Below are 72,089 nucleotides of genomic sequence, written 5' to 3'. Positions count from 1 at the left end.
ATTGGGAGAGATTTATCATCCAGTTTCTGAGGTAAAACTGTTCTAGTTGCCCATGGAAACCAATCAGAGGTAAGTAGAGACGAGCGAACATACTCGTCCGAGCTTGATGCTCGTTCGAGCATTAGCGTACTCGAAACTGCTCGTTGCTTGGACGAATACTTCGCCCGCTCGAGAAAATGGCATCTCCCGCCGTTTTGCTTTTTGGCGGCCAGAAACAGAGCCAATCACAAGCCAGGAGACTCTGCACTCCACCCAGCATGACGTGGTACCCTTACACGTAGATAGCAGTGGTTGGCTGGCCAGATCAGGTGACCCTGGAATAGACTAGCCCCTGCCCGCGCTGCTCGGATCATTCTCTGTCTGGATGCCGGTAGGGAGAGAGCTGCTGCTGGTCAGGGAAAGCGTTAGGGTGTTCTATTAGAATAGTGTTAGGCAGGAGTGATTCTACAACAACCCAACAGCCCTTCTTAGGGCTACAATAACGTTATACTTTTTTTTTTTTTATTTGCAGCTAGTACCATATTGTGAGGAATTTGCAGGGGGACTTGCTACCGTTGTGTTTAGCTCTTAGTGACACACATATCCACCTCAAACACCGAAGTGGGAAAATTTATTAGGGGTTTGATTTCAATTAGGCACAGTCTGCCATTTACTTTTTATTTTACGTTTATTTTTTCATAACTCAGCGTCATCTCATCTGGCATAGTAGTGTGCTGTAATACTTGGCTAGAAAATAGCCATAGGAGAATCCAAACGGCTTAGTTAGGCCTACAATAGCGTTATATATTTTATTTCTGGTTGATCTGCTGGTGGCTGTACTTGCTGCAGTGCATCTACTACCATATTGTGAGGAATTTGTAGTGAGACTTGCGACCGCTGTGTTCAGCGCTTACTGACGCACATATCCATCGCAAAGACCGAAGTGGGAAAATTTATTAGGGGTTTGATTTCAATTAGGCACAGTCTGCCATTTACTTTTTATTTTACGTTTATTTTTTCGTAACTCAGCGTCATCTCATCTGGCATAGCAGTGTGCTTTCATACTTGGCTAGAAAATAGCCATAGCAATAGGATAGCATCGTTTGGTTTTAAAAACTAAAAAACACACAAAAAAAAAAAAAACACAAAAAAACACAAAAAAAAGTTTAAAAAAAATTAAAGTTATAACTTTCATTTTCAAAATGTTTAACCCGAGGGCTAGGGGTAGAGGACGAGGGCGGGGACGTGGGCGTCCAACTACTGCAGGGGTCAGAGGCCGTGGTCCTGGGCGGGGTGAGACACCACCTGCTGATGAGGGAGCAGGGGAACGCCGCAGAGCTACACTCCCTAGGTTCATGTCTGAAGTTACTGGGACTCGTGGTAGAGCACTGTTGAGGCCAGAACAGTGCGAACAGCTGATGTCGTGGATTGCCGACAATGCTTCGAGCAATTTGTCCACCAGTCAGTCTTCCACGCAGTCCACCCATGTCACCGAAATCGGCACTCCTCCAGCTCCTGCACCTCAGCCTCCTCCCCCCCAGTCTGCCCCCTCCCAGGAAAATTTGGCATTTGAACCGGCATACTCTGAGGAACTGTTTTCTGGACCCTTCCCACAGTCACAAACCACTTGTCCGGTTGCTGCTGAGCAATTTTCCGATGCCCAGGTTTTCCACCAGTCGCAGTCTGTGGGTGATGATGACCTTCTTGACGTAGTGGAAGAAGTGTGTAAAGAGGTGTCCGACGATGAGGAGACACGGTTGTCAGACAGTGGTGAAGTTGTTGTCAGGGCAGGAAGTCCGAGGGGGGAGCAGACTGAGGGATCGGTGGATGATGAGGTGACAGACCCAAGCTGGGTTGAGAGGCCGGGTGAACACAGTGCTTCTGAGACGGAGGAGAGTCCTCGACCAGAACAGGTTGGAAGAGGCAGTGGTGGGGCCAGACGGAGAGGCAGGGCCAGAGCAGGTGCATCAGCGCCAAATGTGTCACGTAGTGAAACTCCCGTGGCGAGGGCTCCCGCGGCGAGGGCTAGATTTTCAGAAGTCTGGAGGTTCTTTAAGGAAACACCGGATGACCGACGGACTGTGGTGTGCAACCTTTGCCAAACCAGGATCAGCAGGGGTTCCACCACTACTAGCTTAACTACCACCAGTATGCGCAGGCATATGAATGCTAAACACCCCACTCAGTGGCACCAAGCCCGTTCACCTCCGGCCGTGCACACCACTGCTCCTTCCCCTGTGTCAGCTGATAGTCAGCCCCCTGCCCAGGACCCTGGCACAAAAACCCCATCGTCGCCTCCACGATCCTCCACAGCATCCACCAGCGTTCAGCTCTCCATACCCCAGACGCTGGAGCGGAAAAGGATATATAGTGCAACCCACCCGCACGCCCAAGCCCTTAATGTCCACATCTCCAGATTGCTTAGCCTGGAGATGCTGCCCTATAGGCTAGTAGAGACCGAGGCCTTTCGCAACCTCATGGCGGCGGCCGCCCCTCGGTATTCGGTCCCCAGCCGCCACTACTTTTCCCGATGTGCCGTCCCAGCCCTGCACCAGCACGTGTCAGACAACATCATCCGTGCCCTGACCAACGCCGTTTCTGACAAGGTCCACCTGACCACGGACACGTGGACGAGTGCTGCCGGGCAGGGCCACTATATATCGCTGACGGCACACTGGGTTAACTTGGTGGAGGCTGGGACTGAGTCTGACCCTGCGGCTGGTCATATACTGCCGACGCCGAGGATTGCGGGGCCTACCTCGGTCCAGGTCTTTCAGGCCTACTATGCCTCCTCCTCCTCCCACCCCTCCTCCACCTCCTCCTCTGAACTACCATCTGTGGGCATGGCGCCATCAGTCGCTAGCTCTAGGCACAGCAGCAGTGCCGTCGCTAAGCGACAGCAGGCGGTGCTGAGCCTAGGCGATAAAAGGCACACCGCCCAAGAGCTATTACAGGGCATTCCACATCAAACTTGTTAACTTTGTCGCCACCCTGCTGTGTAATCCACAAAATATACTGGCAAACTTTTATCATTTACCAATATTATTTCAGCGCTTCTTGCGCATCTGTTTACATTCCCCTCACCCGCCATATCCCAAACTTATAAGAACGCTACTACACTTGATCTTATACAAAAGGTTCTTAGAAGTGCTGTTTGGGGAGTAGCCTAGAGACAGGGGCTTGGATTGGCGAAAGCTCGCCTGGAAGCGGAGCGCCTGCTCCATCCCAAGATCCAACTAACATAGTTTTAACTGCAGCACCTTTAATCTACTACTAGTTCACTGCCTCCATACATCGTCCCCTTATCAAACGAGCTGTGTCAGGCAGAATTTTGGGTTGTTTTCATGGCTTCCACATCAAACTTGTTAACTTTGGCGCCACCCTGCTGTGTAATCCACAAAATATACTGGCAAACTTTTATCATTTACCAATATTATTTCAGCGCTTCTTGCGCATCTGTTTACATTCCCCTCACCCGCCATATCCTAAACTTATAAGAACGCTACTACACTTGATCTTATACAAAAGGTTCTTAGAAGTGCTGTTTGGGGAGTAGCCTAGAGACAGGGGCTTGGATTGGCGAAAGCTCGCCTGGCAGCGGAGCGCCAGTTCCATCTCAAGACCCGACTAACATAGTTTTAACTGCAGCACCTTTAATCTACTACTAGTTCACTGCCTCCATACATCGTCCCCTTATCAAACGAGCTTTGTCAGGCAGAATTTTCAGGTGTTTCACCAGATACATAGTGGAACTCGGCCCATCTGTCGCCGCCATGCTGGAGACCTGAAGTTGCAATCATAGCAGCGCAATATGAATGCCCCATACTGTCGCTCTTAATCATGGAAGTCGTCTCCATGGCTGCCTCCACATGTTGTCCCCTTATCAAAAGAGCTGTGTCAGGCTCATTTTTCGGGTGTTTCACCAGATACGTTATGGAACTTGGTCACTATGTCGCCACCATGCTGTGTTATCGACTAAATATACCGTCAACCTTTTGTTCACATAGGAAATCATTTCACCTCCTTTGGTGAAACCTGAGTCCATTTAGGGTATGTCGCCATGAGACTCTCTAGCCTGCCACTGCTGCCGCTGCCTCTGCATGCCGTCCCCTATAGTGTCAGGGTCAATTATTGGATGTTTTAGATGCTATCTAGCCTCATTCGGTCACTCTGTCATGGCCATGCTGTTGCCCATAATTTTGGCATAATGGTGCGATTAAGCAGCCTCAGAGGCATCCATGCATGCTGCCCCTGCTGTTTCCTGTCCATTTCCGTGGTGTTTCCATCCTTTTCTGAGGTTCCCAGGTGTTTGGCCAAGCTTCCCTGTGCAGAGCCTTGGTCCCCTTGAAAAATGCTTGAGTCTCCCATTGACTTCAATGGGGCTCGTTATTCGAGACGAGCACTCGAGCATCGGGAAAAGTTCGTCTCGAATAACGAGTACCCGAGCATTTTAGTGCTCGCTCATCTCTAGAGGTAAGCTTTTATTTAAAAAACGCTGTGGGAAAATTTAAGCTGAGCTCTGATTGGTTGTCATGGGAAACTAGAACAGTTCTGCTCCAAGAAAATTATGATGAATCTCCCCCAATGACTTAGAATATGACTTAGTCCTTTGCTTTTTCTCCACCGTATGTTTAAATAGTTCTATTGCCTTCGGAATGGAGGAGTTGTGGAACCTTGTGGTACGGCAACACACATGGCGGCAGCTATGGCTTATGTCACTCCATTGCTGCAGTAGTATCACATGTAATGGGTGGGCGCCGTTTATCGCAATGGCGTAAAATTTCCTAAGCCATCTGCTTTGCCAGACTTCTTTTAGCGGATGCAACGTCTCCCCAATAGTGCTCTGGGCTCTTCGGATAACCTTGTTGAGCCAGTCCTTTTCTATACTGGTCGTATCCCTTGCCGTCCCAGGCAGTTAACAAGTTAAAGGGAACCTGTCACCCGGTTTTACCGCTCTATACTAATAGACCACTCAAGTGGGGTTTAACATATCCTTCATATACTCTCCTTTATGGGAAATGTCACCTGTAAAATATCCCCCGAAGTCAGGAAAATATGATTTTTCTTACCATTTTCACTGAGATGAGTCAAGTTTAGTGGATGCAGAGGTAGTGCCACTTCAGATGCCCCTATCTTGTGTTATATACTACCTAGAAACTAAAATCTCATCTTTCAGACCAAATCTTATGGCTTAGTGAGCTACAGAACCAGAGAGACAGCTAAAGACATAGATGGAAATGTGAGCTACAGATAAAGATCCACTTCCCTCCTATTTTTTTTAACTGCCTGTATTCGAGTAAGCATAAAAGGGTATTCACACAAAGACAAGTTTCTTAACTTAGACACGACCCTGTAACTACTGACTTTAGGGTCAGGCGGCCATCTTGGATGAGATCATGGAGCTGAGATTCTGTCTTTCTCTGTTGTGTGGCTACAGAGACACTCACTGATTCACACCCTGTCAGCACATGGAGAGCAGAGAGAGGCTACAAACTACAAGCAATAAGGAGATAAGTGATCTGGGGGAAGAGGGAGGCAGGCACATGTCTGTGAGATGTAGCAGAGATCACAGTGTAATATGATAACGGTCAGCCTCTGTCTAATGGATTATAATGGGGCTCATTTACTAAGGGTCTGCGGACCGCATTTTCGTTGGGTTTCCCAACGATTTCCGCTTTGCGCCGCATTTAAAAGGGGATTTTGGTGCACGCAATTGGATTTTGGCACATCGGCGCTGGCTTGTATGCGACACAAAACGGGGGAAGTTGGGACTGGGCCGACGGACAATGGCACCTGAAAGATGAGAACTTTAATATGATGCAAAATAATGTTTGTAAATGCTATAGAACCAGATATAAGGGAGTCTGAAGTGACAATCCCCCTGCATCCACTAAACTTGACTCATCTCATATAAAAATGGGATGAGAAGAGTCATATTTGCCTGACCTTGGGGGAGATTTTTTATCGGTAAATGGATGAGTTTTCACATAAAGGAGGGAATTTAGAAAGGACATTTCATACCCTACCTGAAGGAGAGTAGTAGTTAAGTGGGGTAAAACCTGGTGACAGATTTCCTTTAATTGTCTCACCCCTGTTATAAGAGAATAGAGCGTATCCCACCCAGGAGAGTTTTGTATGACCTTAAAAAGAACACATCACATTTGTGTCTTTCTTAATACTTTAACAGTTATCTCATCGTAACTTTTTGTCACTAGCCACAGATGGATTACTGAACATTAGAGGAAAAACATCAAGCCTCTTTTATTCAAAGCGATTGTTCATGTGTACAGAAGACCATGTGAGTGCCGTCACCAATAATTTACAAATTGTTATTACATTTATTCTCAGCGAGGCCAGGAAAGTGTTCACTCCACTGAAAGCAGATGTTTCCAGTACTGAGAGCGAACATTTGGCCCCAGAGGGGCAAGAATAATAGATTAAGAAACCCAATGAATAACCCTGGAGCTGCCACATATCCAATACAATTTAATATGAATCTTATTCTTAGTTGTGATTCTTCTCCCTTAGAGAATACATTATTAATACATTCAGTGTTCACCAACCACAAGGACAGATAGTATTGGTAGGGGATGTCTGTGCAGTTTACAGATGACTGCAGCAATCCTGGAGGTCGAGCAGACATGCCCCGCAGAAGGTGATGGTTTGGATAGTTAAGTATTTTGATTGTTTCAATGTTGGCCGTAATCTGCGTTTTTAGCGGAGCCAGTTATATAAATTCAACCATGGGGTTGATCGGTTCACTCCCAGGATGATGAGCTTGGCAGTCCTCCATCAAGGAGAACTCCTAGTGTTTCTTCATTCTGAATGATTCTGCTTGTCCATGCTATTTAAGTTCACTCACTTGGACTTAGTAGACGTATTCCATATGTTTATACATGTGTTTTTTTTAATATATACAATCACTTGCAGGTTTTGAAAGATATGATTTTATAGTTTAGTTTTTTCATGTTATTTGTTTTTGTTTTGGAAACATTGTTGCTTGGTGAATGGTCATTTATTCTACAATTTTCTGTACAGTTTAATGATTTCTCACGGCTTTTACTTAAAGGGAACCTGTCACCTGATTTTCACTAATAAACTAGTTACAGGTTGTCATAGCACTATACTAACCTGTGCCTACACTGTTTTAGCTTAAAAGATTCATACTTCTTATCCCCAGAAAATGAACTTTGTAAGTCTAACTGGCACCCTGCCATAAGGAGCAGCGAGTCACAAGTGGTGTTTGTTATCCATGTAAGGCAGCATTTCTCTCAGCCCGTATCTCTGGCTTCTCCCTCATCCCCCCTTACTATGGCAATGCAGAGTAGAGGATGACGTCAGCCAAAGGGAGGGGGAATGAGGGAGATGCTAGAGACATGGACTGAGTCACACAGTGACTACATAAATAGTACACACCACTCAAGCCCAGAGCTGAGCTCCACCACCCGTACTCAGTTCCATCTCTACCAACCCAGCCTGAACCTACTACCAGGCTGTAACCTTCCTGTGCAGCGGCTCTCCATAACTCTTCCAGCTTGAGAATCTGCTGTTAATCGTTTTGCCATTGCCTGCTGTTCAATAAAGAACTGTAAGTTGATTTGCACAACGTTGCCTCTATTTGGATCCTGGATACGGCTGCTTATCACCACAGGCTCTCCATCTTTTACTCAGGGATTCATCCTACAGACACTCAGGGGGTGCCACAGGGAGAAACCACTGCATCAGCCTCTCCCTCCATATTTCTTGCACACACCACCTGCTGGAGACCTGCCAGGCTGTAGGTCAGCCCCCCAGTCCCCATACCAAGCATTGTGACACCAGAGTGCACTAGGACACACTAGCCAGCCACTCCAGTATTCTGGGCCCCGGCTGCCTCCAGGCCCCCAAGAAAAGGCTAGGGGGGTGTTGCAATAGCCTGTGAAGCCAGATCAAAGGACTTTCCTAAAGTCTCATTTGCATAATTTTAAAAATTGTTTATTGGACATTCAGGCCTTACATAAGAATATGAAAACACTTTCCAAATCACAGTGTCCAGATGAAGCAGTGAGTGACCCTATTTTTATCAGATAAAATTTAGGTGGTAGCTCTCATGGACAGAACTTTGAAAAAAAAAAGTCAAAATAGTTTAAGTAAAAATTTTTGATAAATTCTTTTTAATAAATCTTCTTCGTGCCCCCCCCCCCATGTACGGATATGGAATAAACTTGTGTGACCTCACATATCCTTTATGAACAGCTGTAATTTGTAATAGTGACATTGCTACTCCACCTATAATTCAGCTGCAGTAGGAAATACAAGACTTAGAAGATAGGAAGTTCTGAGTTATGTTATAAATCAACCAGAAAAAAAGTCACTTATAAGTAGATATAAAATATCGAAATGTTTTATTAAAATGTTGCCAAACTGTTTCGACATTACCTCACATACCTCACAAAATGTGTCCAAACTGGATGTTTTGGGGTTTTCTTGGCTCTGCCGGACTCCTCTGACGCAAATGTTCGTGGAGCAGATTGGTTGCAAGAATTGTTGTATCATTCCCCATGGGGTGAGATTGAAACTATCAGGCAAATTTTCTTACACAGTCTAGGGCCTCATGCACACAAATAGGTGCAGGAGATAGGAGGGGTTACCGCTCCTCACCCCTCCTCTCTCCATAGGAAGACTAGAAGCTCCATAATACGGCAAAATATAGGAGGTGCCCTATATTTTTCCATGTTTGTTGATGGCACACTGAGGCCATAGGAGTCCATGGGGGCCGAGAGATTTGCGGCCAGATCTTGAATATTATGCTGTAGATTCATTGAAAATGCTCCAAAATATAAAAATGTGTTACATACAGATTTATTGACAATGTAGGACTAGATTTTCCTGCAGATCTGGTGCAGGTATGTTAGATGGTGTAATGTTGGACTAGACAGACTCATGCAGATTCATTTATCAAACCATATCAGCCACTGTGACAAATCTGTTGCGGTTATCCCCTTAAAGACCCATGAAGGAACACTACATCACAGTGTCCTTAGAGGAAATCTACCATCTAATATTTGCTATCCGTGGTCCTCCTTCTTCTAAAATAAAATAAAATTATACTAATGAGCCAGAATTGTTCGGCCATTACCAGAGCTCCTCCGTGCTGTAGCTTCATAGGCTATTACCCTGTGCAGGAGCACTTTCCCCTCCCACAGTTCCAAAACTCACTGCTGCTCATCAGCAGACAGAGGGAAAAGGGAAGTGTCCATGCAGCAGAGTTGAGGGTAAGACAGTAAAACAGCCTGTGGGGCTCTGGAAACACACTTCAGAGCCGTACTGACTGGCTCATTAACATAATTGTTAAAGTGGATAGAAATATTAAAATATTACCACAGTCACGGTGCCTGAATCTATGAATAAGTGTCCCTGGATTATCATGATGGATTTTGATCGTAGATTTCCTTTAAGGGTTTATAGAAGGGGCTTATGCCCTCTCCATACAGGGCAGGTGTTTGCTGCATGTTCGGACTGATCACGGGTTGCAGTTTCAGGTATATGACTTTGTCATCAAAATTACGAATAAAAAAGGTTTGCTTAAAACTAGATTCATTGTAATAGAATTCATCAGTAAAAACCTGTAGAAAAATAGTGCAATCCAAGCTTAAAGGACACCTGTCATCAGGTCTGTGTCACTAGTCCTGTCACCTCTACCTGTTGGAGCAGCTCACAAGGATCCCATCCCTGCCTTTATCTAGTTATGTCATACATTATTCATTGTAAAATCATCTATTTTTTATTATGTAAATGAGGCTGGTCACATGGTCAAAGGCAGTGATGTCACCCCTATTACCCCTCCCCTCTCCTCCCCCTGCTCATGTCTGTGTGTAATGTATAGTAAAGCATGGCTAGTGTGTGTGCTGCATCTGCTGACATGCTGCATCCTCCTAATACACAGGTGAGAGACACAGACATCAGCTACACAAGTACCTGACATGTTCTGCTATAACATGGCTGCCTGGAGCTGCTGTATCTCTCCTATACACACACACATGCACACACAGGCTGCAGGGGGCGTGGCCACCTGCACCAGGAAGCACATCATTATACAGCCTCACATCATTATACAGGCTGTCAGTCATGCACTGGGGGTGTGGCTGTGCCTCCCACTCATGAATAAGGTGGACAGCTTGAATATGCTAATGCTTCATTGGACATTTCACAGGTCATTTGCATACAGCTTTAGGACCTCATTGCTTAGGTTTACAGGCATGTAGAGGGACAATGAAGGGATAGAGGCAATGCTCTCTAATGGCAGTTTATGAAAATATATTTAGCTTAGGGGGGTTATTTTGCATGACGGGTTCTCTTTAAAGGAAATCTAACACCAGGATGAAGGATTGTAAACCAAGCACACTGACATACTGGTGTGTGCCCCTATGACAGGATCTGCTCTTCTTTTAGCTTCTCTTGCCCTTGTGTAAAAAAAATGCTTTAAAATATATGCAAATAAGTCTCAGGGGCGCCATGCTCACTTAACAACTATGAAGCCCAGAGTCCCTCAGATTCATTTGCATAATTTGTAAACCTTTTTTTGTAATAACAAGGTCATGAGAAGCTAAAAGAAGAGCAGATCCTGTCAGAGGGGGCACACACCAGTATGTCAGTGTCCTTGGTTTACAGTCCTTCATCCTGGTGGTAGATGCCTAAGAAGCCATTCTTATTGTGTCACAATTCCTTGTTATCCTATAAATTGGAACCTTCTTTTTAGTTGATCCGCATATTGATAATAATTAAACATATATATTTTTACAATAATATTTTCTTATGATGTGTATTAGGTAAGTTGTGTACATTTTTGCATTTCTGTGATTTGGAATAAAGTTCAACCTGCTCAACCCGCTGCCCCATTCAGATGGGCAAACAGCACCCTTTTCATGTGATCAATGGGCATTCCAACATTAAGACACTAAAAATCATGTTATCCCCAGTTCTAGGAATATTGGGTAAGACTGAGTTCACATGGCGTTTTTCCCATACCTTGTAAAAATAGGACATTGTGGCTAGGACGTACTGTCCCACTGTCTGCCAGAATGTGTCTATGTATACGCTCATTGGAAAAGTAGGGAGCTTCCCTGATGTACATGCTGAGCGTATGCAAAAAATGCCTCGTGTTACAAAAATTAGTTTGTAAACGTATATGCAACTCACCTGTTGTGAGTCCAATCACACTAAGTAAGTCTAATGAGCCCCTGCATTTTGTTAGGGCGCCTCTTTGTCCCTGATTGACAAGTCTCAGTGCTATGATATGCTACTATATGGAACATTGGAAGAGTGCCCTGTTACCTCATTGGGCAATTAAAGTCATGTGGCCAGGGTGATGTCATCTAAGGTCCTGTAACATCTGAAATGTCTACTACATGTATGTATCTTATGACATGAAATCACAGCATGTCTCCATGGACTTCTAATCCTCCCCATTCCTCCATGGAGGCATTCTAGGATTTCATGTGATCAGATACATGCATAGGGTAGACATTATGGGCAGATATAACAGGACCTGGGATGAAGCATGGGACATGAGGAGGAGTAGATCGGAGGGGGTGGCTGAGCAGAACACGCCCCCTCTGATGCCAGGTAATATAACATGAAGTTACTCTATGGGGATGTAACGTAAACAATTTTTAGCAAAAAGAAGGGTGACAGTTAGTTAATAGAACCCTATAAGAACCTGTCACAAGTTATAAACTATACCTGTTCCACTTAAGAACAAACCTATAGAACCGATCTTGTACATAACCCAGGGACTGTCTGTAAAGCCTTCTATTTTGCCACAATTGCAGGGAAGTTTTTCATGATATATATCTTCAGGATAAAATATTGTATCTCTTAAAGAGAACCTGTCATCAGCAATCGGCCTAATAAACCACTACCAGTATATTGTCAAACATCATAACACCTTCTAGGCTTTGTTTCTTTTTATGGTCCAGTGTGGTGGCATCATCCAGAAAATCAACTTTGACGTCAGATTCAATTGGTTGTATAAAGTCAAGGAGGTGGTGAGTTTAACACTGAAGTCAAGTGGGAGCTCTAAATGCCTCCTCCTCTGTGATTCACATAGCGGACGCATTCAGCAGGTCTGGTTATTGATGCAGGACCATCAATTACAGTGAAGGAGCTTTCTGAAGAAGAGAGAGATTGACTACAGTGTTAAAATTCTCCGCCTCCTTGACTTCATAAAACATCTCACTTCAAAGTAGATTTTCTGGATGATGCCATCACACTGGACCATGAAAGAAACAAAATCTGGAAGGTGTTCAGCTGCTTAGAAACATACTGGCAGCGGTTTATTAGGGCAATTTCTGCTGACAGGTTCCCTTTAAGGGTGGACCCTTGGTTTTGGCTAGCAAAATAATTGACTGCAGTGTGAAATCCAAGTGCTTCAGTAAATCGCCGGTATCCATAAGAATAGTTATTTACAGTTCTAGATTCTTATTAATGGCCCAAACCCAATTTTATTTTACCATCATTGACTGAATTGCCTGTGAATTCAAATGTTCATTTAATTTTTTTTATTACTGTAATAAAAGTTTTTCTCACATTAGTTTTTCACACAGTCCCACACGATTTCATTCCTCAGCAACACAATTCCACACAATCGGTCCAATCCCTCAGGCTGAAGGTAAAAGCCTTTCGTTACACATCACTTGTCTTATTGAGATACTAACGCATTCTTATAAATATTATCAAACAGATAAAGCAGAAAAATCTATCATATTTAAAGCTTCCAGTATTCCATTGTACGGCTGTCTTCACATAGACAATATATTTTACAAACACAAGGCATTAAAATAATGCCACAAAAAGAACATCACAGCTACTCCATAGAACTATATTGTTCCCACATGTCGATGATGCTGGCTATTTCCGAGGAGGAAACTGGTGTCAAAATGAAAATGTATAGCTCACTCGTTGTTCTGAATAGAAAATACCCAGGGGATTAGTTTGGAGCCAAATCCAAAATTTTGTACACCCATTTTCATGATGGAGAGATGATGGATTTTGCTGCATCATATGTTCTATGAAATATTTCACTTCTTTGCTCCTGTTTTCGAACAACGTCTTTTCCAGTCTCAGTGGTTACAGATTAAAATGTCCTTGCAAAAAGATAGGCTAGAGTTTTTACATCCCCATAAACAGAAGAGCAGGAATGTGAGACATTGTAGTCATTCCAAGATGGAAGTGGATTCCGCCTTTTAGATAAGCATTAAGGATCAGGCACGGTCAGAAAATTGACCAAAGACTGTCAAAGCCTCCTGCTAATACAAGCAGTAAGAACATATTATGGCACTGTCCAGGGAGGTCAGTAGCTACGACTTAAGTTTGTGGTTTACTAGTGTTGCTCTTGTACACGACAAGTGAGACCAAAAATGGTATGATGCAGATGGGGGCAAAAATCAATCCAAGTAGAATATTCTCTGGTGGATCCATGAGCTCTTCAGACAAAAGATCGCAATCTTTAAAAAAATACATGTGGACGCCCAAAATCGTGTTATGCGCTAATTCATTTGGGAAGGGAAGCTGAAGATTTTCGGCACAGTCTTCCAGGCAAATCTGAAAACGGCTGTATATGCTGAGAAGGGAAGCACAAAGAAGTGATTGGATATAAGCTGCAAACTATCAGCGATAAGGTTACTTCAGAAAATAAAGCAACAAACTGGCCCACTATCATTGGAGTATAAGGTGTAGACATACAGGGGCAGATTTACTTACCCGGTCCATTCGCGATCCAGCGGCGCGTTCTCTGCGCTGTATTCGGGTCCGGCCGGGATTTAATAAGGCAGTACCTCCGCCGTCCACCAGGTGGCGCTGCTGCGCTAAAAAGCATCTGAACGCGCCAGAGTTCACCGGCTCGGGCTGAGTGAAGGTAAGCGCGTCCCGAGCGACACATTTTCCGTTCTTAAATGCGGCGGTTTTTCCGAATACGTCGGGTTTTCGTTTGGCCACGCCCCCGATTTCCATCGCACGCATGCCGGCGCCGATGCGCCACAATACGATCGCGTGCGCCAAAATCCCGGGGCAATTCAGGTACAATCGGCGCAAATCGGAAATATTCGGGTAACACGTCGGGAAAACGCGAATTGGGCCCTTAGTAAATGACCCCCACAGTGTTGTATTAGGGAGATATTATTTTCTAAAAAAAAGCTTTTAAAAGCTTTTAATATCACTGGATATTCAACAGTATGGTCCCAATGTTGTTTTACGTATGTTGTATAAAGGACATCACCAGGATGAAGGATTGTCAACCAAGCACACTGACATACAGGTGTGTGCCCTCTTTGTCAGGTTATGCTTTTTTAAATCTTTTTATGCTCTAGTTTTAAAGAAAAAAAAGACTTAAAAAACTCAGCAAATGACTAAAGGGTTAGGACCCTCCAGGCTCATTTGCATAATTTCCAAAGCATTTTTTTTGTAATAAGAAGCTGAATAATGAGCAGATTCTGCGAGAGGAGGAACACACCAGTATGTCAATGTGCTTAGTTTACAATCCTTCATCTTGATATCGTTTAAGTAGTTTAAATGTGCGTATGCGAGGAGCAACACTGTTTCTAGCCATATAACTTGTATTCCACAATATTTCTAGATGTTTCCCCCTTTCTGCCTTCAGTTTTTGTTCTCACTGAGCAGGATCATCAAGGACATTACAGGGAAGCAATGAATCAATGTATGGCTGTGAATAAAGCAAGTGGGGTGGGAAACATATATAAAATAAAAATACTCCCTTGTGTCCTCTAATTTGGCGACCTACAGCGGATTGAAAACTAAGTAACTATGGTGATGTCTTCTAGTTTGATGATCCAGTCACTCCCTTGGTCACTTACAGTAGTCACTCCCTGGTGTACGGGTCTACATAGTCAAGCATTGGTTTTCTCTAGTTTGATGGCCTGGGTACCTTGGTGGTACTTTGATTTAGAGAACTAGTTACTCCTTGGTGTCCTCTAGTTTGGTGATCTACAGTGGATTCGTCATTCAGTAACTATGTGGTGTCTTCTAGTTTGATGACTTAGTCACTCCCTAGTATTCTCGAGTTTGGTGACCTAGTCCCTGGTGCTCAGTGGTTTGATACGTCAGTCAGTCTGGGGTGTCTATTAGTTTCAGTCTAGCTCTGTCTGTGACCTCTCCTTACTATGCACCTGTGTCCTTTAGTTTGATGACCTAGCCACTCCCTGATGTCCTCTAATTTGGGAGTTTACAGTAGTCACTCTCAGGCGTCCTTTGGTTTAATGATCTTGCAACTCCCTGGGGTACTGGTCTATATAGTCACTCCAGGATGTCCTTTAGTTTAGTGACTTAGTTACTCCTTGGTGTCTTCTAGTTTGATCACCTGTAAATCTAAGAGCAAACCTAATTTTATGACCTAGTTACTCCCTGTTGTCCTCTGGTTTAATGATCTTGTCAATCCATGGAGTACTGGTCTACCTAGTCACTCCCTGGTGTCCTCTAGTTTGGTGACCTATTCAGTCCATTAAAGACCTAGTCATTTTCATTTTTTAATCTAGTTTTATGACCTAGTCACTCCCTGGTGTCCATTGGATTGGTGGTCCAGTAACTATGTGGAGTCTTCTCGGTTGATGACCTAGACAGTCCCTGGCGCTCAGTGGATTGATAATTCAGTAAGTCTTCCTTGATGGTGCCCAAGTCCCTGGTAATCAATTTAGTTGCAGATTCTGATCAATGCTGAACATTTAATAACATTGTGAATGGCATTGCTATGTATCAAACACAGTCATACATATTGAGTAACACATACATTTGCCTTAGAGATTGTACCTGAAAATGTGTTCCCAATCGCACCAGTGTTCACTCTCAGTTTGGAACATTGTTCTGTTGAAGACTGTCCAGCAGTGTTCAACAAATATTTCATACATGTCTAATATGTGGAAAGATAAAATGGAAAAACATAATTAAGTGAAATAAGGATTATAACACCACTACTGTGGCTCCAGAAGGGGAAAAATGCTGCTGGGTCTATGTATTGCACTAAAATATACTGTATTATCACATGTATTTTTCTTGAGAACATCTAAAACGATTTTCCAGCTTTGCTCAATGTGATCTTGAAAAAGTGATATTAAAAAAGTCGAAATATCATGAATAAAAAGTCTAAATATTTTATTTTCCCTTTTACACACAAATGGGGGAGATTTATTGTGCCCAAACCGTTGATGTCAACCTTGCACTGGATATACTAAGAGGCCAGAAATTACATCCGACTACTGATTGCTGTTTTCTTCTCGCCTCCCAATAAAATTCCATGTAATCTGTTTCTCATAAGTGGAATTACAAAGACTGATATTCACAATATTCACTTGTACTAGTGATTTAGGCAAAGTTTGTTGATTTATGGAAAGTGGATAGAATCATAAATATTTCTTATGGAATTTCATGGGCTGTACTTACCAGTGGGAAGTATTGGGTATTGAGTTGAATGTGACAGGTCGGCAATCATTCCATGATTCATTTCATTCTGTATGTAGGTTGTAGGCTGTGTAGCATTTTCCACTACTGCCATTGAGCCAAAAGCTAAAAGAAAGAGAAAATTGACTTTATTATTTCACCATGAAACATGATTTTTTTTAATTTTATTTATCAGCCATACTGTTATAACTGTACACTTAATATGAACTCCTGATCCTGATCATCCAGCCACTGTCCCTCATATACAGAGAAGCTACAGCAGTATAGAGGACAATTTTAGAAAAACACTAAACAGCACATCTGTAAATCCAGAGTCTTTAACACAGAAGGGGAAGTCCACCACCCCCAAAAAATTTTTTTTATGGCAGAATGTGCAGACGGAAACCACTCCTCAGTGCAAGCCATATGAAAGACCCATATAGTTTGCAAAAAAACACATGAAGGACTCCAAGACTATTTTTTGGTGTTAATTTTAAGCCGAATATGTGGAGAAAACCAGGCACTTCTTATCACCTGCCAAATACAATCCCAACAGTGACACACGGTGGTGGCAGCATTGTGCTGTGGGGGCAGGGACAGGACCACTGGTTGCCATTGAAGGAAAGATGAATGCAGCAAAATACAGACATATCCTGGATGAAAACCTCTTCCAGAGCTCTGGACCTCAGACTGAGCCAAAGGTTCACCTTCCAACAATACAGTGACCCTAAGCACACAGCTAAAATAACAAAGCAGAGGCTTCAGAACAACTCTGTGACCATTCCTGACTGGTCCTGCCAGAGCCTGGACCTAAGTCTCTGGAGAGACTTGAAAATGGCTTCCACCAACATTCACAATTCAGCCTGAGGGAACTGGAGAGGATCTGCAAGTAAGAGGCAGATGATCCCCAAATCCAGGTGTGGTAAACTTGTTGCATCATTTCCCAAGACTCCTGGCTGTACTAGCTCCAAAGCTGCTTCTACTGAATACTGAGCAGAGGGGCTGAATACTTATGACCAGGTGATATTTCAGTTTTTCTTATTTAATAAATTAACAAAAATATCTACATTTCTGATTTTTTTCCGTCAAGATGGGAGCATAGTGTACATTGATGAGCAAAAAAAAAAGAACTTTTATGATGTTACCAATTGGCTGCAATGAAACAAAGAGTGAAACATTTAAAGGGGTCTGAATACTTTCTGTACAAAGTGTAGATTGTGACCTGGACATATTTTCCAGCACAATATCTCTGTAAAATACCACAGCTTGAACACACTCATTCAACTACATCATCAGATTCCACCCTCATCCTTCCCTTTTCCATAAGCAAGGAGTTGTCCACTTTCAGCCAAAAAAATGTGTGAAAATTTTAACAAAAAGACAATTGTTCCATATACTTTCTGTATCAATTCCTCACTGTATCTCTGCTTGTTGAAGATTAATTTTTTACTTCCTGTTAATAGAAATCTGTCCCTGTCACACAGGTGTACGGCTCGTAATAACACAGAGAGTAATCAGAGATGTTTGATGTCACATGACCAGGAACTAGTTTATATACACAGGAAGTAAACAATGAAGCTTCCTATTAGAAGGACAGCAATCGGAGATGTCAAAAACATTGAGGAATTGATACATAACATATATAGGGAAATTGAGCACATAATTGATATTGTTTATGTAAAAAAAAGTTCTAAAAATGGAAAACCCAATGCATCATATAACAAAATTTTAATACATTGGGGCTCATTTACTGCCGAATTGCCCCGGGTTTTTGGCGCACGCGATCGGATTGTGGCGCATTGGTTTCGGCTTGCACGCGACAGAAATCAGGCAACCCGACGGATTCGGAAAACCGCAGAATTTAAAAAACTAATTGTGTCGCAAGATCAAGCACTCACATTCACCAGGAAGAAGAAGGTGAACTCCGGCGGACCTCGGCGCAGCAACGACACATGCAGGAACTCGGACGCACGATCTTACTGAATTCCGGCAGACCCAGACAACGCACCGCGGGATCGGGACTGGACCGGGTAAGTAAATCTGCCCCATTGTTTCTGGTGTTATAAAAAAGTAAGTAAAGAGTTCAGAGAGAAGGGGATAGCAGAAGAAAAAGACCCTGTTAACTGGAAAGGGGGCATATTTTTGCGCTGATCAAATGAATGACACCATCTCTTGTACAACTAATTTATGCAATATTTGATACCAACATTTCCAGGGTCATTCTTGTCCCTCAAATGAAGCGAAATGCCCAATTAGCTGATCACTAGAGTCATTCGTGGGAAGAGTCTATGACCTTTGACATTTTCTCACAGGTGCTTTTAATCTTAAGTTTTTTTAGACCTCTCTTTTAACTTGGAGTGCAGCCCTGAAACAAAGCTTGAGATGCCATACACTGGGTTCTTATAGCCATATGTATTTAATAACGACAGGGGTTAGAGAATCACTATGTCTGTGTCCTGTATTGGTACGGTACAGGGGACAATATGGTGAATATAGATTCCACATAGGTGGGGAAGCAGCGTTATATATATATATATATATAAAAGTTGCAGTCCCCCACCATTATACACATGTTCTGGCTTTTAGTAGCTCTGATACTCAAACACACTTCCCCTGTCCCTCCCAGGCTCCAGTTTTAGAGCATGACCTTGTTTTGACACCTCCTTTCCCGAGTTTCGCTTCCTTCCTCTCCATTAATGTATGTGAATGTTCCTGTCACCTCCCCGCTCCTGTTACCCCTGCAAGGCTTATTTTTATAATTCAGCCTTTCCTCTAAATTTCTCTACCTTGTAGAATTCCTCTTTTTTTTTGCAGTTCTACAATTGTTTTTCATAAAGCCCTAATTTCCCTGTAAGGTCATACAGAGCCAAATAGAAACTACCGGGACTTCTTGCTAGATCTCCTCTTTTCCTTTGGCAGGAACACAAAAGAAGGTAAAAACACAAGGGGATCACGACGTAAGCCAATGCACGGTAAAGAGCTCACAGCATATGTGATGCATTAGTGTCTTTAAGAGAACCTAGACAGTGGTCTGTAACATTGCAGGCGATCAAGGTGGTTTGTATTATCGGCTTCCCTGGTGCATAAGGAAATTGCATTCAAGCGAGAGATCGCATCACGTTATTACCAGGAGTGTAACATTCTCCCTACTTATTAATACAGTACAATGATGTACAGATTACATAGAAAGAAAGCAAGAACTTTCTTATAATCTAAGTCCATATTTCCAGCAATATTGGATTTACGTAAAAAAATTGGTAAACTCTATGACAGCGGAGAACGCTTATGAAATACCTCCAGATTCTCTTTTGATTTGTCGTAAAAATATTGCTGGGGCATACATGTCATCAATGTGATCTCACCACTGCAACCTCTGTATAAAGAGACCACTCACTCGTTTTAGGATTTTTTAAATTTCAAATTGATGATTTTTTTTTAGGCAAGTCATAATTATTAAAGGAAATCTACCACCAGGAAGAAGGATTGTAAACCAAGCATGTTAACATACTGGTGCCCCCCCCCCCCCCACCACCACCTGGCAGGATCTGCTCTACTTTTAGCTTCTTACACCCTTGTTTTTACAAAAAAGGCTTTAAAAATTATGCAAATGAGCAAATGGGCTCCAGGCTCGGTTAACAGCTATGGAACCTGGAGCCCTTCATTTTTAAAGCCTTTCTTTTACAAAAACAAGAGCATAAGAAGCTAAAAGAAGAGCAAATCCATGTAAGTGTGCTTGGTTTACAATCTTTCTTCTTGTTTGTTGATTTCCTTTAAATCCGTGAGTCTTCATCTCCAACATTCAGCCAATTAAAGGGAACATAGGCAGAACTCTGCAAATTTTAGCCGTTAATAGAACGGCTAAAAAAACTGCAGATCATCCTGCAAAAAAACAAGCCAACACAGCACCAGACTACAGTCTTGAAATTTTGTGATATGAAAAGGTATTTTTATGAAACGCTTTGATCACACAAAGTAAAAAAAACTCCCGCAAAAAAAAAGAATTGAATACATTTTTGTAAACCTGTCAAATAGGGCTATCATTTACACCACAAGAAAATATAAATGTAAGTGAAAAATGTATTATTCAACAAAAACTCAACCTGCAAAAAACAAGTCCTCAGAAAGCTATGACGATGACTGGAAATTTTAATGGCTGTGGATTTTGAAAGGTGAGGGAGACAAAAAAATGTGGCCCAATACAGGTCACTAAGGGGCTAATATTGCTGTATGTAGATATTATTATGGATTTATTGTCATGTATATTGTGTCTGGTATAACAGATAAATATTTGGTGCTCCTAGGTCTATGACTGCCTTATATGTTGGTCATTCATGATAAAACATCATTCTAGCTAAAAAAGTAAACTTGACTGTGATCCTGATTTATTCTGTGTATTGAATGTGTCAAATAGTAGGTCCTAGCTGCTTGTGCTCTATATATTACCTACCATTACTTTCTGGAACAGGAAATATCTGTCAGATACTGCCTACAGTATCTACAGTACAGTCAGCCACAATATCCCTCTGCCTGGCATTAAACCAGAACCCTTGTTAATAACAAGAAACTAGATTTTGCATTAGGCTGAATCTGCACCACATTGTGAAGCCCATAAAGTTTGGGTGCTGTTTTCTTAAAGGACGTCGACCATCAGGATGAAGGATTGTAAACCAAGCTCACTGACATACTGGTGTGTGCCCCCACTGGCAGGATCCACTCTTATTTTAACTTCTTATGCCCTGGTTTTTCCAAAAAAAAAGGCTTTTAATATGATGCAAATAAGCATGAGTCACCGGTCACCATAGGCCTGGAGCCCCTCAGCTTCATTTGAATACAGGCAGTCCCCGGGTTACGTACAAGATAGGGTCCGGAGGTTTGTTCTTAAGTTGAATTTGTATGTAAGTCGAAACTGTATATTTTATCATTAAAGTTCTAGACAAATTTTTTTCTTTTGTCCCAGTGACAATTGGAGTTTCAAAATTTTTGCTGTAATTGGACCAAGGATTATCAATAAAGCTTCATTACAGACACCTTACAGCTGATCATTGCAGTCTGGGACTATAGTAAAGCATCCAGAGAGCTTCACCAGAGGTCAGAGGGGGCAGAGGGGTCCGTCTGTAACTATGAGTCGTCTGTAAGTCGGGTGTCCTTAAGTAGGGGACCGCCTGTAGTTCTAAAGCCTTTTTTCTTAAAACAAGGGCATAGGAAGCTTAAAAAAGAGCAGATCCTGCCTGAGGGCCCACACACCAGTATGTCAGTGTGCTTGGTTTACAATCCTTCATTAGTGGGTGTCCTTTAAGCACAGTTGAGTGACTTGCTTCTGCTCCTCCATGTGTTTCAATAGAAATGGGTGATTTTCTGTAGACATTTTTCTAGGTTGTAAAAAAAAACACCACAACCCATATAAGTCTATGTTATGTGTGAAAATTGTGGGTTGGAATTGGGACAATCTTGCTGAGCAGATTTACTATAAGTTGTTCCAGAAATGGAAATAGTGCCACCATATCACATGGACCTTTAGTTGTACATACAGATAACTGTAGACATTGTAAACTACATGAAGTTATACATGATTTTTACCAACATTACTTTTTAGTTAAGATGAACCCATCATGCCCACCCTGGCTGTGGTTGGCCACCTCGGCCAGAAGCCAGCAGCTTCCGTGCCCTTGTAAATAAACAGGGGCACGGCCTAGTGAGACGGCGGCACTGGACACAAGGAATGAAGGAGAAGTTGAGTACACCTTTGTTTTTTTTTAAAAACCCTCCCCAGCCCACCTCCAGAATTTTAAAAACTGTTGGACAACCCCTTTTATTCTAATGCAACCTCATACAGCACTGATATTAGGCTATGGTTAAAGGATATCTAGCACCAGGATCAATGATTGTAAACCATGCACACTGACATACTGGGGTGTGCTCCCTCTGGCAGGATCTGCTCTTCTTTTAGCTTCTTATGTCCTAGTTTTTAAGAATAAAAAGCATTACAATTATGCAAATGAGCCTGAGGGGATCCAGGTTCCATTAATACCTAAGGAGCCCAGAGACCCTCAACGTTTTTTGCATATTTTTAAAATCCTTTTTTTTGTAAAAAAAACAGGGAATAAGAAGCTAAAAGAAGATCCGATCCTGCCAGAGGGGATACACAACAGTATGTCAGTGTGCTTGGTTTACAATTTTTCATCCAGGTAGATGTCCTTTAAGTGTCCCTAATAACCCCACAGGTTTCCTTTATAGTCTTGCTTTCTATTAGAGGGTTATACAGACAAGGAATCTGGTGCAATAAGACAAATGAAACCAAAGTTCAGTATAAAAGTCGTGGAAATGCAAATCCGAGTTCATTCATGTTTAGACAAATATCGCTCCAAGAAATGTATTCCAGCTGCCGTTCTCGAAGACTTCCCGTCATCAAATACAATTTTCTATCAAAACCCCTTTTGTTGCTTGACAGGAAAAAGAACTCTGGACGATAATGACAAAAATATTATTTTAGCAGGAAACTTTCCTTTCCATATTTCATATATTAATATGGAAATAAATGTATTTTTAAACATGAAGAATGGGCATATTGTATATTGTTACTATTGATACTATAATAATCCTGGAGAAGTGGAATGTGCAGAACTACAAATACAACTTCATCCATTAGCTTTTCTGTATGAGGTGTTTAGTAAGCGTCAAGTTAAAAGGATTGGCCAGGTTTAATTTAATGAGGCCCAAAATAATCAGTGCTCACCTATTATTTTCTCCATCATCCAGCACCAGTACTCCCACTGCTGACCTTGCCTATGTGTACGTGTAGGCACCACGGGGGAGATTTAGCACTGCTTCTATGCCAGTTTTCCGAGAATTTTAAATTTTTGCAAGAATTTGAGATTATTTCACTGCTTACATGCCATAAAAATTGTGAATACACGACCTCCATGCCACGTGGGCGTGGAGGGGGTGTAGAGGGGTGTGGCGACCAGTGGATGGGGCATTTCTGCCCAGTGCCTGAGTTCTTTTGAGAAACCAACAAACTTTTTCGCTGGGGGCGTGGCCGCTATCATACAGGAGCTCCGGCATATGATTTATCTCTACTGATGTGTCTGCAGCAGCCATATCACTGGAATCATGGCCCCAACCTCTAGGTTAGCATGTCAATACTATGACACGTTATGCTAAGTTCACTGTCTTGCATTATCGGCCACAGTCCACATGGTGATTGACTGTATGCTAGAAGGTGAGGTAAATCAGAGGTCAGTACGAATTTAATTTTTCTTGATTTAGAGCATTTGCTTTGATTTTATCTTTCTCTAGATACTCTAAAAATCTTGGATAACCCATTTAAATAACCCATTTTCTGAAACCTTATGCGTCATTGATGCAGATGCTGCATAACTGTATAACATTTAGGCCCCATACACAACAGTATTAGGGGCTGTAATCGGGACACACAAATTGCACCCAGATCACAGCCCCAATAGAGGTCTATCACACAGTGTGTTGAGAACACAGTGCGTTGAGAACACAGTGCGTTGAAAACACTGAGTTTGACCGAGCAGGCCGTGCCACAAATCCAGGCAGGAATAGGACTGGCTCTATCTTTTGAGGTGCAGGCACTTGGTCTCAGTACAGTAATTCATGGTCACAAGAACCCCCTAACTCTAAGTGGAGCTGTTCAGCCACTGAGAGGTTTGAATCAGTGGGGCTCATTTACTAAGGCTCCCCGGACCGCGATTCTGTCGGGTTTCCTGAATATTTCCATTCTGCGCTGAATTGCCCCAGGTTTTTGGCGCATGCGATCGGATTGTGGTGCATTGGCGCCGGCTTGCATGTGACAGAAATCGGGAGGGGCGTGCCGTCGGACAACCCGACTGATTCGGACAAATCTGGGAATTTAAAAATGCAATTGTGTCGCAAGATCAAGCACTCAAATGCACCGGGAAGAAGAAGGTGAACTCCGGCGGACTTCGGCGGGGAAGCAACACATGCAGGAAATTGGACGCATGACCTTAGTGAATCGCGGCAGACCTGAATCCTCGTCGGACAACGCACCGCAGGATCACAATAGGGCTCTTTCACATTGGTGTTGTTTTTCACATGTGTAGTTCAGTGATTTTCATGAATGCTTCACTGAGCCATTGGTATTATCACATTCGCTTTTTTTCACTTATCCGTGGTCCATGGAAACATTTTTGAAAGCAATTCAAAGTTGTTCACAGATGTGGATGACGGAAGGCAATAGAAGTCTATGGGGCACATTTACTAAGGGTCCGCGGACCGCATTTCCGTCGGGTTTCCTGACTATTTCCGATTTGCAGTGCATTTAACAGGGGTTTTTGGCACACGCTATCGGATTTTGCTGCAATTGCAACGACTTTCATGTGACACAAATGGGGGGGGGGGGCGTGGCCATAGGACAACCCGACTGATTCGGACTGAGCGGATTTAAAATTAAAATTGTGTCACAAGACATGCACTCACGTCCCCCGGGAAGAAGAAGGTGAACTCCGACGGACCTGAGCGGGGAAACGACACATGCAGGACATCTGGCACACGATCTTGGTGAATCGCACCGGACTTCATCCTCTTGGACAGTCTGGATCGGGGATCGTGACAGGACCGGTTAACTAAATGTGCCCCTATGGGTCCTGATGACAGGTCAGATTTCACTGATGAGGGTGTTATGTTTTTTTTTTTTGCAGAGGCGGAAACAAAAGAGATGCAACACAGAGACAAAACGCAACAGATGAGCAATGTCCCCGTAATATACATACCAGTGTGAAACCACTCATTGGATAATTGAGCAATATCAGAGCATTGGGCTCTGGGCACCTCAGTCGATCAGCTGTTTGGGGTTGGCAGTGACAACACTTTCACTTTGCAAATAAGTCCGTGGTAATTAATTAAAAAAAATCCTGGAATACAACTTTAAGTTAGCCAACATCCATAAAACAAGCCGACCCGCCATTCTGTCTACAAGACAAATGGTGTTACATCTGCTGTATAAACTACACTGCCTTAAAAAAACATCTGCACAATAGAACATCCAAGTAATGCAACAGCTCGATGTTAGAACTTCTTATTTTGCTCAACCCCCTAACCACACAGGTCGCACAGCCAGCTGCTAAAACCAAGGCTGGATGTACTAAACACAATAAGATGAGTTATTAATGAGCATTTAGAGCTGTTGAAAACTAAGGAAGTGACTCCATGTGAGCAATTAAAGCAATTATAGAATCATCCTGTAGGGGGTAGAGTTAAGAGGAAACAGAGGAAACTGTTGCAATCCATGCCATTAGGTAGAAGTGGGAAATTGGTGTAAAATAATATAGGAAAGCTTTGGTGAATCATAAAAATTATCAGTTATATATGGCTTATTGTATAATGTAAGTGTTTGGTAGGTAAATCACCTGTAGATCTTTACTTCCTCCCTTCACCTAATGTGCCCTACCTTTACCGGTGGTGGCTGCAGGAAAATGGAGATAGGTAACTGAAATACACTGAATATCTTATCCAAACAGGAAATAGTAAATCGTTTGTGGTTCTATAAGGAAGAACTTGCTTGTCGATAATGTCCTGTGATCACAGCAGCCTTGGCATGAGAGTATGGCAACTGTAGCATATGAACATTGGATAGAGAAAAGGTTACTATGCCCGTGACAGCATATTAGCTATAGAACAGGATATAATGCCAGGCAGGAGCCTCTTAGTATTATCTAGGGTGCAGGGATAACATCAAGATCATGATGCACCGGCACCAAATACATGATGCTTTGTGACCACTTCAACCAACTTTAAAGAGCCTGTCCCCAGCATTTACCCCACTAAACTATTAGGACAGTCTATTAGGCTATGAAATGTCTTTTATCTTACCCATTTACCTGTAAAAAGTCACCTCCAAAGTCAGGCAAATATGACTCTTCTCATCCCATTTTCACATGAGAGGAGTCAAGTTAAATGCTTGCAGGGGTAGTGTCACTGTAGAAACCCCTATCATCTGTTGTGTAGCACCTAGAAACATGCTGCTTGTGTCATATTAAAGAAGGTAATCTCATCTTTAAGGGAACAGGAGATACAGACAGCTAAAGAACTAGTTGGCAATGCAAGCTGCAGATAAAGATCCTTTCTATTTTTAACTGCCTGTATGTCCAGTTCTGTAGCTCACAGAACAATAAGCTCTGAAACAATAAGAGATCTGAAAGATGAGATTCTTATCTTAAATCTGACACAAAAAGTAGGTTTCTAGTTTCTGTAGAACTGAAGATAGGGGCGTCTGAAGTCATATTTGCTTTTTTATTTACTATAGAGAATCTTTTGAGACAAACATTAGAAATAATATCCTACTGCAAGCTGTTTTGAAATACACCAAAAGCACTAAAAAATCTGTCCATCTGCTAAAAGAAAATATTTCGAGAATTTTTTTAGATGATCTAGATTAAAGGTGTTGGTCCAATGACAGAAACCTATTGTCCTTTAAAAAAAAAAAAGGACCTATTGTCCAGCAAAAAAAAAATCTAGCTCTAAATTTTAAATCCATTTGTATAGTCATATTAGGGATTGTTTTTAGCAGGATAAATTATGTTTTGAAAAGGCCTCATTTGGTGATAAAAATATTTTTTTGTATTTACTTCTATCAGTGTTAGGAATTGCATTAAAAATGAATCTCTTTGTGTTTCATTTTTCATTCATTAACCAATTAACCTCCATTCCTAAAAATGACATTATAATGTTTTATAATGTACAATATCATGATAAAAGCAATATCAAGTTTATGTAATAATTTCACAGTTACAAAATGAAAAATGTTTTCCTGTGGGAAATTTTTTTTTTAAATTTAGCCATGCGATTTTGTGGGGTAAGCTGTAGTGTTTTGGGTACCATTGGTGCAAATGGCATTTTGATCACTTGTAATAGCGGTGTCAGAACTTCTGGAAGAGCTATTTCTGCAGTCTTCTTCTCCTGGCTGAGCATCACCTGTGTGTAATGTTCTGTGATTGACAGCCTCCCTCAGCAGGCATTGTGAGTGAACACAATCATATGGGACTGGTGGAGGGCTGCTCCAATCAGCTTCTAGGGCACTTCTGGCCTTTCCATTTATACCTGCTGGATCTTATTATTTTTACCTGCTATTGACTTTGTCTTTTTGGCTCCCATGTGAGTCTCTGAAATATTCTACTGTTATCTGCTGTGATTCTGACCTTTTGCCTAAACTTTCATTATTTTTCTACTTCATGATTTTGTACCTCACTGCCATCTTGGTTTTTTAGGTATTTTCTTTCACTCTGCTTGACTTTCTGATGTCTCTTTGTCTATTTTTACTGTGCACTTATCCAGGGTAGGGAACACTGCCCAGTTGTCACCGACTGAGCCAGCAAGTAGGCAGGGATAGAGGTTAGGGGAAGCTTAATGCTCACACTTCTTCTCTGTCTTGCCAATTAGGATATGACCTACAATATCAACTGTGGCGATATTGATCACTTTTCATTAAGCTGCTGCATCATATGAAAACTCTTTTGGAGAAGCAAGCATGTCTTTGCACAAACTTTTCTATTTTAGTACTACCATACATTTTGAAAAGGGGACGTTAATGTTGGCTTCCCCCCAAATATTCTATGGATATTTCCTTATTTAATATGGAATTATTCTATTATAGAACGTTTCCAAAGGAGTTTGGTATAGACTAAAATTGATTCTAACCCATGCCGCAGTGACAAATGCCTGTATTATCAGCTTTGGTGTCCTCCAGCAATTCTTGGTCACAGAGACACTTTTCCCCATATCATTTACAACCTCACGCAGACAAAACAGCTGCAGATCCACTTATTTTATTACTTTCGGCATCACTTCCAAAACTTGCAGCCAGACTTGGAGGGGCTCCTAAATACTGCTTGTCCCACTATCTTTTGTTCTATGTTGGATGGGATGTTCTTCTGGCAGTGGAGTAACATGGCTGGAAACATAACCATTGAGCACATGTTCTAGGAATAATGGCATTTGTATTTTTTGTACTTGTATTGAAAAAAGCAGGCAAAATTTTTCTATAGATGTGCTTTACTTTACTAATCCTAATTTTGCACTATTTTTGGGTGCATATAATTTCATGTTCTAGGATTTATTAATATTATTTTATTGTTTGAACGAAAAGAAAAAAATCATAATTCCCTTTTATTTATTTTAAGTGAAAGCAAAATTTATTTCTCGATATGGAGTCATTTTTGAATATATTGCATTGTAAGAAAAAATAGTTTTTTGTTGATTAAACCATAAGGTCTTGTTTAATTGGAATTGGAATTGGAATTATCAAATTTCAGGAGTTATATTTTAAATTAGTTTTATAATAATAAGATATACATTTTCGGGTGGGTCACTCTGTGCGGTTTTATTAATTTGATTTCAGAAAGTATGTGATGAAAAATAAATAACAATTCTGCCATTTTGTATTTATTTAAAATGAACATAAACTTCAATTCCCAATACCAAGTCATTTTGCAAAAAGTAGGTTTTTTTTGTTGATTAAAACATATAAGGTCTTGTTTTTTGAAAAAAGAGTTGCTTTTTTTTGACACCATTGGAAACCTCAAATTTATGGAGTTATTTTTTTAGATGCTTTATAACTCAACACACTATGTGATATCATAGGAAGATTTGCTGTGGGTCATTTTGAGTGTTTTTTACAGTCAACAATAAACAATAAATTTTATATTTTCAGGCTCATTATTTTAGGAGAGTGAACTTTTAGTTCATTATTTTACTTAAACTTTATTAAAGATAATGGGGGAGATTTATTATTTATTAATTTATTAATCTCCCCCTGCCAGTTTTCGGGCCTCTTCGACCAGCATGCCACTTTTGGGGGTGTTGGGGCGGAGAGCGGGCAGGGAGCAGGGCAGTTGGAGGGCACCACCAGAAAACCGCCATAGACTACAGCAACTTCTCCTGGAGCCTCTTAGAGGATATGAGCACCAGAGCTGCAATGGGGAAGGGGATTATAAGACTGAATATTTAAAATGCCAGTCTTAATGGATTCTCCCCAATGTTTTCCCCAATGTGTTTGCCAATCAGCAGAAATCAGTAAAAAAGCAAGTTCATACCCAGGCAATTGATGAAGTGGGATGAGTTTTATTCCACACCACAGGTCTCATTCAATTTACTGAATGATCTCTTACCCTCCTGTTCACCAATTGAAGGTCAAAAGAGTTCAGGCAGCATGTGGTATGGTTTGGGTGTTTGGCCCCATGGAATAGCACAGTAGGTTGAACTATTCCATGTAGTTGAATCCAGTTTAAAATAATAGTAATGATTCTTAATTTATATAGCGCACACAGATTATGCAGCGCTGCACAAAGCTTGTGAAATTGGTCCCTGTACCCATGGGGCTCACAATCTAAACAACCTACAGTATGTTTTGGAGTGTGGGAGGAAACTGGAGGACCCGGAGGAAACCCACGCAAACACCGAGAGAACATTCAAATTCTTTGCAGATGTTGACCTAGGTGTGATTCGAACCCAGGACCCCAGCGCTGCAAGGCAGAAGTGCTACTCACTCAGCCACCATGCCGCCCTAAAAAAAAAGTATACATCTTTTAATATGTGTTCCTATGAGGAATCAGTATCATCAGTATCATCTAGTATGAAAAAAGGTTTATATATTGGCAGGCAGCAATGAATGATTTGCTGTCCTTGCATTACTTAGATAGGATAGCTGGGCAATATAGCAATCCTGGTAGCCACATGATTAAAAGTAGCCAATGAGAAACCTACCTACTATCAACTGCGCACAGTACAGAAGGACCTACTGAGCGCCTGCTGGAAAACAAAGCAGTCATAAGCCTGAAGCTGCTGGCAGAATATTGTTGTTTCCTCTGAGCGACATCAGTGGCAGGCAGCGATCACCAGACTACAAGGGCTGTGCTCCAATGATATGTACACTGGGGGGATTTATCATTGGGTTTGTTGTCTATGTCTGGCGTTGTTTTGGCGCAGTTGTGGTACAAATGCTGTTTTGCCACATTCCATTGCTCCAAATGAACATAGGACTGTGCGACGTCACTTTAAAATGTGCCCAATTCATTATTTGCATAGACTTGTTTTCACAATACTGAACTGAATACATGATTTGCGATTAGGTGCAAATTTTACTTTAGGCGCATGTTTTGGCGCATAATGACGCAAACAAAAATGGAATTGAACATAGACAACCATGTCAAAGACAAATCATAATGATAATTTCCCCCTAGTGACTATGAATTTATGCTACTTAGGCCACACCTCTTGCATAATGACTAATGTTAGACTTTGAGACCTATAATAAGGCCTGGCTGCCATGACTACAAATCAGTAATCTGTAGTCACAATCTCTTTGCCAACCACCATAAATATCATGGCTCTAGTCCTGATCATGGTAATGCCATTGGGAATATTTCCTTCAAGATGTGGAAACTAGAACCAGCTTATGACCTTGTATCCACCATGGGACTTTGCAGGGTTAACATTACAGATGAGCTTTGAGCTCTGGAGAAAGCTTGTACTTTGTTTCTCCCCAGACCATATTTTTGGTATTTACAAGAGTGTGAATGAAGTCCAGCTTGTGATAATGCTTTGTTGTGAAGGTTAAGTTTTGACACATTATTCGGCTGATGAGGCCCTCCTCAAAGGCTTCCTTCTGCTGCTGCCATAAGTGCTGAGAACTGTATAGTCTCTTTGGATAAAATATAGCTGAAATTAAACATCTTCTCTGACTTTATTGCAACATTTGCAAATGTGTTTCACCAAGACACTTCATATGTTTGCAATTACATGTTCCTTCTGGGAAAGTAAATTTCTCTTTGCACTATTCGTTTGTTCAGAATCATCAGGGCACTTGCATATAGCAATATTGCTGCGTTTTCACTGTACCAAAATATATTATTTTAGCATGGCAGAACATACCGTAGTTAATATCTTTGGGGAAGTAGTTTAAATTGTTAGCTATATTATGGAGTTTTTGATTTATAGGATGCCATATGTTTCGTACAATTCTTATAGATGTGTTTGGTATATGCACTACACTTTTGTGTGCTCCATGCAAGTTATTGACTAGAAGTGGACAGAGACTAACCTCTTCCTGTCTTTGCTCTAAAGCTGAGTCAATTTCAAGCTGCACTCACTTCCAATAATGCTTTGTGTGAAATAATGTAGCAACAAATCCTGTGAGATTCCTACAGATAAATCCACTGACCAGTGCATAGATTGTATATACAGGACAGGACTAAATAATGACTACCCTGGCAGCTTTTATCACATGGAGGAGCACACAGCATGTAATAAGCAGCAGAAACCAGCAGTGAAACAGTAACATGAGTGTAGTCTGTGCTGTGTGGGCACTAAGGTTTAACAGCTTCACTGCCGTGTAGATAGTGTTCGGAGAGCAGAAGGCGATGGAGGGACCTGCAGAGGAGTATATGACAGTTTGAGTTGCAGAGAGAGACAGAGCAAGTTCTGCAGAATCACAGACTAGGAGTGATCTTGTAACTCTTCTGCATCCACAGATCTGCACACATCCAAAGTAAGCAGTAGCCTCTCCCCTCCAGTCATTAGAATCCATCTAGTTTTTGAGTAAACAAGTTACGGTCTCACAGACATAAGCAGCACAGCCAGGGGATATAGCTAGGGTAGGGAGAGTCTAAACTGGCGAGGATAGCAAAAAAAATGATGGAGCTATTGATTTGTGCAAGTTATAAGAGTTGCACTTTAAGTGATATGTCCCTATGTTGACCCGTCCCACGCTAGTAATTAATTAGGTGTCTCTAATCTCCCCTTTATCTTTTCTTTCCTAGCTTGTCTGGTCAACCCTCACCTTATCAGCTAACACTCAGCTTACTTTTTTTTCTCAACCTTCAACCCAATCTGGTTTCCAAACTCCACACTCTATGAAAATTCCCTTTATCAACTTGTCATATAATCTCTGAACAGCTAAATCTACTTTGAGAATAAACCACTCCTTCTGATTCTTCTGGGCTTCTCTTAAGTTTCTGTATCCATAGACCACCACTCATTGGGGCACATTTACAAAGGGTCCGAATCGCTTTTTTACGCCAGGTTTTCAGAATTTTACCGTTTTGCACCGAATTGCCCTGGGATTTTGGCGTACGCGATCGGATTGTGTCGCATCAGCGCCGGGTTTCACGCGCCGAAAAACAGGGGGCGTGGCCGTCGGAAAACCGAAAAAACTACGGATTCAGAAAAATCTTGCTATTATTTTTAAAAAGTGTCGCTTGACACACACTCCGGCGGACCTCGGCAGACCTCGGCGCCGCAGCGACACCTAGTGGACATCGGGCACACAACCTTAGTGAATCACTGGAAGACCCGAATCCTCGTTGGAGAACGCGCCGCTGGATCGTGACAGGACCGGGTAAATAAATGAGCCCCATTGAGTTTCAATATTTTTGGCTGTATCCAAATCATTCAGTGTTGGCTTTGCCTGCTCTACGACCCTTGCTTTTGGAGTTCATCATGTTTCAGTACTAGGTTCCTCCTAGTTAACTCCTAGTAACATACAGGCAGTCCCCGGGTTACATACAAGATAGGGACTGTAGGTTTGTTCTTAAGTTGAGTTTGTATGTAAGTCGGAACTGTATACTTTATCATTGTAATCCCAGCCAAATTTTTTTTGGTCTCTGTGACAATTTGATTTTAAAAATGTTGGATTGTCATAAGAACCAGGATTAACAATAAAGCTTCATTACAGACACCAGGTGTAACTGTTACAGCTGTTTATTGTAGCCTAAGACTAAACTACAGTAAATTGCCAACATCCAGAGGTCCGTTTGTAACTAGGGGTCGTATGTAAGTCAGGTGTTCTTAAGTAGGGGACCGCCTGTACTTCATTTTGTGACATTACCCCTGCACTTATATAAAACACTAGATCCTAAACAACTCCTTGTGTTCCCACCATCTGCTACTGGTGTAGTTATGACTCTTACTGACACCACCCTTTCCTTACTATAGAAATTTTTACTGTTGCTCTGATTCATTCTCATTTTGATGACTGTAATTCCTAACCATTCGTTCTTCTAAATATATCAATCCAAGAACTCCTTTACAATTTGTGAAGAGTTTATTCTTTGGTTTACTATTCTTTACTACAGCCAAAACCTCATTTTTCATGGAATAATGCTGCTTTTCTTCAATAGTGAGTGCTTGGATTATTTATATTACTAAGGGGCTGGGTACCCGAATCCTATAGAACCCGGAAATATTCAAAGTGCAACCGCACACCATTATACCTTCAATCTATCCTAAAAGAAGCAGCCAGGTTATGTTCCTTTCTAACCGAATCCTTTACCATCAATAACCTCAACTATCCATGTACTCCAAAAAAATGTATTTCTCTACATACAGAAACCCGTCGGTATCTTTACTTACAGCTTTACAAAACAGGTTTTTTTTGGAGTTTGTGTCTCTGCTATTTATTTATAGTTTGTAAGTTCTTGGGAGCAGGACTCTTACTACTACTACTACTTCGGTACTACTACTACTACTACTACTACAGTACTACTACTACTACAGTACTACTACTTTGTTATTGCTTGAATTGTAGCATAGCTTAGTTTAATATACAATTACCTTCTCATTAGTGAGGTGCAGGATAAGTTTGTGCATATATTCTGTATATTCTAACATTTTATGGAAATATGTCATAATCACCATAGTGGCCAATCTGTATGCAGCATGTTATATAACAGAAGGAGCAGAGTAGCTTGTACATAGTAACCTTTATTCCAGTATATAGAGCAAGAAGAGCAGAGTAGTTTGTACATATTAACAATATGCAGGTAGCATGTTACAGAGCAGGTGGAGCGCAGCAGATTGTACACAGAGTCTTATCTGCAACCTGCATGTTATAGAGCGGCAGGAAATCAACAGATTGTACATAGTGTCCAGTCTGCAGGCAGCAAGGCAGCATGAGCTAAGCAGATTATACATAATGGGGCACATTTACTGAGGGCCATGCACCAGTTTTCTGTTGGACTTTTTACGTTCTTTTAGTTACAAACTGCTTGCACAGGTATTTAAGAAGTGCCTGCACCACAATTGTGTCGCACGCGAACCTTTTGTGGCGCACAAATTAGTGAGCGTTCTGGTGCTCTGTCAGACCGTGCACCAGATTTATCTACAATGTTAAAGGCGCACAAAAAAAAGTTGGTGAACTCTGTCAGGGCAGTGTAGGGAACGCCAGATTCATGAAGAACAGGCACCAGAAGTCTGGCGCCTCCTGCACATTACACAGGCAGACTGCATTTAGCGCAATTTGCCATGTTCTTAGTAAATGTGCCCTAGTGCCTTATCTATAGACAGCATATTACAGAAGAGGAGGAGTTGAGCAGATTGTACATAGTGTCCTATCTGCAGTCAACATGTTAAAGAGTAGGAGGAGGTAAACACATTGGGGGTCATTTACTAAGGGCACTATTCGCGGTTTCCCGACGTGTTACCCGAATATTTCCGATTTGCGTTGATTTTCCCTGTATTGCCCCGGGTTTTTGGCGCACGCAATCGGATTGTGGCGCATCGGCATGCACGCAACGAAAATCAGGGGGCGTGGCCGAACAAAACCTGACGGATTCGGAAAAACCGCCACATTTAAAAAAAAAAAATGTCGCTCGGCACACGCTTACCTTCACTCAGCCCGGCTCGGTGTACTCCAGTGCGTTCCGATGCTCTTCAGCGCAGCAGCGACATCTGGTGAATCGCCGGAAGACCCGAATCCACCGCAGAGAACGCGTCGCTGGATCGCGAATGGGCCGGGTAAGTAAATCTGCCCCAGTGTACTCCATGTCAAAATTACAGGCACCATGATATAGAGCAGGAGCATCTCTGTGTATATATATATATATATATATATATATATATATATAGTGTCTGAAGAAAGCATGTTATAGAGTATATTGTACATAGTCTTATATCTGCAGCAGCATGTTATAGAGCAGGACTGGCTAATCAGGTTGTACATCGTTTTATCTGCATGCAGCATGATATAAAGCGTATGATTTTACTCAGCTTCTGCCCTATACAGTGCAGCCTGCAATATATAACCATGGACAAAATTACAGGTTCCCTTAAAGGAGTATTCCCACTAAGACAAGATACTTAAAGATACCAAAATAACACATTCTCTAATTCACTGTTATTAACAAAAATACAGCATTTCACCAATATAATCAGTCCTGGTGTACACAATTTTGGTTGCCCCGGGATCTGATCATATATTTTCTGACTATGGTCGGATTCTTCTCATGAATAGCCTCTCTTACTTCTCAGAGGAATCATGAAGTGTCTGCTTAGAGGGTCCTCTCCCACACTCTGAGATCTTACACTGATCCTTACACTGATCACTATGTGATCACTAGAGATGAGCGAGTATACTCGTCCGAGTTTGATGCTTGTTCGAGTTTTAGCGTACTCGAAACGGCTCGTTGCTCGGACGAGTATCTCGCCAGCTCGAGATCGAGCATTTAGTTAATGAAACACAGTGAAGAACAGTGAAGAATACAATTAAAACAGTGTACACAGTGAACACAGGATCATTTAAGTAAAGAACACAGTGAAGAACACATTGCAGATGTTCCGTACATCTGCTAACTTATCGGAAGACACGCGCGCCAAACGATGTTCTTCACAATAGTATATGAAGGACATTATGTGTGAAGAACATATTGCAAATGTATGGAAACATACATCATAAACATCTGCAATGTGTTCTTCTTTAGTGTTCTTTCAATGTGTTCTTTCAGTGAAAAATGCTCGAGTCTCCCATTGACTTCAATGGGGTTTGTTATTCGATACAAGCACTCGAGCATCGGGAAAAGTTTGACCCGAGTAACGAGCACTCAAGCATTTTAGTGCTCGCTCATCTCTAGTGATCACCATGTACCTCTTTGGTGATCCAGCTTTGGTTGAGAGCTAGTGTTTCTGCTATAATATCAGTCTTCCTTACCAATAACGTACATAAACTACAACCTATTGGTGTTTACCTACTACATGAAGGAAACATAACCGAGAAAAGGTTTGCCGTTTTCTGCACATTTGTCATCACTGTCTCTCACTACGGCCATCACTCTGCACCTTTACCCTTTAAAGTAAATCTGATGACATGTCTCCTGCAAATAGGGAACGCAGAAGTCAGCATTATGTGACAGTGTAGGAAGGATGTCTGTATCACTTTGTCTGGCACACAGAGGATGTAGCTATTATTTTCATTTTCAAACATCCTTTCCGTGTCACTCAGACAAATGGGAACATCCTTTTCTAAATAAAATGGGGCCTCGTGCGGATAAGAGGGTCTTCTCATCAGAGACTCAATGAACATGAGGAGAACTACACAATACAAAGCCAATAAGGAGCTTAAAGGAGCATTCCCATGAAGACAAGTTTCTTAAAGGGGTATTCCCATCTTGGCATTTACATTTAATTGGATTCATTTGCCATATGTAATAATTTCTTGTTATTAACAAAATGTTCCTGTGTGAAGATAATTTCTCATAACTGTAGCCATGTTGTCCCTTAGAAACAAGACTGTGTCCCTGGATACGACCACTTCTGCTGGAGGGATTGCACAAAGAAACAAAAGGTTTTTGTATATGAAATTTCTGGGAGTTACTGCGGGTCCTACAGCCGTCCTGTGGTAATGATCGCTGAATCCAGGTGGTCAGGCAGGACTCAACAGCGCATGTCTGGCCACCGCTGCCAGAGTGTGACGTGGTCGTAACCGAGGAAGCTATCTCGTTTCTAAGGGACAGAATGACTACATTTATGAGAAATTATCTTCACACAGGAACATTTTTTAATAACATCCAATTGAAGAAATGTTTACATATGGCAAATGAATTTGATTAAATGTAAATGCCCAGATGGGAATACCCCTTTAAATATACTCAGGATAACAAAATAACACATTCTCTAATTCAATGTTATTAACAAAAATACAGCAACCTGTCTGTCTCTATCAGTCCTGGTGTACATAATTTCAGTTGCCCCTACACACGACCCTGTAACTTCTAACTTGGGGAAGCCATCTTGGATTTATGTGTGACTACCGTGGAGCCAAGTTTTTCTCTCTCTGATCCCTGCACTCTAGCCCCTTCCCCTGCAGTCCAGGACGGAGCTCACACTCACACAGACACTGGGGCACATTTACTTACCCGGTCCATTCGCGTTCCAGCGGCGGCTTCTCCGCTCTGGATTCGGGTCCGGCCGGGATTTAATAAGGTAGTTCTTCCGCCGTCCACCAGGTGGCGCTGCTGCGCTGAAAGTAAACTCATCGCGCCGGAATGCACCGAGCTGGACCAGGTGAAGGTAAGCGGTCCTTATGCGACACAATTCGGTTTTTAAATTCAGGGGCTTGTCCGAATAATTCGGGTTGCTCGAAAACCACGCCCCCTATTTGTGGCGCACGGAAGCTGGTGCGCGCGCGACACAATCCAAACCCGTGCGCCACAATCCCGGGGCAATTCAAGGAAACTCGGCGCTAATCGGAAATATTCGGGTAACACATCGGGAAAACGCGATTCGGGCCCTTAGTAAATGACCCCCACTGAGTTTCTGAATGGCGGCAGCGTGAGGAGAACTACAAGCTACAGACAGTTCTTTATCAGGGGAGGGAGGTACAGGAGATCTAGTATGGAATAGCAGATATGTAGCAGTGTGTAATAGGCATCTCATGGATCTCTTTTTCTCATTTTCTCTGATCTGTCTCATCTCTATTTCTATGTGTCAGATAATAGTACAATGTTCAAAAGGTAAATAAAAGTGTATATAAACCTTGTACAGTGATAATCCAAGCACATTGTCAGCTCCCAGCATCTCATAGCACAGAGGAATCATGAAGTATCTGCTTAGAGAGTCCTTTCTCACACCCTGGAATACTACACTGAGTGATAAGAGCTAAAACAGCAATAAAACTGAGTAACATTGTGAAGTAAATGGTTAAAAATGATTTGCGAATTTACTTTCATGGAAAATCCCAATTGTATTCAATGGAGGCCATGAACATATATATATATATATGTTTTATATTTACATATTTTATTTTGTATAGTAGTTCATACACATACAATGTGAGGCTTATGTGTTTTGAAGCAGTGAAGGATGTCTGTCCATTGAACCAGTTACAGGGTTGGGTAGGCGCTAAACCACACCTTTGTTTCTATCGACAAGATCAAATTGGTGAGAAAAGGAACTTTCCCCAAAGGCCTCAATGGGTGGTTCCATATTCTATATTTAGTGTTTCTTTACTGTTTTCTGTCACTGTTCAGAAAGGCTTGGTCATTTTAATTCTTTTTTGGGACTGTTTTTGCATTGTTTGCATCAAATTGGTGAGAAAAGTAGCTTTCCCCAAAGGCCTCAATGGGTGGTTCTATATTCTATATGTAGTGTTTCTATACTGTTTTCTGTCACAGTTCAGTGAGGCTTGGTAATTTTAATTCTTTTTTGGGACTGTTTTTGCATTGTTTATTTTTCTTTATTTAAGGAAACTTTATTTAAGGCAACTTTACCTCATGTGTTTTGTAATGTGTGTGTAAGTGTGGGGGGAAGGATATTAGGTAATTTACCAATATACATCTACTTAATAGTTCTACTCCTCCTGTCTTTTACCTCATCAGCCAAACATTCCTGTGCCATAAAATGACCACAGATGGAGGGTCAGGTCCAGGGCTGGCGCTGGCGCTGGCGCTGGGGGGGGGGGGGTCACACTGGGCATTTGCCCAGGACTCCTGTCCTAAAGGGGCCCTGCTCTTTTTATACCCCTTGGTTGAATGCCCGGGTGAAAATATTTATCATCTATCTCCTGTCTATATATCTATCTATCATCTATCTGTCTAGTTATCTATCTCCTATAATTTGTCTATTTCTATCTATATATTTGGATATTGAACCATTTATCAATCTAACTGACACATGACCTGCAGCCTATAAACTCGACTCAACTCAGGAAAAATAAGGTTCTTCTTTTCTCTACATTTTTATATGACTTTGGAGGAGATTTTGTTTATAGGTAAATGGATGAGATTTCACATAAGTCCAGAACTGAGGGGGCGGGTAGTTTCATAGGGTAAAACCTGGTGACAGGTTCCCTATGAAGTCTACATATCACAAAGGGGCAGAAGCATTCAATATTACTCTCTGACTGAATATCTTTGGAGAGTAGAAAACAACCGTTTCAGAAAGGATCCTTAAAAGGGTTTTCCCACAAAACAGGTTAGGCTCTTTCCACAGGAGAGGTCCTAACTTGCTGATTGGTGGGGGTCCAGACATGTGCAGCCGCTGCCCGCTCATCTCAAATATTACTATAAGCATGCCCCCAGAATGCCTGCCCATTGTTTTAGTAATAGATCAGGACTCCTAACAGCAGCTTATAAATAAGGGGAACATTTATCATAAGTTTCTGAGGTAAAACTGTTCTAGTTGCCCATGGAAACCAATCAGAGCTCAGGTTTAATTTTATAAACAGCTGTGGGAAAATGAAAGCAGAGCTCTGATTGGTTGGCAACAGTTCTGTTTCAAAAAACTTGTGATAAATATCTAAAGGGGGCACCTCAGGTAGGGTCCTACCCCAGTGCTCTGCAAACCTAATTTGCATTATACTAAAAAGATAAAATAAAGTAAAATTTATTGTAAAATGGCAGATGACTTCCAGCTCTCCTTAGTGATGATAGATTCTAATCACTTACATTACACAACTGAATTCATATTGAAGTCACTTGCAGCTATTAGGCTTGGCAGTCTGTGGAATATATTTCCTCTTGTAGATAACTATGTTTATTTTTTGAAAAGTCATAAGATTTTCTTATATAGGTTTTTTCTTTTCTTCATCTGCTCCTTATTTGTACAGTAATTGGACTGCCAGGTGAAATTGATTATATAAGAAATGTGAATTTGTCATTTTAAAGGGCCTCTAAAGCCAAATCTGAAAAGCTGCGGAGGTTCCACTTGATTTGCTTTAACTCATTCTGGAAGGTTTTCAAAAATGACATTATAAAGCACAGGCCAGTAAATACATTTTTTATTATAATTCCCATATACATTTCTGGATAGGTAGTGATTTTTAGTAAATATATATCATGTGGACGTCAGAGTTGGATTAGTTTTCCTGAAGATAGCAGATAGGTGCCTGTTTGCTGGGGTCCGAGTGGGGAGAACAGAGGATTGCAAGTCCTTTGATGAGCCCTACATAAAATGGGGCAGAGATAGTCTTGCTCAACCGGCAGTCCAATCACATCTGTGGGATTTCTATGTCTCAGGTGTGCCGGCTTCCATGCGATACAAATAAGGGACGTGCCGTCGGACGATCCGACTGATTCAGACTGAGGGTGGGATTTAACTTTCAAATTGTGTCGCATCCAATGCACTTACATGCACCAGGAAGAAGAAGGTGAACTCTGTCGGACCTGAGTGGGGAAGCGACACATGCAGGATATCGGGCACACGATCTTAGTGAATCGCGGCACAGTGCATTATCATTGGACAATGCACTTTCTGTGAACCCGTGGGAATGTAAGTGTCCCAGTGTGTCCTTTACCACCCTAGAACTGAATGGAGCCCAGGTCGAACATGTTCACCTACCACCTCCATTCTGTAATGAAGGCCGAGATGACAGGTAGGCAGGGGTAGGGGCTGACCTAGGGCGTCACCCTTGCACCCAAATTGGGGTACACGCTCCTGGGTGAAAAGCAGTCAAGGCACATACCATTGATAATAGGTCGCAGGCAGGCCCGGCGCCAGCACCCGGCTAAGCCGGGCAAGTGCCGGGGCCCCGGGGTACTGGAGGGGCCCACTCAGGCCCTCGGATCAATTGTAGCAGTGTCGGGCATCGCTGCCCGGAAGTCTCATCGCGATCTGTGTCCTCCGGATACAGATCGCTATGAGAACATTTGCAGTCGCTGCTTTCCCCGGCAGGTGCTGCAGCATCAGAGACTGAAGGACCTGTGATGACGTCATGGTCACATGACCTGCCGGGGAAAGCAGTGAGCACACAGACCTGCATCTGTGAGGTAAGGAGGAGACATGACAGGGGCCAAGGGGGAGAAGAAGCTGTGTGGGCACATTACTTACTAGGGGGCAGTGTGTATACAGGGGGAGGGGGGCAGAGTGTATACAGGAGGGGGGGCAATGTGTATACAGGAGGAGGGGGGCAGTGTGTATACAGGGGGAGGGTGGCAGAGTGTATACAGGAGGGGGGGCAGTGTGTATACAGGAGGAGGAGGGGGTAGTGTGTATACAGGAGGAGGAGGGGGGCAGTGTGTATACAGGAGGGGGGCAGTGTGTATACAGGAGGAGGAGGGGGGCAGTGTGTATACAGGAGGAGGAGGGGGGGCAGTGTGTATACAGGAGGGGGGGCAATGTGTATACAGGAGGAGGGGGGCAGTGTGTATACAGGGGGAGGGGGCAGTGTGTATACAGGTGGAGGAGGGGGGCAGTGTGTATACAGGAGGAGGAGGGGGGCAGTGTGTATACAGGAGGAGGGGGGGCAGTGTGTATACAGGAGGAGGAGGGGGGCAGTGTGTATACAGGAGGGGGGGCAATGTGTATACAGGAGGAGGGGGGCAGTGTGTATACAGGGGGAGGGGGCAGTGTGTATACAGGTGGAGGAGGGGGGCAGTGTGTATACAGGAGGAGGAGGGGGGCAGTGTGTATACAGGAGGAGGGGGGGCAGTGTGTATACAGGAGGAGGGGGCAGTGTGTATACAGGAGGAGGAGGGGGGCAGTGTGTATACAGGAGGAGGAGGGGGGCAGTGTGTATACAGGAGGAGGAGGGGGGCAGTGTGTATACAGGGTGAAGAGGGGGTAGTGTGTATACAGGAGGAGGAGGGGGGCAGTGTGTATACAGGAGGAGGAGGGGGGCAGTGTGTATACAGGAGGAGGAGGGGGGCAGTGTGTATACAGGAGGAGGAGGGGGGCAGTGTGTATGCAGGGTGAAGAGGGGGTAGTGTGTATACAGGGTGAAGAGGGGGTAGTGTGTATACATGGGCAGGGGGGGCAGTGTGTATACAGGGTGAAGAGGGGGTAGTGTGTATACAGGAGGAGGAGGGGGGGCAGTGTGTATACAGGAGGAGGATGGGGGGCAGTGTGTATACAGGAAGAGGAGGGGGGCAGTGTGTATACAGGAGGAGGAGGGGGGCAGTGTGTATACAGGGTGAAGAGGGGGTAGTGTGTATACAGGGGGAGGAGGGGGGGCAGTGTGTATACAGGAGGGGGGTGGGAATGTGTACACGGGGGAGGGGGGGCAGTGTTTATACAGGGAAAGGAGGGGGGTCAGTGTGACGGAGGTAATGGAGGGCGTCCCATAAAGGGGCCCACTAGGGCTCTGTCGCTCAGGGGCCCACTAAAACCAGGGGCCCACTTACACAAAAAAAAAACTAAAGGTGCTGGGATAGTTGGAGACATCTGTTCTTTCTGGCCCAAACTCATTGGGGGTCATTTACTAAGGGCCTGATTCGCGTTTTCCCGACGCGTTACCCGAATATTTCCGATTTGCGCAGATTTCCCCTGAATTGCCCCGGGATTTTGGCACACACGATCGGATTGTGGCGCATCGGCGCTGGCATGCACGCGACGGAAATCGGGGGCGTGGCCGAACGAAAACCCGACGGATTCGGAAAAACCGCCGCATTTAAAACAAAAAATCTGTTGCAGAGCTTGCACTTACCTTCACTCAGCTAGATCGCGAATGGACCGGGTAAGTAAATCTGCCCCATTATAAATGATCCGTAACAATTCTGCGCCCAAAAAACCATAAAAGCCCGGCATTTTTTGGGCGCAGATACGATAATACATGTCCCCCTTTTTCTGTTTACAACACTGAAAACAAGTGGGGTGCTTTGCTATATTGAGTGGAGGGTGCTCTCCTACATTTCTAAGGAGGGATTCTTTGTTTCAATTCTAAAGGTAGTCCTGTGCTCACTGCAGCTGTGCTTGTCTTCAGTCTCTTCTTTTAGTTAATGAGGGGGAAATTTCTGTGATATATTAAGGGGTCACTGTGTATTATTTGAAAATATAGGGCACACAGTTTGAGGGGTAAATATTAATAATGTAGGACATTAAAACCACTAGAATTTTGTTTTTTTTTTTTTATTGTAAAAAATAAAATTACTTTTTTTATTGTGATAGATTTTAAAATAGGAATTAACTGCTTATGTTCAAAAACTGGGTATATAGAGAAAAGAACAGTATAGATATTTAAGTTATGATTATGTGGGTAGCAAATGCAGAAAATACATAATTTACTTCCCCTTATGCCGCAATCACGATTTTCCGGGCAGTATTCAGTATATTTCCCAATCATGCAACTTGCATGACCATTAAGTGCAGGGTTTTTTTTTTACAGCAATAGATAAGCAAATTACAAATAACAGGGGAAATGATGTTAAATTCCTTAAACTATTTTGTTGCATCATAAATTTTCTTTCAACTTTTTCAAAGCTATTTTTATGTTCTGAAATAGATTTAATTTGTATAGAGGCTCATACATCGTATGAAGGCTGTTTGAGATTCAATAATCCTCTGTTAGCAGCACTTAGTGATATGCTTTACATCATCTATTGTCAGTAGTGTAATGAAAGGTCAGTGTTATCTATATAGAGGTCATTGTACAGGAAGTAGTATATAAGCTGTGACATCATCTATTGTCAGTAGTGATGTAATGATGGGTCAGTGTTATGTGTATAGAAGTCATTGTAAAGGGAGGAGGAGATAAGCTGTGACATCATCTATTGTCAGCAGTGATGTAATGATGGGTCAGTGTTATCTATATAGAGGTCATTGTACAGGGAGGTGGAGGAGATAAGCTGTGACATCATCTATTGTCAGTAGTGATGTAATGATGGGTCAGTGTTATCTATACAGAGGTCATTGTACAGGGAGGGGGAGGAGATAAGCTGTGACATCATCTATTGTCAGCAGTGATGTAATGATGGGTCAGTGTTATCTATATAGAGGTCATTGTACAGGGAGGTGGAGGAGATAAGCTGTGACATCATCTATTGTCAGTAGTGATGTAATGATGGGTCAGTGTTATCTATATAGAAGTCATTGCACAGGAAGGTGTAGGAAATAAGCTGTGACATCATCTATTGTCAGTAGTGATGTAATGATGGGTCAGTGTTATCTATATAGAGATCATTGCACAGGAAGGGGGAGGGGAAAAGCTGTGACATCATCTATTGTCAGTAGAGATGTAATGATGGGTCAGTGTTATCTACATAGAGGTCATTGCACAGGAAGGGGGAGGGGATAAGCTGTGACATCATCTATTGTCAGTAGTGATGTAATGATGGGTCAGTGTTATCTATATAGAGGTCATTGTACAGGGAGGGGGAGGAGATAAGCTGTGACATCATCCATTGTCAGTAGTGATGTAATGATGGGTCAGTGTTATCTATATAGAGGTCATTGTACAGGGAGGAGGAGATAAGCTGTGAAATCATCTATTGTCAGTAGAGATGTAATTATCGGTCAGTGTTATCTATATAGAGGTCATTGTACAGGGAGGAGGAGGAGATAAGCTGTGACATCATCTATTGTCAGTAGTGATGTAATGATGGGTCAGTGTTATCTATATAGAGGACATTGTACAGGGAGGAGGAGGAGATAAGCTGTGACATCATCTATTGTCAGTAGTGATGTAATGATGGGTCAGTGTTATCTATATAGAGGTCATTGTACAGGGAGGGGGAGGGGATAAGCTGTGACATCATCTATTGTCAGTAGTGATGTAATGATGGGTCAGTGTTATCTATATAGAGGTCATTGTACAGGGAGGAGGAGGACATAATACACTTACAAAATAAACAAAATCCCTTAAATCAGTAGTCCCCAACTTTTCTGTATTCGGGGACTGGCTGTACCCATAAATTTCCTGCAGTCATTGATCTAAAATGCCCCCTTTTCTGTAGCTCCCTTTATAGTGCCCCTTTTTTGTAGTTCCCTCCCTTTTCTGTATCCGCCTTTTTATACCACATATACTCAAGTATAAGTCGACCTAATTTTACAACAAAATAAACTGGGAAAGTTATTGACTTGAGTATAAGCCTAGGGTGGGAAATGCAGCCGCTACTCATTAACAAAATTTCCAGCAGCCTTAATGATGGGTCAGTGTTATCTATATAGAGGACATTGTACAGGGAGGGGGAGGAGATAAGCTGTGACATCATCTATTGTAAGTAGTGATGTAATGATAGGTCAGTGTTCTCTATATAAAGGTCATTGCACAGGGAGGTGGAGGAGATACGCTGTGGCATCATCTATTGTCAGTAGTGATGTAATGATGGGTCAGTGTTATCTATATAGAGGACATTGTACAGGGAGGGGGAGGGGATAAGCTGTGACATCATCTATTGTCAGTAGTGATGTAATGATGGGACATTGTTATCTATACAGAGGTCATTGTACAGGAAGGGGGAGGAGATAAGCTGTGACATCATATATTGTCAGTAGTGATGTAATGATGGGACATTGTTATCTATATAGAGGTCATTGTACAGAGAGGGGGAGGAGATAAGCTGTGACATCATCTATTGTCAGTAGAGATGTAATTATCGGTCAGTGTTATCTATATAGAGGTCATTGTACAGGGAGGAGGAGGAGATAAGCTGTGACATCATCTATTGTCAGTAGTGATGTAATGATGGGTCAGTGTTATCTATATAGAGGACATTGTACAGGGAGGGGGAGAAGATAAGCTGTGACATCATCTATTGTCAGTAGTGATGTAATTATGGGTCAGTGTTTTCTATATAGAGGTCATTGTACAGGGAGGAGGAGATAAGCTGTGACATCATCTATTGTCAGTAGTGATGTAATGATGGGTCAGTGTTATCTATATAGAGGTCATTGCACAGGGAGGGGGAGGAGATAAGCTGTGACATCATCTATTGTCAGTAGTGATGTAATGATGGGTCAGTGTTATCTATTTAGAGGTCATTGTACAGAGAGGGGGAGGAGATAAGCTGTGACATCATCTATTGTCAGTAGTGATGTAATGATGGGTCAGTGTTATCTATATAGAGGTCATTGTACAGGAAGGGGGAGGAGATAAGCTGTGACATCATATATTGTCAGTAGTGATGTAATGATGGGACATTGTTATCTATATAGAGGTCATTGTACAGAGAGGGGGAGGAGATAAGCTGTGACATCATCTATTGTCAGTAGTGATGTAATGATGGGTCAGTGTTATCTATATAGAGGTCATTGTACAGGGAGGCGGAGGAGATAAGCTGTGACATCATCTGTTGTCAGTAGTGATGTAATGATGGGTCAGTGTTATCTATATAGAGGTCATTGCACAGGGAGGGGGAGGAGATAAGCTGTGACATCATCTTTTTGCTTCATCTATTGTCAGTAGTGATGTAATGATGGGTCAGTGTTATCTATATAGAGGACATTGTACAGGGAGGGGGAGAAGATAAGCTGTGACATCATCTATTGTCAGTAGTGATGTAATGATGGGACATTGTTATCTATATAGAGGTCATTGTACAGAGAGGGGGAGGAGATAAGCTGTGACATCATCTATTGTCAGTAGTGATGTAATGATGGGTCAGTGTGATCTATATAGAGGTCATTGCACAGGAAGGGGGAGGAGATAAGCTGTGACATCATCTATTGTCAGTAGTGATGTAATGATGGGTCAGTGTTATCTATATAGAGGACATTGTACAGGGAGGGGGAGAAGATAAGCTGTGACATCATCTATTGTCAGTAGTGATGTAATTATGGGTCAGTGTTTTCTATATAGAGGTCATTGTACAGGGAGGAGGAGATAAGCTGTGACATCATCTATTGTCAGTAGTGATGTAATGATGGGTCAGTGTTATCTATATAGAGGTCATTGCACAGGGAGGGGGAGGAGATAAGCTGTGACATCATCTATTGTCAGTAGTGATGTAATGATGGGTCAGTGTTATCTATTTAGAGGTCATTGTACAGAGAGGGGGAGGAGATAAGCTGTGACATCATCTATTGTCAGTAGTGATGTAATGATGGGTCAGTGTTATCTATATAGAGGTCATTGTACAGGGAGGAGGAGGAGATAAGCTGTGACATCATCTGTTGTCAGTAGTGATGTAATGATGGGTCAGTGTTATCTATATAGAGGTCATTGCACAGGGAGGGGGAGGAGATAAGCTGTGACATCATCTTTTTGCTTCATAATGCATCAAATCAAATGGTAGGTTTCCTTTAACAATATGTTAAACATAAAAATATTGTGACACTTTCCCTTTAGGGTTCAGCCAGTAGTCAGCAGGGGACACTGATTGAGTAAATCAAATCCCATATTAACAGTGTGCATCTATATTCTGGAACACAGAAAGTATGCTGGCGCGGGCCATAGCCTGGGCAAGCATACAGAGGCGTGCTGGAGAGAGTAGTGTAGAATGGACGAACATTTGGGCAAAGATAACAAAGACGCTGAGTAATACATTGAAATCCATGTGGCTGTCCATGTGCTAAGAGTGACAAAATGGTACGGTAAGGGTAGCACACAACTGTAGTGGACCACTCCTTTTGCTCTAGTCTTCACTCATATTAATGTATTGGGGGAGATTTATCAGAAGTGTCTGAGACCAGACTTGTTCTAGTTGCCCATGGACACCAATCAGAGCTCAGCTTTCATTTTCCCACAGCTGTTAATAAAATTGAATGTGAGCTCTGATGGTTTCAATGGGCAACTGCAACACTTTTATCTTATTGGGGTTCAATCGCCGGGATCCCCGAATATTACCGGTTTGCGGCGTTTTTCCTTGAATTGCCCCGTTTTTTTGCCGCACGCGATCGGATTGTGTCGCATCGGCACCGGCTTGCATGCGGCGGAAATCGGGGGCTTGGCTGCCAGAAAACCCAACGGATTCGGAAAAACCAAGGTATTGAAAAAAAATGACACGCACTTACATGCACCAGGAAGAGGATGGTGAACTCCGGCGGACCTCGGCGCAGCAGTGAAACCTAGTGGGTATCGGCAAGCTCTATTGAAAGTACAGAGCAATAAACTCTCCATTGCAGGTTGTAATTCAGCCTTATGCCACAATTTCATAACCAAAGAAGGCTTTTGACACATTTTTGTGTCCAGATTGCTTTGACAGCCTCTTTAAATATCTAGCTCCCTTACTGGATAATAGTTTTTTGGAAAAAGTACAAGTTTTCTCAAATGAATCAGACCCCCCTCAGCCCTTTTATATGGTCACACGCTTTCTAACCTTCATCAAATTATCACTTTGAGCAGTTATCAGAGGGAACAAGTTTATTGGCATAACACGAAGGCACATTAAAACCATGTGTGCTCACTTTATCTAATGTGACTGGAGGTAGAAGATCTTTTCAGATCATTAATGCAATTATACTCTACGATTTTAATAATAAATTACTATTATAAATTAATAAAAGAGCTACACCTTGACTTCAGCCGTCCAACACATTACAAAGATTGTACTGGCGGCGAATGGAGCTTTTGCACAACCTGCAAGTTAACTTGAATTTGCCAGAAATCAAGATTTGCACAATTTCTGATGTACCTTGTGTCTTTATCTTATCTCTGTTTGTTTTGGCTAGTTTTTGCCTGTCTCCCCCCCCCCCCCCCCTCCCCATCTGCTTCTATATATCAATCTCATTTTTTCATTGTGTTAAATGTTTTATTTTTCCAGATCTCTTTTTGAGACATTTGTTACAAATGTCACACAAATGTCTCAAAAGTGTGGTTTCGTTTGGAGTTTTTTTGCGCCAAAAAATCTCTAAAATGTTTAGACAATTTGAAATGATAAATGTCATTTGCAACATTTAACACAACTGGAATAGAAGATAAATGTGTCGGACGTTGCACCCCAAAAAGGTGCAAAAATTGCAATGCGCCAAAAAAAATCTAAAAAAAGACAGAAAAACAGTAAGAAAATACAGATAAATAACCCCCAATGGGTTTGCAAAAAAAAACTCATGACAGGTCAAGTTTTTTTTAGCTGATGAGCCTGGGGAACCAGGTGTTATTTTTTCTAACCAATGTTAAACCTTTTTTTTTTCATTTGCAAAAATAACGCAACAGCCGTGCAATACACACACTAATGTGAAACCACACTAAGTTACAGCAATTGACAGGTCGAAACGCAACCTCATTCGCTTTTTTGATTTCGAAGGCAGGTAGAGCAACACTGCAATCTTTGCTGTGTGACACGTAGTACCCCAAGTCATAAGACATCTTTTTAAAATGATCCAATAGCGCAAAAAACCCCATCCATTTTGAATATGGTTTCGATATGGGTGCTTATAGGTGCTTAGGTAGGTACTTTTCTCCGACTGCAAACCTAGACTAAACTACCTCTTTCAACTAACGGTTAGGTGGGCCATTTTATTTGCCAATTTTTCATAAAAATTTGATATTAGTTACAATAGGGAAGAATTTTATACTTTGAAAATATAAATAACAGTAAGTGAAATTTTTGACTTTTTGGACAGATTCTTGTTTAGGTCTAAAATCAGCCCCTTATCACTATGAATCAAAATGAATTGGATCAAGTCAATAAACTTTATGCGGTAAACATTACCCTACGCAATATAACAAAGCTGCAGGAAGAAGACGGGACCCTAGAAATGTAGTAATTGTCATGTAGTAATTTGTGTATTTTCTACAAGTTCATACAAACAAGAAAACATGGGATTTATACATTTCTAATTAAAAGCAGCTCTGTGATTCCTGGACGAGAGGTTACCAGCTTGCGAGAACAGGAAAGCATGTTGCTTCCTACAAGGAAAATCCCCTGGAGCAAGAATGACACTTCCCAATAATTCAGCACATAGGGCAGATAACATGGTGCTTACCTCCTCCAGCAGCAGAAGTGTTAATAGCACGAAGTTTCGCTTGCAGCTCTATATTGAGAATGCTCCTAGTTTCAAAGTGGAGGATTACAATAGAAGAAAGCTGCAACATGCGTGCAAGACAATGCAAAGATGCTTTCCCAAAGTTGCGCTCCAAGATCCAACTTCCAAGGAAGTGAGATCAAGGAATGCTATAAAAATGTTACACTAAACAGATGTGCCGACAAATCTATGTCCAAATGAAAGAGGAGACATAGCAGGACAAACAAGCTTACCCCAAGTGAACAGACACAGCGCGCTTGTGAGCATGCACAGAATCGGACTCTCCATCCTCTCTCTGAGCTTATTAAAACAGCACAAGCAGCTGAGGGGGAATTAAGCGAGAACAGGATTTCAGGAAGCGGAGCCTTTTCCTGCACAAATACAGAATTCGTGTAAATAATGAGATTACTCAGCACTGCCTTACAAAAAGACCTCCCACCGGGAAGACCCGTCACTGAACATAAATGAAGTGACGTGCTTTCTGCACCCGAGGTTTAGAACAGTTCAGCGTAACCTTGTCTGTTACCGGGGTGGCTTCGCCTCAGCATCTGGGTTACATATTAGGGAGCAGAGAGGCTGATTTATCAAAGTCTCCTGCCTGAGCCAAACCAGTACAAACAGACTTATCTAATCATCTATTTCCTAAACATGTCTCGGGATGGTTTGTATCATTCCAGATATGACATATACATTGGGTAAAATGAAGATCGGTATATCTGCAGTAGGAAACACAAGGGCCATTGTCTTATTCATGGGTTGGTTGAGAGCTAAGTTATAGGATACTTCCAGCTGTGGAGTCTGATATCAGTCCAGTATGTGGAATATGCAAATACATTTTCCAGGGTGGGAAAAGGAAAACTATGACTCCAGTGCTACCTTAAATAAGGCAACACCTTAAACACAGGGGTGGGATTCAAATTTTAAACAGGTTCCATACTTTGTAAAAGGGAAATCCGTCATGTAGTGTGGTGAGAAAATGATACCTACTCTCATAAACAATTACAATATTTTACATTCAATTTACATTTTTTCACCGTTTTAGTCTTCTAGGTTACAATTTAAAATGAATATTTAGATGAATAAAATTGATCACCTGCCTGCTCAGACTATTTAGTTATAGATAGATATGCTCTCATATATAGACAGACTCTTTCACATCCATTGAATACAAAACAATTGTGTCAACTGAATAGATCCAGAAGTAATAATACATACAGCACCAGAACACAGTTGCCAGTAGAGTAACAGTGTCCCCACTGTAGCTCCCGACAGAGGGCCGAAGTAGAGAATATAGTGCTCCCAAAATAGCTAATATAGTTATAGACAGGTGTCCTACAGTAGCCAATGTAGTCACAGTGACCTACAGTAGCCAATATATTAGTGCACCCTAGTAGCCGTTATAGTCACAGTGCCCACAGTAGCCAATAGTCACAGTGCCCGCAGTAGCCAATAGTTACAATGTTCCCTAGTAGCCAACAATTACAGTTCCCTTAGTAGCCAACAATACCAGTCACCAATGCAGTCAATAGTAACAGTAATACACTAGTATATGGTAGCCAGTAGTAAAATAGTCAATATTATCTGTGCCCCTTGTAGCCAGTAGTAATTGTGCCCCAGTAGCTAGTAAAACAGTGCCCCAATAGTCAGTGGTAACAATGCCCCAGTAGCCAGTAGTAATAGAGTCCCCAGTAGTAAAACAGTCACCAGTAGCCATTACTAATAGAATTCCCAGTAGACATCAGTAATAGAGCCCCCAATAGTAATAGTGCCCCCAGTAGCCATCAGTAATAGAGCCTCCAGTAGTAATAGAGCCACCAGGACCAATAGAGCACCCACCCACCCCAGTAGCCATCAGTAATGGAGTCCCCAGCATTAAAGGAGCCCCTAGAAGTGATAGAGCCCCCACAGTAGCTGCAAAGTAGGGACCTGGTGCTGGCGCACAAGATGATGAGATTGCATTGTGTGCACAGGAGGATGCTGGCAACCTACAGTAGCAATATAGTAACAGTGTTCAAACTCTAGCACATAATATAGTCACAGAGCCCCAAAGTAGAGAATATAGTAGCAGTACTCCCAATATAGCTAATATAGTCACAGTCATATGCAGGTGCCCAACAGAAGCAAATATAATTACAATGACCTACAGTAGGGATTATAGTAAAAGTGCACCCCAGTAGCCATCATAGTCACAGTGCCCACACTAGCCAATAGTCACATTTTTTCCATGTAGCCAACAATTGCAGTTCCCCCTACTTGACAGCAGTAAGAGAGCCCCATGATATCCAGTAGCAGAAGATGCCCCAGTAGCCAATATTAACTGTGCCCCCAGTGGCCAGTAGTAACAGTGCCCCAAGTAGTCAGGAGTAATGAAGCCCCCAGTAGCCATCAGTAATGAAGCCCCCATCAGTAATGGAGCCCCCAGCAGTAAAGTAACCCCCACAGTAGCCAGAAAAAAGTTACTACTCTCTGGCGCTGGTGCCTTCCCGCGCAGTGCCGCAATGATGGCACTGCATGCGCCTGTGTTTTCCTATAGTAGACAAAAGAAATGGTGATCACCACAGTCAAAAGTAACAGAGCCCCATAAAAGACATTGATAGAAGAGGTCCCAGTTGCCAGTAGTAAAGTGCCCCCAGTAGTCAGGAGTAATGGAGCCCCCACAGTAGGTAGAAAAAAAAAGTTACTCACCTCTCCGTTGCTGGTGCCTCAATTACTGCTTGCACACCTTCCCACAGAAGGTGCTCTGCAGCCAACTAGGGGAAGGGAGATTGGCTTTTTCCCAGTTTGCCAACCAAGCTGTAAATTTAAAATCCGACTTGGGAGAGCCAGTCAGATCCCACCCCTGCCTATACATCAATGCCCAACTTTCAGAAAGTCCTGTGATAGAATAAATAGGGCTGCACTTTCATCATTGATAAGAAATCATACACCGGTCCACCAAAGGGCTTCCATCCACAATACTGCTGCTACTAACACAAAAATAGGATTACACAGCTCTCCAGGGCTGACACACAATACTTAGTAAGGTCAAAACTGTCAAATTTCATTTAAGTTCGTGAGTGGGGACAATTTTTAGTGATGATATATATATAGTGATGGGCATGATATTTAGTGCAAATGACTTGTTACCATTGTAATCCTCTATCTGCTAGGTCATATTTTGGGCTAAAATCATACCTAATCCAATTTTCCAATATACTTTCTGTACCAATTCCTCCTGGTTTTCTAGATCTCTGCTTTCTGTCCGTCTATAGAAAGCTTCATTGTTTACTTCCTGTGGATAGGAATCTGTCCCTGGTTATGTAAGAGCACACAGGTGCACGGCTCATTACAACACACAGCTCTCATTTACTCTATATCAGTGATGGCGAACCTTTTATAGACCGAGTGCCCAAACTACAACCAAAATTCACTTATTTACCATGAAGTGCCAAGATGGCACTTTAAGCAGTAATTTATTGCTACCTGTTCTTCCACATCTTTCAATTGTATCAGCCCCCTGAGGCCACCAATACAGTTGACAGAAGAGGGCAAATTCAGATTATCAGTGTAGCTTTTCTCCAGGGTCTCTGTAAAGGAAGAATGGTGGGTCCAGCAGGATGATCTCCAAAGATATTGCAGTTTTGTCAACACCTTCTCACTTTCCCTGCAGTTCCAAACATCCAATAAAGTGTTGCTTTAAAATAGCACTGAGAGCAGCATCTCTTAAGTTGCCTGGGACTGCAGGAAGATTCCGTGTTTGGTGAACTCTGTCCTTGGACAATGGCCTGAGTGCCCGCAGAAATGGCTCTGAGTGCCACCTCTGGCACCCGTGCCATAGGTTCGCCACCATTGCTCTATATGATACTATCGAGCTGTGCACTTGTTTGATCATGGACAGATTTCTATCCAGTGGAATTAAACAGAGAAGTTTTCTATACAATGGGCCACTATGTGCAGTTTGCCTCACTATTGTGCAGAGTGCATCCCATTCATGAAGACCGGAGCATGGTCTTCATGAATCAGGAGCACCCTGCACCCCCTAAGTGTGTGAGCCGAGTGCACCAGTCTTTTCCTGGTACAAGCAAAAAATACAGCAATAACAGCTATGTGCTGCACCCCTCTCTCGTGGAGCTACAAACGGTCAAGGGTTGAACCAGTAAACCCAAATTGTAAAACATAGAAAATAAGTTCTGACCGGAGCTCCCGGTTCTCTTGCTTCCGTGTGTCCTTCTTCTTCCAAGATGTCACTCACAAAACAGAGTAGTTCACACTCCTCCAGCACAAATTCCTGAATCCTCCGAAAAGAATATACCGCTATTCAGACCAACAGTCCTGCGTTTCTCCTGTGACCTCCTCCGTATGCAACACGATGGCGAGAATGTGTAGCTGGCGTCCCATGTTAGAGTTTTACATGCACATTTTTATCACTCTTTTGTGAGTATGTTTTTAATCTAAATAAATCCTGAGTGTTAAACTGTACTACGCTATCTGCGGGTGAATTTCTTCCAGCGATCTACCGCAACATATTTGCACCGGAGAAACGTAGGAGTGTTGGTCTGAATAGCGGTATATTCTTATCGGAAGATTCAGGAATTTGTGCTGGAGGAGTGTGAACTACTCTATTTTGTGAGTGACATATTGGAAGAAGAAGGACACACAGAAGCAAGAGAACCGGGAGCTCCGGTCAGAACTTATTTTCTATCTTTTCCTACTACACCCAGTTTAACAGCCGTGCGCCACAATTATGTCAGACTTCTAAAATACACTTCATAAATACATGTGCAGGCAGTTTTCACATGTACTTATGTGCAATCTATGCCAGAATATTAGCGCAGACTGCTTAATAAATGAGGGCCAATGACAGCAAACCAGGTTTTCTTGGGCTTGTGACACAATTTGAAAGTTAAATCAGTCCGAATCAGTCGCAAATTTGTGTCGTATGGAAGCAGCGCAGCTGCACCAAAAAAGGATTGCGTGCGCCAAAATCCCACCATAGACACCTAAATACCTGTTCAAGCCGTGTAATCCCTGAAAAAGGCGAACAGTCCGACAAAAGTGAGCAGTGCAACCCTTAGTAAGTGAGCCCCATTGTATAATTTTTCATCATACAAACAATAACATTTATTTGCCGAAATATGACCACCCCTTTAAGTAAAAGCAAACTTGTGTATGGCACATTTTTAACTTGTTAATTAGCTTTTTTGCAAATTATATTTTTTGGTGTTCCATGAAAGCTGATACACCCATTTTCTTCTTTTTTGTTCCTTCTTTCCACGGTTTTGTAAAGGGGCAGAGCTGGGTGTGGTGAGCAGTGTAGAAAACAGGAACCCCAGCTGAAATGACCTGACCCCTGATGCACCAATGAGTTAATTTGCATAAAATTGACAAATCACTAGAAATACTAAAGCTGTCTCTGCAAACCTTATAAAACACCCTATACACAGCTCAGAGAGAACTAAAAATCCTACACAGAGGGTGCAAAAACAATAAAGGAAACAAGTTATATAATGGATTGATTTGGTGCCCATTCTTTTACAATGGAGATAATATTAATTGGGGGAGATATATCACAATGGTCTGAGAGCAGAACTGTTTCTAATTGCACATGACAACCAATCAGAGCTCACTTTTCATTTTCCCACAGCTGTTTATAAAAAGAAAACTGAGCTTTAATTGGTTTCCATGGGCAACTAGGACAGTTTTACCTCAGAAACTACTGATAAATCTCCCCCTATATAATGTTTCTAGTATGCCTGAGATGTCAGTTAAAGGGGTATTCCAGGAATTTGAACGTCTGATACAAAAACCCATGATGCTATAACTGAGTGAATATAACAAAACTCAATGTTATTAGTCACAAAATGGAGCTTAAATTGTTTGATTTTATGATTCACAAAATGTTATGGCCTCTCTAAAGTTGGCACAGTTATCACCAAGATAGCTGCCAATGGAAACTACAAGTCCCATGATCCTTCAGTTCTCCGTAACTCCTCCTACCTCTTATTTTCTGCCCCCAGTGATGATGTAACAGACTGTCCTGCTCTGTTACCATAATAATGATGTGTAATTGTCATCATGGCACATCACCAAAACACTGGCTATACTGGATGCACTGCAACCAACCGACTACAGGCAAACATAGTGGTGATCACATGACCTGCCCAGGCAGGTGCAGGACAGGTGATGCGGACCTGTGACCAGCGGCCATCTTCTGTCCTGTGTCTTCCCTGTGCGGAGGAAATTAACGGACTGATTAAAGGGCCGGTAGTGTTTTAATTCTTCATTACAGTCTATGTCACCAGCATTTTTTTTGCTAAGGGGAACAAAATTTTAAATAACAAATAATATTAGCATATTTTAGCATATTAGCTTATATTTTACTGACTCATTTGTATATGAATTATGCTGAATCCTGGAATACCCCTTTAAACATTTGGGTAGATTGAGGTTTGACTACTTATTTTGGACCAGCAGTGTGTAGAAGAAGTAAGTTCAAAGTAGTCAATACAAGGGTGTGCAGCTAACCCTCATTGGGCTTGACAAGTGTATGAGTTGTGTTTTTGTAATAAGTTGTAGTTAGGTATCAGTATACCAACTTGTATCAGTAAATGGCGAGATCTCTTGGGAAACATAAAAGATATTATAACATATTACCATATTTTATATTATTTAGTAATATGCTGTATAATCCGTAACATTTCAGGACTAGTTCCAGTTTTTTTTAGCTGTTTCTTACACTAGGTCACATTGAGCTTTTTACCTTTATCAAGTTTTTCAGTCTTTTTCCTCTCTTGAATATAAAGTTTATTATGTCTACGCCTATGTCTATGCTTTCTCACACTGTAAAAACAGTATGTTCACCAATATCAAGGTGCAGACAAGACATGAGAAGCAAGAACTACAGACGGGTATCCGATGACATGTTTGATTTTACAACATCAAATTATTACTACCTGTATTTTTTCGAGCTACAAGACCCTTCTTACTATAGGATGCGCCCCAGATTTAGGCTTCCAAAAAAAGGAAAAATATTTTTTACACCAATTAAAATATCCCTGTTGGTTGCACTAAAGTATAGCACACACAGCTCTGCATCATCCATACAGTTACACACACACAGCTCTGCATCATCCATACAGTTACACACACAGCCCTGCATTATCCATACCGTTACACACACAGCCCTGCATCATCCATACAGTTACACACACAGCTCTGCTACATCCATACAATTACACACACAACTCTGCATCATCCATGCAGATACACACACAGCACTACATTATCCATACAGTTACACACACATCTCTGCATCACCCATACAGTTACACACACAGCTCTGCATCATTCATACAGATACATACACAGCTCAGCATCATCCATACAGATACACACACACAGCTCAGCATCATCCATACAGATACACACACAGCTCTGCATCATCCATACAGTTCCACACACAGCTCTGCATCATTCATACAGATACACCCACAGCTCAGCATCATTCATACAAATACACACACAGCTCAGCATCATCCATACAGATACACACACAGCTCAGCATCATCCATACAATTACACACACAGCTCAGCATCATCCATACAGATACACACACAGCTCAGCATCATCCATACAGATACACACACAGCTCAGCATCATCCATACAATTACACACACAGCTCAGCATCATCCATACATATACACACACAGCTCAGCATCATCCATACAGATACACACACAGCTCAGCATCATCCATACAATTACACACACAGCTCAGCATCATCCATACATATACACACACAGCTCAGCATCATCCATACAGATACACACACAGCTCAGCATCATCCATACAGATACACACACAGCTCAGCATCATCCATACATATACACACACAGCTCAGCATCATCCATACAGATACACACACAGCTCTGCATCATCCATACAGTTCCACACAGCTCTGCATCATTCATACAGATACACACACAGCTCAGCATCATTCATACAAATACACACACAGCTCAGCTATACACACAGAACCCCCCCCCCCCACACACACACACACCCCTCTCTCCCCTTCTTCTTACCCTGTCCCAGCCCAGCATGTTCCCAGTATCAGGTCCTGTGGTGATGTAAGAAGCATGTGATCAGTCACATGATGCTGACATCATCGCAGGTCCTGTAGGACACCCGGGAGAGAGCAGTATGGAGGCTCTCCTCTCTGGGAGATCAGGTGCAGCTCTATATCAGGGCATCATCCGATCTCCATTACAGCAGTCAGGAGGGTCTAGCAGTGCTGGGTCCTCCTGACCTTCGGTCTATAAGACGCAGGCACTTTTTACATAAAATACATAAATAAAACAAAAGTTCAACTCTCCCCTTCACCTAACAACTTTCCTTAGAACTGATATAAAAAAAAAACATTCATAAACATGTCAGGTATCAACATTTCCCAAGTCCCTTTTTCACCATTTTGCAAGAAATAAAAAATGTAGTAGAAAGTAATCAACAGGTTATCGTTGGAAAATCTAACTTGTTTATTATTTAATATTTTTATTTATCTGATTTTAATATTTTTATGTTTTTATAGTTGTTTAGTTCCTTTAAACTTTAAAAAATAAATAAAATTTTAAAAAAATTATACAGGCCGCTTGTTGTATAATACCTTTAACCCTTCCCCACACAGGCTTTATGTTAATCTACCATTAAAATAAAGCATGATAAATGATGAACTCATAGATACAGGCACTGGGACTGTGGTAATCTTCTTATATTTTTTTATCCATGGCTTACTTTCTGTTAAAATCAACTTTTTAAATTATGTGTAACCAGAGCCCCTCCATGCTGTAGCTTCACAGGCTGTTGCACTGTGCAGGAGCCTGTGAAGCTACAGTACAGAGGGGCTCTGGTAAGGCGTCTCCAGAGCCCTTCTGTCTAATTAGCATAATTTTAAAGTTGATTTTAGAAAGAAGGAGGCCATGGATAACAAATATAAGAAGATTACCACTGTCACTGTGTCTGGATCTATAAATAAGTGTCTCTGGTTAATCATGTTTTAATTATATGGCAAATTTCTTTTTATGACCTAGTGAAGTACTTGTACGGTGCTCATCATGAAGTGGTTAAAACATGTAGGCAATTTGGAATTTAACTTTTTCAAAGTGTCCTAAACGAAGTTGTCAAATTTGTGCTGGATACCCTCCAGTTTTAGAGCTGATTTGCTGAGTTGAAGTGGGAAAAATGCCCTTGTAAAGGTTCACTAAAACAGTGAGTGTGGAACTCGGATGTATGTTTTGTGACTTAAGGTTTAGCGACTTTAGACTTATGAACTTTATAAGAGAGTCATTTTATTTACTTATTTTAGCTTGGCTTGTTTATATTTCTTGATCTTAAAAATCTTCTGCCATCTGATCCAGTGCATTTCTGCATTCACATCCTAAAATGTAGCTGTATCTTTACAGATTCTGATACATTTAGAAAGGAAAACAATCAGTAATCAGTGCCTAGGTTCTCTACTGTCAGGTAGGTGGTCCTGGACTGAAGGAGGCATCCTGGTAAGACCTTTATGATGGTAGATATTCTATTTTGCATATTTGATGCTGGAATTATATGCTTATACAACCAAAGCTGAGTCCCCAGATCCCCAATACCCTATAGTTGTCCATCATCTGCAGAAGCCCACGTATGGGTGTTCAAAAAAGTTTGAGGACCATTGGTGTAATAAGTCAGTTCCTACTCTAAATTACAGAAGAAAATCAAATGGACTTGTCAAAGCACAAATGGTTTACAGAAAGCTTACAAGCAACTTCTAGATCCTAAAATGATCATGGGTTTAGTTTCAATCCAGATTACTCAGGGATAAATCAATTATGGAAGTAATAAAGCTAATCTGGATTAGTCTGAATCACCATCCGTTACCATTGAGGTACACAAGGTACAGAGGAAAAGCAAAATATTCAGGAGAATGAATATCTTACTGTATGTGGTGACTACCAATTACCACATTTTAATTTATTCACTTTCCCTTTCCAATAAAAGGCCCAGTCTTGTCCATCCACAGTGCACAGAGCAGGTGGCGGGCGGGACTGGGTGGGACTTGTATTGGAAAAGGGGGATTGAATAAATTAAACAACAAGCTGATGTAACCCAAGACTAATTAGCATAATTATATTGGCAAAATTGTGGCATATGGAGTTATACTAAAAGAAGACCTGAGGAAAATCATTCCTCTGGAACTTCTCATTAGGACAATGAAGTATTAGTAAAACTGATGGTAGATGTCCTTTAATTAGCTTGGTTGTAGTTCAATTAAATTGAAGTGTATGGGACTGACCTGCAATTCCAAGTACACCCACTGTACAATGTATTGCAGTGGTAGGAAGGGAAGAGACTGCATTGTCTTCATTGATTACAGGCTAAACCGTTAACTGAACTTATCTCCATCAACTCTGACTCTTGAATCTTATAATAGGTGCTGACCCACCAATTCTGGCAAAGTTAAAACTTTTTATGTAGACATTAAAACTTGAAACATTCAGTGCATTTAGTTTGAGCATCCTATATGCTATTTAGGAGTTCTTCTGTCAGGTAGGTTGTCCTCGGCTGGAGCAGAATAGGTCCTCATTGGCAATAGTCTCATTGTTTCTCAAATAGAATATTTTTGTCCTGTATTTTCTGGCATAAGCCCAATAAAAAGCAACAAAAAATCATCCTGAAAACATTTCACTAGACAGAAATAATCAGGATCGGGAGACACGTTGTTGGATTGTCTCTGTAGTGCAGACTCAGGCTCTGGGTCTGCAATTTAGAGAATTTGCTCGATATCCTATGGCTGTAATATATTTTTTTCACAGTTCTGAAGAAGAACCATGTGATTTCATGCTCTCACATCACAGGTTGTGTGCTGCTCAGATTCTATAGACAGTTTTGGAGTATTACGTGCAGGTTTGAGCAGAAAGATCAGCAGGAAGGAAGCAAATTTCAGATATTAATAAGAGTACGATGTCATCTTCCGAAACTGGGACAGACTTTACATTTTTGGCAGTAAATAATGGAGGACAGGAAGTGACATCACATCATATTATCCTGTTCCTTGTCAAGCAGAGCAGCTAAAGAACTACAGATTTAAAGGTGGCACAGATGTGTTACTTGTAGACGTAGCATAAGAATCCAGTTTTTAATTATTTTTCTAATATTGTAATTACTTTTGTTTAAGTAGGTAAATGTTTGCTTGTTCTTCTTCCCAAGCAATATAATCTTTAAAGGGTTATTCCATTTTTAATAAGTCCTCCCACATTCCAGTAATAGTGGAAAATGTGGATTGCCAGTGATAGCTGATATTACTAGAGCGATCATGAGAAACGGGGTTCCTTATTCCTAAAAGAATGAAACGGATGATCACAGGCAACCATGTGGTACTGCCATATTGTACTAGGCTGGAACACTACAGTATAGCATGGTACTTGGCTATGTCCAGCAGGCCCATGGTTGTCAATGGTAAGGCTGCTCATGTGCGACCTGCAGCTCCCTTCATTTGGACAGTACAAAGGATTCACATCTTCATGATTAGTGGCGTGGCTCCGATTGATGCAGACCACAGGTCTGGGAGGCCCGTGGACCCCATAGCTATCAGCCGTTCTAAGTATGGAGTGGACAAAAGTCATTGGCCGCTCTGTCCACCTCTCTTCCCAACCAGAGTAATTGTACCCAGCTGCAGAGACTCCAGACTGCAATATATATACACATATAAATATATATCAAAAAAAGATAGGCACCACTCCAAGTTGTGATGAAAAAAAGCTTTGGTTTTAATTAATCTCCTGTGAGCAATGTTTTGGCTGCAGCGTCAGCCTTTCTCAAGCAATGAACAAAGTGAACAACAAGGTGCATCTTGATGACATCAAATAAGGCCCCCCCCATAAGTCACACTGTGTCCCCCCCCCCCCCAAAAGCCACACTGTCCCCCCCTCCCTCAGTAGCCACACTATCCTTAAAGCAACACTGGTACAATTGATCAGGGGCCAGAATTTTTTTCTTGCCCGGGTAAGCTGGGTGCTGGTGTCGGGCCTGGCTGATGCCATATTTTTTGCAACTTTTTCCACTATACTTCACTGCAAAATAGATTTATGAATTTATGAAGGGAGGCTTTTCGAAAAAATCTGGCACAAAAAATCACCTGAGTGATTTGTGTCAAACGTTTGTGCTACGCTTGTGCTGGTTTGTGCAGCTGAAATTTTCATTTGTACCGCTATCGTTTTTAAGATATTAATGAAAGTTTCCAGAGGTCATCAGAGGTCAACCAGCCCCACCACATTGCCCAAACCAAACCAAACTGGTGCTGAACAATTCTGCTACATTTGTGCTGGTTTGTGCTGCTCAAATTTTTGTTTGTGCTGATTTTGTTTTGAATAAATGAACAAAAAATTTAAGGTCAAAAGTTCAACCAGCCCCCCCCCACATTAACAGAATCAAACAAAACTTGGTGTCAAATGTTAGTGCTACGTATGTGCTGGTTTGTGCAGCAAAAATTTTCGTTTCATTTTTAAGGTATGTTCAGGTGTTTACATGGGTTAAAGGTGTTTAGGATAAACTGGTAAAAAACAAACCTAGTGACACTTCCCTGGTTTGATTACCAGGGGGAGCTAGAAAACACATTACACTTTGGAAGAAATTAACTCTGATGACCTCTGGAAAAAAAAGTATGAATATATTAAAAATTATAGCGGCACAAACCAAAATTTTTACTGCACAAACCAGCACAAACGTAGCACTAACATTTAACACCAGTTTTGTTCGATTCAGTTAATGTGGGGGGCTGCTTGAACTTTTGACCTTTAATTTTTTGTTCATATATTCAATACAAAAGTAGCACAAACAAAAATTTGAGCAGCACAAACCAGCATAAACGTAGCAGAATTGTTTGGCACCAGTTTTGTTTGGTTTGGGCCATGTTGGGGGGCTGGTTGACCTCTGATGACCTCTGGAAGCTTTCATTAATATCTTAAAAACGATAGTGGCACAAACAAAAATTTTTGCTGCACAAACAAGCACAAACGTTTGACACCAATTTTGTTTGATTTGAACAAGGTGGGGGGGCCAACTTCAATCAGGTACACAAATCCACTCAAGTCTCTCTTGGCAAACAAAAAATAGTAGGAACTTATTGTGACAAATTTGCAACTTTTGTGCATGTTTTAATCAAAAACTGTAGACATTAGCATCTCATGTACAATTCTTAAGCTGTCTAAGCCACAATGATAAATCTGATGTATATAAGACATAATACATATATTTAGATGGACTCATCTAAAACAAATGGACAGAGATCCTGCCTCATGATAAATCTGCCCTGCTCAATAATGATCATTGATCATGAAAGTGCAAATTTTTTATGATTGATAATCATATTTCTACATGTTAATTGGAGCTCACATCCCTTTCCTCATAAGATCCCCCCAGCATACAATGTATATTAGAGTAAAACAAAGTCATGAGAATGGAAAAACAGCCTGAAGGTCAAAGGGAGGATTGCATGGAGGCACCAAACTGGAGAAAGGTGTCTGCTGCAATGATTTTTTTCTAAAACCAAAGTTGCCTCTTTAATTCTTAAGGAGAAGTATGGAATTGGAAGGGCGCTTCCTAGATGCGGCTACCCCAACCAATGTAATTGGGGAAAATTGCCTTGGTAAAAGTGGTAACCAAGAAACCAATGACCACTTTTGTTGAGGTTGAAAGATAAGAGAAACTTTCCAAAGGTCACCCATCATTGTAGAACTCCATAAATCCAGGCTTAATGGCCTTACTTCTGAAAATGAAAACACATTAAAACTCACCTCTAGTTTGCACAAAAAACTCCTATAAGACTCTTTGACGTAGAGGAAGGATTCTCTGGTCTGATTAAACTTTTTGGCCTCAATTCCAAGTGTCATGTTTGGTAGAAACCAAGCACTGCTCATCATTTGTACAAAACTATCCTCAGAGTGAAACATGGTGGTGGCCATGTTGGTGTTGTTATACATGTGTGGTTCTACTATTCACCTCTATAGGGGTGCACGGGACAAGATTTTGGCAGCACCAAAGAAATGGATGGAACACCGGTCATATATGCGTACAGCTCTTCATTCACGTAGGAACCTTTGGTGTGTCTTTCTGCTTATCACTAAGGATTCTAGCCATAAGACCCTCAGCAATCTCTAACTTATGCCCTATACTCAATAGGGTTAGAGGAAAGGTTAGTATGGGGGGACAACCACTTAAATGGGCAGATTACAGACAGTGCAAAGTTAGACAGTGTTAGGATCAGTGGATCCTCTGGACCACCGCGGGAGATGTAACTAGCCAACACCCGGAACCGGAGCCTAGCGGCACCTGGTTTTCACCAGAGCCCGCCGCAAAGCGGTTTGGACTTGCTGCGGCAGGATACCACTAGGTCGTTCCCAGGTGTGACTAGCCCACGGTGGCAGCCGAGGTCGAGGTACCTTAGCGGATGACAAACTCGTAGTCGGGTCCAGGCACAGGGTCAGGGCAGGCGGCAGAGATGCAACGTCAGGTTCAAGTCCGGGGTCAGCAACAGGAGGTCCAGGCAGGAGGGAACGGAAACACAGGCACACAGCAACAGGGAGGAACACAGGTAACACGGCAACACAGGCCTCAGGAACGGGAACACACAGGAATACACTGGAACACAGGAATACAGGAATACGCAGGAACACAGCAATACTCGCTAGGAAGCTTTCTCTAAGGCTATGAGGCACAAAGATCCGGCAGGGAATGATGGGAAACAAAGGGTTATATACAAAACAGGAAATGACCAATACTAATCACCTGTGCGCTGGCCCTTTAAATCTTGAGACAGTGGCACGCGCGCACCCTAGGGAGCGGGGCCGCGCGCGAGACCTCGTCCGGACGGGAGCGGGAGCCAGGAGAGGTGAGTGCACCGGAGCGGGGCAGCGGAGGGAGGCACGGGTGCACCCGCGATCCGCGATATGGATCCCGGGGGTGCCCGCAACGGAGGCACGGGGTGCCCGTGACAGACAGAAAACGGTTTAATATATCTGGGCTGCGGTCTTGTTCTGCACCAGATTTATTAAAGTGCACCACCTTGCTTTACATGTGCATAATTTTTATTGCACAAACATTTTCCCACTAATTCATGCCCCCTTTTGTCATACTAGTTGTAAAAGTGTCAGAGACTGAAAATCTTTGTGGTGCAATGTATTTTAGAGATTTTTGGCGCAAATTACAAAAGAATTCTATTGTAAACAGATTGATGAATATTGGACCTCCTGACATTCCCCTTATGCCATAAATTGGAGGATAAGAATTGGACACATTGGGGGACATTTACTAAGGGCCCGATTCGTGTTTTCCTGACGTGTTACCCGAATATTTCCGATTTGCGCCGATTTTTCCTGAATTGCCCCGGGTTTTTGGCGCACGCGATCGGATTGTGGCGCATCGGCACTGGCGTGCACGTGACGGAAATCGGGGGGCGTGGCCGAATGAAAACCCAATGTATTCCGCGAAACCGCCGCATTTAAAAAAAAAGTGTCGCTCGACACACGCTTGCATTCACCAGGAATAGGACTGTGAACTCCGGCGGACCTCGGTGGACTTCAGCGCAGCAGCGACTTCTGGTGGACGTCGGAGGAACTGCCTTAGTGAATCGCCGGAAGACCCGAATCCACCGCATAGAACGCGCCGCTGGATCGTGAATGGACCGGGTAAGTAAATCTGCCCCATTATGATTCATAAGACACAGAATTAAAAACCGGTAAGAAGGTTGATCTAGAATGTGGCATCTGCCCCTGCTAGTCTCATATATGGTCAGACTGATGAGGTGCATTAGATATATTTTAATACCTGCCTTCCTATCTCTTAGCCTGGTTGTACTCAGATAAACCAGGGGCACACCTTGGAAATTGGAAGCTATGGAAGGTAATTACATTTCATTTTGTCTTATCTTCTTCTGCCACAGTCTCTCAGGGATTTTCCAGTGAAAGTTTGGTAGAGTTACTCTTAAGTGTGATGTTTCTAATGTAGAGAGGGTTCATCTTAAATATATCCTCTTAGTGTGTGTGTTGGAAGGAAAGCAATTTCCCGAATCTGTCCGGACACAGACGTGAACATATGACCGGTGATCAGGCATTTCCTCTGCAGGAGAGCTATTAACAAGGGATGGGCACATTTACTGAACATTAGGAATATAGTTGTATGAAGACGGACCGGGATCTGTAGATTCTCTGCGTAACACTGATAAACTTAAAGTTTACAGTGAAGTCACATGAGAAGGATATTTACTGTCTACATGTATAGAGAGAAAATGACACCCAAACTTTTTTGTTGAACTCTTGTTTTTGCCAGAGTGCACCGAGCCTTTAAATATAATAGATATAAAATAGGCACTACCATGAATATATATATCATCTATAATCTATCGTGTCAGAGATGGTTGCCGTGTCCAAATCATAGTACAACTCGAATAGCCAGTGCGGAGTAATTAAGCCAGGGGACTATTTCAAGCCAGGTAACCATTGTCTCAAGGACCCAGACCACTATACTTAATTAATGCATGTATGCTGTTCATTTTGGCGTTACTACATTGTATCTGAACGATGATTGTTAGTTGTGGTCTGGATGGGCATAGTTAGCAATGTGCATGTTATTCCTCTCGTGCGCTCTCTTTTTTTGGTAGTGCGGAGTAATTGCATACTACCAGAATACTTAGTTGTATTGTAGAATCCAACTTATAATAAAAGTCAATGCTGTAAATGCATCTTTTACTGTTTGATTCATTAGTAATTATGCTTGTTGTATTATAAAAGATGGTAAGTCACTGTTTATTAGGAAATGCACTATTAGTTGTGAATGTGTTATTTGGCATGTTAAAGGTAATAAGTGCTGCCAGTTTATACAAAGCAAGACTACTTTCACAGGTCTCTCTCACGTGTGCTATGCCCGGGCCAGGATACGGGTGTAGCACACGTTTGTCTGAAAAGGAGGAGGAGGGATGAGCGGTGCTCATACCTTCCCTCTCTGTAGAGCGGCATGGTGCACGGGCCTATGTCCGGGGAAAAATAGAGAAAGGTGATGGTACGGTGCATTGACACACGTGTGTGCTTGCCTACCGCAGCCAAGTGGCAATAGCATCTATGTGGACGTACAGCTGCCCGTAAATTTGAGGCCTGATATAGGTCCCAAGAACGTCTGTGTGAAAGGGGCCTACATCTTCACTGTAACAGAAATCAGATACAGGCCGTCCCCTACTTAAGGACACCCGACTTACAGACAACCCATAGTTACAGACAGACCCTCTGACCTCTGGTGAAGCTCTCTGAATGCTTTACTATAGTCCCAGACTGCAATGATCAGCTGTAAAGTGTCTGTAATGAAGCTTTATTGATAATCCTTGGTCTCATTACAGCAAAAGATGTTCATACTCCGATTGTCACTGGGGCCAAATTTTTTTTTTCGCCTGGATCTACAATTAAAAAAAAATATACATTTTCGACTTACATACAAATTCAACTTAAGAACAAACTTCCAGACCCTATCTTGTACGTAACCTGAGGACTGCCTGTAGTAGTAAAGTTTTTGCTGCTACTTGTACTATAAACAATGGTGAGTCTAACTGTTTATTAGGAAATGCATTTATCCATGTAACTTTTAAATATAATCATCAACATGGGCATAAATAAAAACTTGATGCTCTACCCCCACCCCTGATTTATATTATATGTACTCAAATTACCTGGCAAATCTTAAAAAAAACCCTTACACCCCAATCCAAAAAAAATGTACAACATTATTAATACCTTAAAACACCCTACTTCCCACTTCTGTCACTCTGACACTTTCTAAGAGTGTCACAAACTAGAAGGATTACTACATTACTGATCCGAGACAATCTGCTCCATTGGGTAAAGATATTCATTATGACTTCTTCAGGCTCTAATTCATCACTGAAAATTTTGTGTTACACTACAACCCTAAAATTACCAAAGTCAGTTACAATAAAGTGTACTGTGGATAATAACTATGTTCCACACTGCGGTCCTAAATTATATATATATACCCCTCGCAACACAACTGACTACATTATTCCCCTACATATATAAAAAAATGCACTGTGACCCCTTAATATTTTATAACATATTATAATATTATGTCCCTTAAATAAATAGTCCCTGATTCCCAGGAAAGTGGGAAAACCCTTTTAATACTTATTTTGGAAGCACTTCTGTGTTAACATCAGGAATGATTTGTATCTGTAGAAGCTGGAACTATATTTACAATTTCCTGGGTTCACCCTATTTTCCAATAGGAATCATTCTATTAATGAGCTCTTTATATGTTCAGCTTTTATTCTAGTTATTTTTTTTCCCTGAGATTCAGCATTACTAGTGCTGACTTTTTGTGACTTATTCATTAGCGTTGGCTGGATTGCTGGAGCACTGCCAGTTATTTCATCAGTCCAGAATACTAAGATAAGCCACCATGGAAAATGGAAGCTAAGGGTCTGTATAATAGAAACCATAGAGTAATTAATCCATAATGGCCTGGACAGGAATACACACCCAGCAATTACCACACTCACTTTATGTAATAGTTTCTCCTTCAGGGCTAATAATCATGAACAAGTACAGCTAATGTACTCCATTCCTGGGAGATATCCTTCACATTGAGTAGAGGACTGTTCTAACTCGTCTCTCGGCATTGTAGATGTTTGTGGCTTAGGAAGTGGTCATCACTGCAGGTTGATGTTATACAAGGACATAGCTGATATTTTATAGGATGGAATAGTTGCCTCTGGACACTAGTTAAATGTTGCACACTATAGGGCAGTGGTGGCGAACCTATGGTACGGGTGACAGAGGTGGCACTCAGAGCCCTTTCTACGGGCACCCAGGCTACCACTGCAGGACAGAGTTCACCAAACACTGAATATTCCTGCAGTTAAGAGTTGCTGCTCTCAGCGCTATTCAATACTTCACTGCCTGTTTGGAACTGCGGGAAAAGTGAGATTTTGACAGAATTGCATTATCTTTGGAGGTCCTCCTGCTGGACCCACCAATCTTCCTCTACAGAGAGACCCTGGAGAGAAGCTACAATGATAATCTGAATTTGCTCTTCTTCTTTCAACTGGTGGCCTTAGACGGCCGATACAATTGAAAGATGTGGTAGAACAGGTAACAATAAGTTACTGCTTAAAATTCCATTTTGGCACTTCACAGTAACTAAGTGGATTTCGGTTGCAGTTTGGTCACTCAGTCTCTAAAAAGTTCGCCATCACTGCTATAGGGTACTGTAACATGAAACACTAATATGTTATCATGAAGGACTCAGCTTAATTCAGTTTTGTAACTTTCAGCAAATGCTAGAGTGAATTTGAGAAATATGCAAAAATGTTTTCTTATGTGGGAAATGGAAAACAATGGGGCAGATTTACTTACCCGGTCCGTTCGCGATCCAGCGCCGCGTTCTCTGCGGTGGATTCGGGTCCGGCCGGGATTCATCAAGGTAGTTCCTCCACCAGCCACCAGGTGGCGCTACTGCACTGAAAAGCATCTGAACGCACTCAAGTTCACCGAGCCGGACCAAGTGAAGGTAAGCGCGTCCCAAGCAACACTTTTATTGTTTTAAATGCGGTGGTTTTTCTGAATCTGTTGGGTTTTCGCTCGACCACGCCCCCCGATTTTCGTCGCGTGCATGCCGGTGCGCCACAATCCGATCGCGTGCGCCAAAGTCCCGGGGCAATACAGGGAAAATCGGCGCAAATCGGAAATATTCGGGTAACACGTCAGGAAAACACGAATCGGGCCCTTAGTAAATGACCCCCAATGCCTCTTTTTTCTACCTTGAAAGGCAACTCCCTTAACACCAAGCATGACTTACAAGCCTAATAAGATGATGTGGGATTTAGCCAAACCAGTATATCTATTCCAGAAGGGACCGATTGGACACTGACATGTGATTGTTCTAGGCACTGTATAAGAAGTGGTTAATATTACGGCAAGTGACCTTAGAATTGTGTAATGTTGGAGCCACAGGAGGTCTGGTTGATATCTAATATACGGAAACAGAGATCATAAAATGTTATAAGATGTTGTAACCTTTTTCCAGCATCAGGATAAGCAAGTCTTTTCTTATTAACCTCCCAAAGTTAAAGGGTAACTTTAAAGATATATTATGATAAACAGAACGATGTTTAACAGCTAAACAGAACGAGGCCTACTTTGTGTTGCTCACCATTTTCTTTCCAAAGCTATGGCATTTTCTATACTGAAAGTGTTTGACAAAAATCTTTCTTACCAGAGGGGAAGTGGGCGAACACTAATATCTGTCAGTCTATGAGGCCAGTTAGCTTGCCCACAGATCCCATGATGCCTTGTGTTCTCTCTCAAAGTAATTTAGCATTAAATCTATTAATTTACCACAAGTTTATCTACTGAACACTGCACAGTGCACATATAGTATGTTAATCTTGACCGCCTGGCAGCTTCTATCACATGGGAGAATGGGGAACATGTAATAAGTGAAATAAATCATAAGTAAACCAGTTACATGTAGTCTATAGCCTGTGTTGTGTGAGCACTAAGGGTTAATAGCTTATCTGCACAGAGCACAAAGAGCAGCATGAAGTACAGGGAGATACAGAGAAAGTTCTGTAGAGTCACGGACTAAAAGGAAATAGGGAGATCTTGGACCTCACTATTCTGTGCAGGAGACATCTGTATCCACAGTCTTGGAACACATCCAACTCTGCTACATACACAGAGAGAGCTCTGTCACGTGACCTCCTCCTCTGTGAACAGGGAGCAGCAGCTCCTCCCTCCCATAAAACCGACAGATAAAAAAACTATAAACAAAGTATGGACTCCAGTGCATATCAGCGCAAAAATGTAAAAAAAAGTAATACAAAAGCTGTAAGCATAAATTAATAAAAGTAAACTTACTGCTCCACGCTTTGTGGCAGATCTGGCATCACTGATCCTACCCCCTGCTGCACTTTTCTTCTTCTGTGTCTCCGGACACCACAGAAAACATTAATGTACGCTGCTTAGCCAATCAGTGGTTGTATAAGTAACGCTCTGAGAAACAAAAAAAAATGAACTGGAAGACAGCTCCAATCCCTGCGTAGTGGCTGAAAAGGGAATTGATTTGCAGTTACCTGGTCTAACCACCACTCAGAGAATGGAGCTGTCTGCTTCCTGTTTATTTGCTGCTGGGAACAGATGACATGTGGGGTGCTGGGTGTTGGACTGCCACTAATCTGATTTTAAGGACCTATTCTTTGGATATTGTTTCAATATTTATTGGCCGGGAAATCTTTTTAATTACGAGGTGGAGTTGTCCTTGAAAACTTCTTGAGTATAAAATTCACAGAGTAAGAAAAGATAAACTTGCATCACACAATTGTCTGAAATCCTAAATGGCTTAATGCCCAGTCTCCTTACAATTGTCCGGGGTAAACCTTTGTGTACTTGGACCAGACCCCTATAGAGCAAAGAACAAGTTTCCTTCAGCTTCTGGAAATGTGCTTTTATATAAACCAGAGTCTAAAAAAACCATATCTTTTGCAGGACATTGTTACTTTCCGGATTGAGTGGAACTCTACCAAGATTACTGCATAGAAAAAAGTCCATTGCTCAAATATGACCCGTGGGGATCTGATCTAACTTCATGCTCCTTAGTGGTATCTTATTACTAGTAATAGATAGATCTACTGTATTAAAGTGTTGTAAAGGTCAGGTCTCAAACCCCAGCTGACCTTTTGAAAGACGTCCTCACCCTTCTGACATGGCTTGGCTCTTGATAACTCCCTTTAATGCTATCACTGTTATG

The 72,089-nt window shown here is 42.0% G+C and overlaps 1 protein-coding gene across 2 annotated transcripts; it reads right to left on the bottom strand.

Annotated features, from left to right (window-relative positions):
- Positions 1-12,491: 12,491 nt before the first annotated feature.
- Positions 12,492-50,646, bottom strand: RAMP2 (receptor activity modifying protein 2). Of its 2 annotated transcripts, none has more exons than XM_072111748.1 (4): positions 50,502-50,646; positions 16,408-16,530; positions 15,778-15,877; positions 12,492-13,579 (listed from the first exon to the last, which is right to left on the bottom strand). In XM_072111748.1, the coding sequence occupies exons 1-4, from the start codon at positions 50,554-50,556 to the stop codon at positions 13,324-13,326; spliced, it is 534 nt and encodes a 177-aa protein (XP_071967849.1). In that variant the 5' UTR covers positions 50,557-50,646; the 3' UTR covers positions 12,492-13,323. The 2 variants fall into 2 exon arrangements, with proteins under 2 accessions (XP_071967849.1, XP_071967848.1); XM_072111747.1 differs by lacking the exon at positions 50,502-50,646 and adding an exon at positions 50,230-50,366.
- Between the last annotated feature and the right edge of the window lie 21,443 nt (positions 50,647-72,089).

Source organism: Engystomops pustulosus, chromosome 6 (genome assembly GCF_040894005.1).
Source record: "Engystomops pustulosus chromosome 6, aEngPut4.maternal, whole genome shotgun sequence".
Lineage (NCBI taxonomy): Eukaryota > Metazoa > Chordata > Amphibia > Anura > Leptodactylidae > Engystomops > Engystomops pustulosus.
Note: the sequence above shows the minus strand (reverse complement) of the source record. Positions and strands in the feature narration are given on the sequence as shown.

Excerpts from the sequence above, each read along its gene's own strand:
- RAMP2 (XM_072111747.1), bottom strand. The coding sequence starts at position 50,338 with ATGTTGCAGCTTTCTTCTATTGTAATCCTCCACTTTGAAACTAGGAGC. Across the intron at positions 15,878-16,407 it reads ATACCCAATACTTCCCACTG|ACATGTATGAAATATTTGTT; the intron begins GTAAGTACAGCC and ends TCCACATATTAG. Across the intron at positions 13,580-15,777 it reads GATTGGGAACACATTTTCAG|CATATACAGCCGTTTTCAGA; the intron begins GTACAATCTCTA and ends TTCCCTTCTCAG.